Source organism: Mesocricetus auratus, unplaced genomic scaffold, assembly GCF_017639785.1.
Source record: "Mesocricetus auratus isolate SY011 unplaced genomic scaffold, BCM_Maur_2.0 Super-Scaffold_100014, whole genome shotgun sequence".
In the NCBI taxonomy this organism is placed as follows: Eukaryota; Metazoa; Chordata; class Mammalia; order Rodentia; family Cricetidae; genus Mesocricetus; species Mesocricetus auratus.
Genome location: NW_024429197.1, coordinates 9,069,363 through 9,136,204, shown reverse-complemented (window position 1 = coordinate 9,136,204; position 66,842 = coordinate 9,069,363). Strand labels below are relative to the sequence as shown.

Below are 66,842 nucleotides of genomic sequence, written 5' to 3'. Positions count from 1 at the left end.
GACTTTGCCTGGTGACAGGGAAGGGCTCCTTCAGCTGCAGTCTCAACAGAACCGCCCGGAACACTAACGATTTGAATGTAAATCTTCGTTAGCCTGGCATGCTGGCACACACCTGTAATCCCAACTCAAGAAAACCTGTACAGGGGCTGGAATATAGTAGCTCTTTTGGTGGAGCAATTGCCTACAGTACAGGGAGCCCTGGGTTCCAGTCCCAGCACTGCATAAAACTGGCAAGGTGTTCCACAGCTGTAATTAACGCACTTTTGAGGCAGAGGCAGGAGGATCAGCCACTCATATTTAAGGCTAGCCTGAGCTACACGAGGCTTGAATTTGGCTGTTGAAAGCACGAATGAGATAATCCATACAGAGCACTGGTCTGCAATGTGTCTCCTGAGCTGTGTCGCTGCTAGCCAAAGCCCTCTATCCACACAGAAGTGGCAGCAGATCCCAAGGAACAAAAACTCTTACAGGAATTAATTCCCTCTTCTGCTATTCATACTGTGTTACACCAGACAATGCTTCTTTGTTTCTTTATGTTGATTATAGAAATCAACAGTGGGCTCACTCAGTAAAGGTATCTGCACCAAGACTGACAATCTGGGTTTAATCCTTGGGATCCATGTGGTGGAAAGAATACCAATTCCCTTAAAATTTCCACTGGCCTTCAAACCCCTGCCATGGTAAGCACATACCAATAAACATGCACACAAAATAAATGCAATAAGCCGGGCGTTGGTGGCGCACACCTTTAATCCCAGCACTCGGGAGGCAGAGGCAGGCGGGTCTCTGTGAGTTCGAGACCAGTCTGGTCTACAAGAGCTAGTTCCAGGACAGCCTCCAAAGCCACAGAGAAACCCTGTCTCAAAAAACCAAAATAAATAAATAAATAAATAAATGCAATAATGTAAAAAATGTAAATATAGTAACAACAAAATAGAAATTGAGCAAAAATGAATACATTGTAATATAATTTTAACTATTTATTTTAACTAGAATTTATTTATAATTAATAGCATTTGTTTATTTGTATTAAAACAAAACAGAAAACCCCACGAGTGTATTATCTCATTTAAAGGCCCCCACACACTATAATTTCTATGGTTTCATTTCACAGCTACGGACACCAAACCCTGAAGAGGTCAGCAGTTTCCTGAGACTCCTCCCAGAACACTCCGTTCTCGTGGTCTCATCACAGCTGTGACTTTGGGCTGCAGGGGACAGTTCATCTCTGCTGCTTTCAGCATCTGCCAGGGCTGAGGCCAACAGAGGAGCCATGGTTCCACATGACAGGCAGCCCATGCTGGCTGGAGCCTGGGCACTGCTGGCTCTGGCAGCTGGGACATCTGGGGGGACCCTCCACACGCTCACCTTGTAGTCCTTGGGCTCCAGATTCCCAGCTGCTCTCTGCCTTTTCCCCCATCCCTCAGTCTTCTGTACAGCTGTCCTATTTTGGTTTTGAGACAGGGTCTCATGTAGCCCAGGTTGGCCCCTAAGTTGCTATGTAATTGAGGATAACTCTTAACTCCCAATCTTCCGGCCTTCACCTCCCAAGTGCTGGGATTGCAGGCATGCTTTGCCACGCCCAGCTTCTTATGTGTTTTACAAGTAACATTTTATGGACGAAGTCCAGGGTGCCTTCCTGTACCTGTTCCACGACACACACTGGGGAACTAACAGACTGTTCTTGGTGACAAGGGGCCATGCCAAGGGCAGTCAGGGCCTGGGAAGTTCGATGGCAAGGTACTTGAAGCACAATCCTAATTAGCCTTATTAAATAAAAACCCAGTCAGATATTAGGGGGTGAAAGCTGAAGGATCAGAGCAGCAGAGCAGCAGACACTAGAGTTCTTACCTCTACCAAATCTCAGACCGAAAGGGCAAGATCATAATCTCTACGAATCCTCAACTGAATGGGTCCCGGATCCTGTCTCCACCAGCCTCATACTCCTGTCTGTACCTCCCAAGGGTCTGGGATGAAAGGTGCGAGCCACCACCTGACCTCTATGGTTAACTAGTGGCTAGCTCCGCCCTCTGGTCTGCAGGCAAACTTCATTTGTCAGAACACAAACAAAAGACCACACAACAGGTACTGGCACCTGGTGAGAGAGCCCTCTGCTGTGCCAGCCCGTGGTGGGGTCTACAGGAGGGGTGGGGAGTGGGGGCAGTATGTATTGCTTTGTTCTTAGCTGGTGATAGTGGAGACCAAACCCAGGGCTTGTACACACATGCCTAGGCAAGCACTCACTAATGAGTGTACAAGCCTGTATCTCTCACAGGCTGGCCTCAAACTTGGAGATCCGCCTGCTCTGCTTCCCCAGTGCTGGGATTAAAGGTGTGTGAAATGTGTGTGCCTGGTACCTATGCTTGTCAGAAGAGGAGTGGGATTTCCTGAAACTAGAATTAGGTGGTTGTGAACCGCTGTGTGGGTGCTGGGAATTGAACTTGGGTCCTTGGGGCTTCTGGAAGAATGACCAGTGAGCCACTTTCTAGCCCCTATTGATGATCTGATTGTTGTACTTTAGAAGCTGTTTATATATGTTAGCTAAGTTTTTTTAATCACCTATGACTTTTGTAAATATTTCTCCCAATTTCTCATTCTGTATATATATATATATTCATATATACATACATACATATTGGAGACAGGGCTTTTCTGTGTAGCCATAGCTGCTGTCCTGCAACTCACTGTGTAGACCAGGCTGGCCTTAAATTCAGAGATCTGACTCAGTCTGCCTCCTGAGTTTTTGGACTAAAGGTGTGTGCCATGTTGCCGGGCTACAAACACATACCATAAGGCATTTGTACAATTTGTACAAATACAAATAACAGATGGTTGGTGGTGGTGCCAGCCTTTAATCCCAGAACTACCTTGGGAGGCAGAGGCAGAGGCAGAGGCAGAGGCAGAGGCAGAGGCAGAGGCAGAGGCAGAGGCAGAGGCAGAGGCAGAGGCAGAGGCAGAGGCAGAGGCAGAGGAGGCAGAGGAGGCAGAGGCAGAGAGGCAGAGGCCAGTTTTGTCTACACAGGGAGTTTCAGGACTGCCAGGGTTACACAGAGAAACCCTGTCTTGAAAAACAAACACAAATCATATTTCATAATTGAAGGACCTAAGGTAATCAGGTCCAGCGTATTGAGACATCCCAAGCTCAATAACCAGACAGTTGGATGCAAACCGCAAGAGGTTTATTGTTCACACAGGCACCTGCGGGCACTCCAGCAGCCTTAGCTCGCTGGGCTTTAAAACAGTTTTCTTTTTATATACATAATCTTGGCAAGCAACAGGGGTTTTGCAAAAAGCACGGGCATAATTTAACCTTCCTGGAGAAACCACAAGGTCAAAATTAAGCTTATCTCAACAGTCTGGCGGTTTCATGCGTCAGCACTCTGGACCAGATGTTCTTTTCGATCTGACCTTGTTCCCTGCCTGGGGGACCTTGGGGAATTTTCCACTGGGGCAACCTTCTGAGTCTCAAGGGGGGTGTATTGAGGTCTTTCAATAATGATCAGCAAATCATTTTGTTTTCTGTGAGACTTAATGGGGAGATGGCTCAGTGGTTAAGAGTACTGGCTGCTCATGCCCGGTACCCACATGGTTACAGCCATCTGCAACTCCAGTTCCAGGGGGTCCGATGCCCTCTTCTGGCCTCTGCCTGCCCCAGACATGCACACAGTGCATTCATACAGGGAGGCAAAACACTCATACACGTACAACAGAATAAATAAAAACACAAAGTTGGAGAGTACAAGAGAGGGCTCAGAGGATGAAGATGACCGTCGTGAAAACCTGATGATTTCAAGTAGACCCGATTCCCGACGTGGAAGGAAAGAATTCGTTGGAAGGTCGTCTCTTGACCTCCACGCGTGCACACTGACCCACAAGCACCTACACACACGCACTAAGAAAGTGCAGGAACGAGCTGGGCGTGTGAGTCACACCTGTAATGAAAGCACCCACTGAGGTTAGTCTGGGCTATGGTGTGAGACCTTATTTCTGGGGTGGGGGTGGGGCTCAAAACATTTACAGAAACAATAATGTAGCATTAGCAGATATTATTATTAATCTATATTGTTCTCTTTCTGTAGATCTCCCTCTTAAGAAAAACCATTGACCCCAGTTTGTGTTAGCTTTCTACTCCTGGTCACGCGGCCTTCCCCTGGAGCGTGGTCAATGTACCAGGTGTATCTGCTGAAGAAAACTGACTTCCCTCTCTCAGCACCAGCAGCTCTCAAATGCCAGTCATTCCTCTTAGCTTCTCGCTCATGGTGGGGCTTCATGGCTACCTCTCCCTCCTTGGGCCCTAGCCCCCATGGGGTCTCTGTGAGTCAACAAGTCTATGTGCATTCTGTTTTCTAGTCCTGGCTTCCTGCCCTGGCCTTGACCCTCTGACATCAACATCCAGATGTCACGCTCTCTTCCACCTGGGGTTTTTCCACTGTGCTGTAAACCTGTATATAAGACTGCTCCCTCCTACAAGACAGAGACCTCTTAGCACTTGCAATAAAGACACACACTCTCTCTCTCCCTCTCTCTCTCCCTCTCTCTCTCCCTCTCTCTCTCCCTCTCCCTCTCCCTCTCCCTCTCCCTCTCCCTCTCCCTCTCCCTCCTGGCAATAAAGGCAGCGCATGCATTCTCTTAGTACAAACAGCTGGACGTCTTGTCTTTCTTTAACTGATCCCTTGGACTTGTTGTGGCGCGGGCGCCACATCCCTCCACACTGGGGTTCTGTCTGGCTTGATCTTGGAGAGGTCCTGTGCATGTGCTCACAGTCTGTGCCTTCATCTGTGCATTAGTCTGCTATGTCTGGAAACAGTTTCCTTACAGTCACCCACTACCTCTGACTCTCACATAGATAGATCCCTGAGCCCCAAGGGGAGGGCTGTGGTATTGATATCCCATTTAGAGTCACTATTGTAGTGACCATTGTGGGTTTCTATATTGATCATCACTTACTGCAAGAAGCTTTTCCGATGAGAGTCAAGCAATGTACTGCTCTATGGGTACAGTGATCAGTCACTAGGAATCATTTTATCGCTATTGTATCTCAGCAGAATAATAACAGTGGGTTTTCTCCCAGGGCCCGTGACCTAGCATGGTTCAGTTTCCAGGAGTAAGGATGTTGTAGACATAGCACATCTTCCCAGTGAGGAATCCCTCCACACACTTAAGAGACAAAAGAAAAGCTCTCTACTAAGCATGGCCAACCGGGTCTCAGGCCCAAGTAAGAATCTGCCCTGAGCATATGATGTCCCTAGCTTATATACACCTTAGGCTGATGCAATTCACATACACTTTAGTCCTTAAATCTCGTTTAGGTCCTCGCTTCAAGTCACACTTTGGACAATTTAAACAGAGACAGGAGCCCGTGAGTCTGGCCACTCAGGCAGATGGGAGATTTAGACAGCAAAAATATTGCCACAAATATTTCTTAAGTACATACACCAATGTTGTTCTTTTTCGATAGTTGTTACCCAGGGTCATCTTCCCAGCTGGAAGAATCATGCTTTTTCTAGAAGACAAGTGCGGGCTTTATGGGTTTCTAGCAGGCCAGGACTTAACATTGGTTGTGACCCTACTCTGTCCCCTTGAGCTGCCTGTTAGAGGCATGTTCTTTGGTGATGGGCCTGATGGCTGGGTCATCCTGGTGAACAAGCATTTACATCATAGCATAGTAAATTTTGCTTATCTCTAACAGGCTTGGTTAGCAGACTACTTATCTTTGGGACAGTGCTCTCTTAGCTAAATTCTACTTTCTGCTGCTTAGTGTCACCCAAGCAAATCTATTGGTAAATCCTTTATAACATCAGTTCTATTACTTTGAGTTTCTTCTATGCCAAAGAGATAGGAGCATATTTAAATTGATTAGTTAAGGAAGGTTTCCTGGGGAAAGGTGCAGCTCAATTGAAAAGGACTAGACTATTTATAAAAACAGCTTTATAGCCAGGTGGTGGTGGTGCATGCTTTTAATCCCAGCACTTGGGAGACAGAGGCAGCTGGATCTCTGTGAGTTTGAGGCTACATTGGTCTACAAAGTAAGTTGCTGGAAGCCAGGGCTGATACACAGAGATACCCTGTCTCAAAAACCAACTAACCAACCACACGAAGAAACAAAACAACAGTATTATTTTTCTATTTATTTACTTTATTGTGGCTGGTGTGGGAGGGCATGTGCATCCAACATGGGCGTGTGTAGCCAACCGTGTCAATCAGTCAGTCCTCTCTTATCACCCATGTGTTGTGGACAAAATTCAGGTCGTCAGCTTTGGCCGTAATTGTTTTTGCCTACTGGGTCATCTGGCCAGCCCTATTTATTTGTTTTGAGACAATGTCTTACTCTGTAGCCCAGGCTGACCCCAGCTCACCATGACCCCTCTCCCAGTACTGAGATTATAGGTATGAGCACCACATTTAGTAAGGAGCAGATTTTTGTTTTTGTTTTTTGAGACAGGGTTTCTCTGTGTAGCCCCGGCTGTCCTGGAACTCACTTTGTCAACCAGGCTGGCCTCAAATTCAGACATCCACCTGCCTCTGGCTCCCAAGTGATGGGGTTAAAGACAGGCACTACTGCCACCCAGTTAGGAGCAGACCTTTTATGTTTGGTTTTTGTTGTTGTGTTTTTGAGACAGGACTCTATGTTAACACTTGATGTCCTGGGACTTACTATGTAGACTAGACTGGCCTCCAGCTCACAGAGATGCACCTGCCTGCCTCTGGAGTGCTGGTATTAAAGGCGTGTTGTTGTACTATGACCTGGCGTGTTGTACCATGGCCTGGCATGTTGTACCATGGTGCTGACATCTTTTAGGAAGAGAACACAGCAACATAGGATGCTTCTTGACACAGTCAGGGAGAAGATGGTCCGAGGGGCTGGGAGGTCAGAGTCATACCGGTCTTCAGCAAAGGGCTTCCCGTGCCCCAGCCTTCTGAGTGCAGCTGTACTTTTCCCTCTGCCTGCTGTGGGATGTCCTTCTGTGTGCTGTGAAAACGTGTTGCTCTTTTTGGTTGATGAATAAAGCTGTTTTGGCCTAAGGCAGGAAATCCAAACAGATACTGAGAGAAAGAAGGCAGAGTCAGGGAGTCTCATGTAGCCACTGAAGGAGGAAGATGCCAGAACATTACCTGTAAGCCACAGCCATGTGGTGATACACAGATTAATAAAAATGGATTAATTTAATTGTAAGAGCTAGTCAGTAATATGCTTGAGCCATTGACCAAACAATTATAATTAATATTAAGCCTCTGAGTGTTTACTTGGGAATTGGCGGGTGGGAGAAAAAGCTGTATTTACATCTGCCTGCTGCTGGGCCACCGAGAGTGGTCACCTGAAATATGTGATCCCTTCCACAAAACATCAACCTCCCAAGCTCCTAGCTCCTGGCCCCAGCCCTGTTCCTTCCCCCTCCTCTCCAATTTGCCCTCTTTCCCAGGCTTCTGGGTGCTGTGGTGTCTGTACTAGGACTTTGGAGGCTCTGGGACCTAGGTTCATAGCTTGGCTTTGACATTCAGCTGCTGTCACAGGAACATGTGGGGGAGAATTTTACTGAGCCTCAAATGGGGCAATGACGTCTGTGACAGCAGCTGGCACACAGCGACTGTTTGATAAATGGCAGTGTCATGCCCTTTCCTGCCAGCCTTAGGGGACTGTCTTATTTTCTTCACAGCTTGGCTGCTTCCGTCTGGGAGGCAGAGGGGTGTTTTAGATTTGGGGTACCCACTGGCTCCCTAAAAGGCTCTCTGGGAGAGTCAGATGTCTCTTTTAGAACCCATGTGGAAGAATCTGGAATAATGGCTGGAGCTGAGGTGAAATCCAACCATGGACTTGGGCATGAAGTACACCTGTCACAGGCTGAGGCGGTGCTGGGACTTGCTCTCCCGTTAGCCTCAAGAAGGCCCAGGAGCTGGCCTTTAATCCCAGCACCAGAGAGGCAGAGGCAGGGGGATTTCTGAGTTCAAGGCCAGCCTGGTCTACACGATGAGTGCCAGAACTACACAAAGAAACCCTGTTTAGGAAAACAAAAACAAAAACAAAAAAGGTCCATCCTTATCTAACGTGAAGTCCGTCCTTAGCCTTATTGCACACTGCAGGAAACTGAGGTTCCGAGAAGTAAAATGTCACATCCTTAAACCATACCATTAAGAAATGAAATGAAGAGTGGAATCAATTTTTCCTGCCCACCGTAAACCCAGGCACCCTGTCACCAGGCCACTTGGCCTCACAGCCTCCCTAGTACAGGTCTGGGTGTCAGCAAGCCCCATTCCCTGCAGAAGCAGAACAGAGACATAGGTACCACAGTGAACTGGTCATGAAATCAGAAGGATGTGACCCCTGCACCCCATCTCCTTCAGAGAAAATGGGAAGTCTGAGACTTGAGAGTGCCCTGGCCCCCCAAATACTAAGACCAGAGACTGATCCCCGTCACCCCCCCCCAGCAATGGGGTTTTAAACATAAACGGCTCTCACACAAGGAGGACAAGCTGAGTCACGGTATATTAATAGACGAGCCTCCTCATTTCTCCTCCTTCGCCAGGGTGTACCAGGTTCATTCGGGGCTCAGGCAAAGGGTGACAACCTGTTTATCATCCAAGGTGCCCAAGCAAGCTGTTGAGACAACCCCTGAGAACGAGATCTGGATGCTGGCCCAGGCTCAGACCTGACCTGACCCTCACAAGGCCAGACCCAGGCAACTCTTCCTACTCCAATTGCCCCACCTCTCCCGGCACACCCCAGGCTACCTGAGGCAATCGCACACACCAGGGGTCAGATGATTAAACTAACCATAATATTTACTGGGCGCTCATACATACCAAATGCTAAGAGTTTTAACATCGTCTTTTTGCTTGTCTGTGTATTTTTGTTTTGTTTTTCTTTAAGATTTATTTATTTATTATGAATGCAACATCCTGCTTCCATGTATGCCTGCAGGCCAGAAGAGGGCGCCAGATCTCATTTCGGATGGTTGTGAGCCACCATGTGGTTGCTGGGAATTGAACTCAGGACCTCTGGAAGAGCAGTCAGTGCTCTTAACCTCTGAGCCATCTCTCCAGGCCCCTTTTGTTTTTCTTTTTAAAGATACTCTTTCTATAGTCCTTCTGGATGGGAACTCATTATGTAGACCAGGCTGGCCTCAAACTCACAGAGGTCTGCCAGTCTCTGCAACCCCATCAACATTGAGCTGGGACTAAAGGTGTACCACTGGACCTGGCTGTGAATTGCTTCTTTGACACAGAGTGAGACTCTGTGGTTGTAGCTAGGCTAGTCTCAAATCTACAATCCTCCTGCCTCAGGCTTCCAAGACCTGGGATCATAGGTTTGCTTCCTGATACCCAACTAAGATCACTTTTTGGGTCCTAGAGCTCAAACCTAGGGCCTTGGGTATGCTGAGTAAATGAGCTATCTTTCTAGACATCATTTCACTTTTTTATCCCCAAGATAGGGTTTCTGGGTGTAGCCTTGGCTGTCCTGAAACTCACCATGTAGACCAGAATGGCCTCTAACACCTGCCTCTGCCTCCCAAGTGCTAGAATCAAAGGCATGTGCCACCACTGCCCAGCTTTTTTTCCATTTGTTAGCACTGTGTGTGGGGTGTTGTCATGTGTGCCATCACACACCCATGAAGATCAGAGGATGACTTGCAGGAGCCTGTTATCCTCTTGTCTGGTGGTTCTGGGGTGGAACTCGGGTCCTGGATTGTCGGTAAGCACCTTTATCAGCAGTCTTTCTATTCTGTCCAGGCTGGCTTTGAACTTGTGACTCTCTTACATTAGCCTCTGGAGATGCTGGGATTTCAGGCCTGAACCCTCAAGTTGTCTTCCAATACCTTAAGTAATCTTCACAACTCTCTAAATTGTATGTTAATTTAATATGATTTCTATAGGTGAAGAAATCAAAATGCAAAGGGTTTAAGAATGTGCCAAGAGGGCTGGAGAGATGGCTCAGAGGCTAAGAGCACTGACTGCTCTTCCAGAGGTCCTGAGTTCAATTCCCAGCAACCACATGGTGGCTCACAACCATCTACAATTTAATCTGGTGCTCTCTTCTGGCATGTAGGTAGAACACTGTATATGTAATAAATAAATAAATCTTTAAAAAAATAGTTTTCCCTTTAAAAAAAAAAAAAGAATGTGCCAAGACCACACAGCTGAGCCCGGCGTGGTGTGGAATGTCTGTAACCCCAGCACTTCGGAGGTGGGAGCAGGAGGATAAGAAGTTTAAAGTCATCCTTGGCTGAGTGGCAAGTTCAATGCTAGCCTGGGCAACATGGAACCCTGTGTCAAAAAGAAATTCACTGTGTAAACAGGGAATGCTTGCAGCAACCCTCTTGCCTCTGTTTCCCCATGCTGATGTTACAAGCAGGAACCAACACATCAATTGGGGATTTCGTTCTAGCATCTTTGTTGTTTTGTTTTGATTTTAATGCCCAAATCACATGTTTTACCCATATGCTTATTTACATAACCACATGTATTTAGTATATTTTTTACTGCATTTATTTATTTTGTGTCTAAAAGAAACAATATGTGCAGATTATATGTAACTATTACTATTACTAGACTATTAAAAAATAATGGAGCCAGAGAGATGGCTCAGCAGGCAAGGGTACTTGCTGTCAGGTCTGGCAACTTGAGTTCCATCCCTGGGACCCACGTAGTGGAAGGAGAAAACCAACTCCTAAACTTCGTCTTCTGGTCTCCACATGCATGCATTGTTTCTTTTATACTACTAAGATTCCTTCATATTAATTCGCAGTATGGTTAAGAGCAGCGGTTAAGAGCACTGGCTGCTCTTCCAGAGGACTGGGATTCAATTCCCAGCACCCACATGGCAGCTCACAGCTGTCTGTAACTCCTGTTCCAAGAGATCAGAAGCTCTCTTCTCACCTCCACGGGCACTGGGCACACACAAGATCTTAGACAAACATGCAGGCAAAACACATAAACTTCAAAAACATGGAAAACTCCGTGGCTTTTTTCTTCTCTCTCTCTCTCTCTCTCTCTCTCTCTCTCTCTCTCTCTCTCTCTCTCTCTCTCTCTCTCATTCTAATTCACCCCCTCGCTCTCTTTCTTTCTCTCTCCTTCTTCCCTTTCTCCATTCCTGTTATGAGTTTCAAGTCTCACCATGTAGCCCAGGCTAGCCTCCAACTTGAGGCAATCCTCTTGCCTCGGCTTTTCCCAAGTGTTGACAAGACAGGTGTGAACCCGCACACCTCACTTCCATGTAATTTTTAAAAAATCATTGACTTTTATTTCATATGTATTGGTGTTTTGCTTGCATATATGTCTGCATATGTGTGTGAGGATGTTGGATCCCCTGGAACTGGAGATCTAGAGTGGCTGTGAGCCACCATGTGGTTGCTGGGAATTGAACTCAGGACCTCTAGAAGAGCAGACAGTGCTCTTTTTTTTTTTTTATTGGTTTTTACGAGACAGGGTTTCTCTGTTTTGGAGGCTGTCGGTCCAGCCTGGCCTCGAAATCACAGAGATCCGCCTGCCTCTGCCTCCCGAGTGCTGGGATTAAAGGCGTGCGCCACCAACGCCTGGCTACAGACAGTGCTCTTAACCTCTGAGCCATCTTTCCAGTCCCTCTTGTTTTATTTTTGAGACAGGGTCTCACAGTCCACATGTCTGGCCTCAAAGCTAGGCTGGCTTTGAACTTCTGATCCTCCTACCTCTATCTCTTTAGAATTTAGATCGCCAGTGTACACCTGCACTCTCGGTTTTATTTGGTGCTGGGGGCCGAAGACAGGCATTTGTACAGTACCGTCCTCGGAGCCAAGCACCCGCCATCTTCATGAGTTCAGCTCCATTTGTTCACAAACGATCGTGACATCTGGGCTTGTCACTTTGGAAGTTCACTCTTAGAAAGAGGGGGCAGGGGCCACCACCTCAAAATCCAGCCATTCTCAGCCAGTTATATGCAATTCTGCCCCGATTTCACATAGCCTCCGGTCTTGGGAGGGGCTCCAACAAGAGGAGCACTAAGGGTGGGAGGCTGTGTGGAAGCCATCGTCTACACTGGATAAAGACTTCTCAGTTTGGCTATTTTCTAAAGAAGGATGCTCTGTGAAGAAGCCCAATAAACTCACAGTTTCCCTGGAGGGTGGGGCAGAGGGGGTGGAAGGTGAGTTTTTTTTTTTTTTTTTTTTTTTTTTAGAGACAGGGTTTCTCTGTGGCTTTGGAGGCTGTCCTGGAACTTGCTCTGTAGACCAGGCTGGCCTCCAACTCACAAAGATCAGCCTGCCTCTGCCTCCCGAATGCTGGGATTAAAGGCATGTACCACCAATACCCGGTGGGGGGTGATTTTTATAAAGAGCAGGATAGATATGACCTGGTTGTCCCCTTCCCTGAGAAGTTACTCCTTCCCTGAGAAAATCCTCCAAACTCCAGGGCTCTGTCCAAGCTAGACAAGCACACTGCCAACTGACCTCCAGCCATTCTGGCTGGTAACAGTTTATGTTAGCTTGCCTGTTGTGGGTGCTACAGGAAAGGACTACAGGCTGCCCCCTTTGGCTCTGCACTGCTGATGAGACTTGTCTGAGACTTGTCTGCATGACAGGCAGCAACATTTCTTGTTCTGAGCCCGCACACTCTCCCCTCTGTGACCACACGGCTTGTGTTTTTTCTCCCAGTGGCGGCAATCTGACTTGCTTCCAAGGCTTTTTGTTTGTTTGGTTTTGGTTCTGCTCTTTTTTTTTTCTTTAAAGTTTTTAAGAACCAATAAAAGAAGACTCTTGCAAGCCAAGTATCATAGCTCAAGACTGTAATCTAAGCATCCTGGAAGGCTGAAGCAGGAAGATTGCTTCAAGTTTGGGGCTAGTCTATGCTATGATATGTTCAAATGCCTGCCTCAAAAAACCCTTGTACATATCTGTTATCTGTCTATTGATGGTTTCATAAAGCTCCATTCCTCAGAACACAATTGCTGAGTCACATGTCCCAATATATGAATTTTTTACCTCATGTGTGTGGGTGTTTTGCCTACATGTATGTCTGTGCACCACGTGCATGCCGTGCCCAAGGAAGCTGGAGAGGGCGTTGGATCCCCTGGGACTGGAGTTACAGGAGGTTGTGAGCTGCCGTGGTGGATGCTGGGAGTTAAACCCACTTCCTCTGGAAGAGCAGCCAGTGCTCTTAACCACTGAGCCACCTCTCCAGTCCCCTGTATGAGTAGTTTACATTGTGATGTTTCTCAAGTTGCATTCCCAAAGGTCTCAAGAGGAGTCATCCATTAATCTTTGCTAGTTTTATAGGAGAAAATTCAATCTCATTATGCCTTTGAAGTGAAGTTGGAAAGCAAGTGCAGATAAGCGTGCCAGCTCTGTTTTGTTGGGAACTCAGTTCATCAGTGCCCGGTGAACCACCTTCTGTGCCCTTTGCTCTTCTAACCTTTGAACTCCTCACAGCACCGACACTTGGTTGGGACACGTGTCTCCGGTGTTTTCCCCCTCGGCCAGTCACTTGTCTTTTAGTTTTGTTTATGGAACAACTGCAGGTTTAAATATAGTCTGTTTTCCCCTGCTTGTTGTTTGTGATTTGGATAGTCCTGGAGGCTGCATGTGGCAAGCCCCAGGTTCAAGTTGGTGCGGTGGGGTGCAGCAACAGCTGAACCCCCAAGACTAGCTCTCTGAGGCACGAGCAAAGTCAGGGACAGCAGAGGCAGCCCAGAGCCACTGGTTGGCAAAGTGCCTGGGACGCCTCCTCCAGCTCTTCCTAGGTCTTTCTGGGGAGTTTAGGGCGGCTGCCAGTGAGGACAGTCTCTCCTCCAGGCCTGGACCCGGACAGGAAGCATGGGAGCCAGCCAGTGTGCACAGCTCAGAAGAGAAAGAAGTGAGGAGCCAGTAAGAAGGCTCAGTGCGTAAAGGGACTTCCCGCCATGCTTGTTTAGTCCTGGGGACACACATGGTGAAGTTGTCCTCTGACTTATACTGAAGCATGTGTGAACTCTCTCTCTCTCTCTCTCTCTCTCTCTCTCTCTCTCTCTCTCTCTCTCTCTCTCTCTCTCTCTCTCTATTTCTCTCTCTCTCTCTCTCTCTCACACACACACAGACACACACACACACACAATTAAAAATGTAGTTATCGCCAGGCAGTGGTGGCACACGACTTTAATCCCAGCACTCAGGATGCAGAGGCAGGAGGATCTCTGTGAATTTGAGACCAGCCTGGTCTACAAGAGCTAGTTCCAGGACAGCCTCCAAAGCCACAGAGAAACCCTGTCTCAAAAAAACCAAAACAAACAAAAAATGCAATTATCAGGGATGGAGAGATGATTCAGTGATTAAGAGCATTAGCTACTCTTCCAGAAGACCTGGGTTCAATTCCCAGCAACTGCATGGCAGCTCACAACTGTCTATAACTTCACCTACAGGAGATCTGACACCCTTGCACAGACATACATGCAAGCAAAATACCAATAAAGTAAAATTAACTTCTTTTCCAGACTGGGTTTCTGTGTGTAACAGCACTGGCTGTCCTGGAACTCACAGAGATCCACCTGCCTCTGCCTCCCAAGTACTGGGATTAAAGGTGTTTGCCACCACGGCCTCTGGCTAAATTATTTTTTAAAATAATGCAATTATCTACTTGGGCTGCCATAGCAACTGCTGTACAGATGATCAGAATTCAACACTGGAAACTGACTTCTCTCAGTTCTGGAGCCTGGGAAGATCAAGGAAGGAGCTGGCAACGTAGGCCAGGAGGAAAGTCACATCTTGGTGTGTGCATACTTGCTGTGTGCACGGAGGAAGGGATGCTACCTTCTCTTGTGGTCTCCCCATGACTTTTTATTATTCAATTCTCTCAAGCCTGGGTCTTACACATGCCAGGCTGGCCTTGAACTTCATACGTAAGGAAGGCCTGGTCTCCACATATCCTCACACCCAGGTATGACTGTGAATTTGGGGCAACACAAGCTTCCAGCCCCTACCGATGCCCCAGCCTGTTTTCTGGGAGTCTAATCCAGGATTTATTATCCAGTGTGCAAGCATGTTGACACAGTTTCCTTATCTGTTTAGTGGGGATGGAACTGGACTGGACCTCATGAACTAATAAACAGTACCTATAAAATGCTTAGGACAGACTGTAACCAGCCTCCATGAAAGTCCTCAACAGCTCTTGCCTCTCTCACTGAGCATTAAGGTCAGGCTGTGACACCCCAGAGAATTCAGTCACAATGAGAGAGTCAGGCTGGAGAGATGGCACAGTACTGACCACCAAGTCTGACCTGAGTTCAGTTCATGGGACCCACACGGGAAGGAAAGATTTGACCCCTGCATGTTGTCCTCTGACTTCTACATGCGCCCATATACATGCAATCAACAAAAGTTCATTTTAAAACTGATGGTGTGTGACTTCCGGGCCAACTCACTGAAGACGTTGCCATTGTTTCTGAGTCACTTGCTCTGAGTTAGGTGCCATGGTTCAGGAGTGTGTGTGTGTGTGTGTGTGTGTGTGTGTGTGTGTGTGTGTGTGTGTGCTCATGTGTGTGTGCTGTGGACAGATACATGGGCTGAGGGCTGCAATTGTAAACACTGAGTAAGCTGTCTTGAAGTGGCTCCCGTAACTCCAATTAAACCCTCAGAGAAGCTGACCAGTAATCCAGCCAATGTCTCCACCATCACAGACTCTCAAGTGGCCCTGAGCCAGAAACACCAACTTAGCTGATCCACCAAAACTATGATAGTCAATGTTTATTATGCTTTTTAGCTAAATTCGGAGATAATCTGCTAGGCAGAAAAAGACAATCCACAGATGCAGGTTGTGGGGTTACAAGTCGAGGTTGAGATAGGAGACCACAAGGGCCAGCCTGGGCTGCATATGGAGACCTCAGCTCAAAAAGAACTGAAGCCATCACTTGTAATCACAGAGCTCCAGAGGCTGTGGTAGAATTGTCATGAACTGGGGATCAGCCTGGGTTTCATAGTAAGATCCAGAGCAGTCGGTGGTTACACATTGAGGCTCAGCTGGTAGAGTGCTTGCCTAGCCTGTGTGAAGCCTTGAACTCCATCCCCAGCCCCCATGTAAGCCAGATGTGGGAGTGCTCAGGAGTGGAGGCAGGAGGATCAAGAGTTCAAGGTCATCCTCAGCTCTACACTAAGTTCAAGTCCAGCATGGGATGGCTGAGGTCCTGCTGAGCAGATGGCAGCCAGTCCTGCTCCCTATCCAGGGCGATGTTTCTGAAGGGCTGTCATGGGTTAGACAGGCTCCCGCCTTTGTGCTGCAGAGGCTAAAGGAGAGTCACCCTGAAGTCTAGACTCTTGGCCCAGAGAGCTCTCTGCTCTACCTGACTGTCATTTCACAGGTTAGCAAGCTGACAGGGAGATGTTGACTATCTTGCCTGAGGGACAGATCTAACCACTGCTGTGAAGGATCCTAAACTTGACCTCAGCTGCATTGGTCCTGGGCGACTCTCAGGGGCTCAGGGTGTGGCTCTGTTATTTTTTACACTCCACAAAGCATGTTATCTCCCCTTTCCAGACCCATCAATCCTCAGCCACCTCGTATGTTTGGCCTCCATGGTCCCTGAGATAGTTTCCATCCATCCATCCTTCCTTCCTTCCTTTCTTCCTTCCTTCCTTCCTTTCTTCCTTCCTTCCTTCTTTCCTGACTGCCTGCCTTTCTTTCTTTTTTACCGAGACAGGGTTTCTCTGTCTAAGACCCCTAGCTATCCTGGAACTCGATTTGTAGACCAGGCTGGCCTCCAACTCACAGAGATCCACCAGTCTCTGCCTCCCCAGGGCTGGAATTAAAGACGTTGCCACCATGCCTAACCTGATAGTTCCTTTCTTTAAAGACCACCCACTCCCCAGAGTCTCCAACTGTCCATAAATGCTGTCTAGACCTGGGGACAGTAGAAGAAGGCCATGGGACTCCTGGCCCAGGCTTCATGTACTGAGTTCTTGGGATACTCTGGTCCTTTCTAAGGTGTGTGGGTCAGGCCCAGTGGACATCGTGCTGGCCCCTGGGACACTGCATCATGTCGAGAACCTATGGGCCTGACTCTGCCAACTGCTCTGGCTTTAGCCACTAGATCAAATGACCATTGATTTGATTCTGTGATTTGGGTTGATTCTTCACTGAAGATGACGTCAAAGTCTGTGACTGAGGTTCAAGCCCTGGCAAAACAGCCCCTGTGCCTCCCTGCTCCTGTTCCTGAAGGTCCAGAGCAGAAGCAGAATGGACCGCCAAACCCTATGTGGGGGAGGAAGGGGCAGGTGGGACCAGACAGGCACCTGACATAGAGCTGTTCCGGGACATTCTGTGATAAACCACGAAGGTGTGAAAGGGAAGAGGAGGCGGTCTCCTCCCCTGTGACAACACTCTCCCCACAACTTTGTCATCTTGCACAACTCCCCTGAGAATAGACCAGTGGGGACAAAAAAGGACCCTTGGGAATCCTTTCCAGCAGTTGTTCCATTTGGCAGATGGAGTCACTGGTGGTGGGTGTGGCCTGCTGGGTATCACATTGCAAGTCTTGGTCACAGAGAGTCAGAGCCCAGGTTCCAGCCCTTGGCAGGGGCCTCTCCTATGACCCAAGAGGCCTCAAGCTCTCGGGTTTCTGAAAAGTCCCTTTTCTGTGACAATCAAAGAGCACAGACTTAGGAACTAAACAGGCCTGCCCCAGCTTTACCATACCCGTGGTGTACAAATGGGGGCTCCAAATACCAGTCCGTACTTCAGTTTCCTCTTCTGAAAAATGCAGACAATTAGCGTGGCCCATAGACAGGCCTGTCAGCGCATGTCTGTAATCCCAGCCACGTGGAGACTAAGGCAGGAGCAACCAAAAGTTGGAGGCAAAAAAAGTCTATAGAGTGAGTTGAGACCAGTCCTCTCACCTTGGGAACATCCTATCTCAAAATAGAATAGAGAAGGAAAAAAAAAAAAAAAAGATTGGCACCATGATTACTTAGGGGAAAAAAAGTAGTAGGTTTCCACCATTGTGGAAACGGCCTCAGATTTAATTGGAAAATACTTAGTTATCCCCACAAAACCATGCCTCTATTGCACTACTGAGTACATGCTGCCTAGCAGGTCAGTATCGTGCATGCAGAGTTCACAGTCAAGTAAAACTATAGATGTGTACCTATAATAATAATAATAGAACCTAGGTTTAACTCCCAGCACCCACATGACGCAGCCGTTTCACTGGTAAACTCACTGCAGCTGTGGCTGTCTGACGAGACTTGCACAAAGTTGGACCTGTCGACATTTCATCACGGGCAGAGATGCCACTCTTCCCAGAATTGCTATCTACAGCTGATGCTTGTAGATGGGAGACTTGTTGAGAAGAAGGGGCCCCAGTGGGGGAGGGAAGGAGGTGAGGGAGGATTCGGAATAGGAGGTGAACATGGCTAAAATCCATTATACAAATGCATGAAATTGGCAAACAATTTTTTAATAATTTATTATATTTTATTTTGATATGCTTTGATGTGAGGGTATCAGATCCCTTGGAACTGGAGTTAAAGTTGTAAACTTTCATGTGAGTGCTAGGAATTGAACCTGGATCCTCTGGAAGGTCAGCCAGTGCTTTTTTTTTTTTTCCTTTTCTTTAATTTTATATACATTGGCATTTTACCTGCATAGATTTCTGGATGAGGGTGTCCGGTCACCTGGAACTGGAGTTACAGACAGCTGTGAGCTGCCATGTGGGTGCTGGGAATTGAACTCAGGACCTCTGGTAAAGCAGTCAGTGCTCTTAACAGCTGAGCCATCTCTCCAGTCCTGACAAACAATTTTTAAAAAAAACAGAGAAGGTTGCTAGTAGAGTGCTTGCTTAGCATGCAAGGTCTTAGGTTCATTTTTCAGTAACACACACACACACACACACACACACTCGAGCACACAGGCACACACACATATATGTGAACACACATGTGCATACACACACACATGCACACACACACCAATGAATTAATTGAAGCTGGGCTTGATTACTGAGCTCATTAGACTGTTCTTCCTACTTTCATATGTTTGAAATCTTCATTAAAGAAAAAATAAGCCACACATTGAATCCCGTGCCTGTAATCTCAGGACATGGGGGACAGAGGCAGAAGGATCAGGCCTTTATCACCAGTCTGCTAACTCTACATGAGATCCAACATTAAAAAAAAAAGCTTGCGTCAGGCATAGTGGTACATGCCTCCAACACCAGCACTTGAGAGGCAGAGGCAGAGGCAGGTGGATCTCCGAGTTCAAGGACAGCCTGGTCTACAGAGGAGATCCAGACCACCACAGGCTACATTGTGAGACGCTGTCTCTCCTCAAAAACAGTCCTGGGCCCAGCTCACCACTGATAATTCATATTGGTCTCTTCACCTGCCAATCCCGTGTTCTGATGACTGGCAGTGGTGTTGGCATAACTTCACGGTGACGCCACTGGCTCTCCCGCATACTCCTGGTGGAGCTTGGCTGCGTGACTGCATGCCTCTGAGCCTCAGCAGATCAGCTGGCGACCGGGAAGGTGCGGCTCCCTGCCCCCACTGAGTCACCCAGAATGACAGGAAGTACAGAAAAGTCTCAGCACAATGGCCAGCCCATAATAAGCACACAATACCTGCTCTAACAGAGGAGCATGGGTTTGAGAGTCAGGCTACCTTGGAGATGAACCAGGGCTTGGCTCTGCCATTTGTAGCTGTGTGACTTGGGCCAAGTCAGCTAACTCTTGGAACCTCACTTCCTGCTGGGAGAGGAAAAACAGATGTCCTGAAGGACAGATGTGAGGATCGAATGCCCAGACACGTTTTGCTGCCCAGTGCAGCCCACATGAGAACTTCCCCACCTCACCACTGACTTTCAACATCGCTGGCCTTACCAGTGTCCATGCTGGAGGCCATCCCGCTGTCCGTTTGCTGGCTCTGCACCTGGCCTGCCCAGTGGGGCTGGAGAAAGTCAACAGGAACCGTGACTGGCTCTCCCAGGTGACAAGCACGTCCAGAACACAAACAGCAGCAAGGCCCTTCCTTGTTCCCTGCACGGGCTAATCCAGACCCTCTCTGCCACTGTCCACACTGCTCAGCCCCAGAAGTTGGCCAACTCTTTTCCCTCCTGCTCCCGATACCCCGAATGTTCCCTTTGTCTTTTCCCTCTCCCAGCCCACATCTCAAAACTGAAATTCCCTTTGTCAGAATCCGGCCTATCTCCTCTTTCTCATCTGTCTAAGCTTAAGAATCTTCTTAAAATATAAATTTTTGTTACATATGGAAGTAATAATCTCTGGGAATCGGTTCTCTCTGTTTACAGTGTAGATCCTAGGTCTTTGTCCACAGGCAGAGTCCTCCTATTGGCTTTTTTTTTTTTTTTTTTTTGAGGCAGGGTTTCTCTGTGGCCTTGGAGGCTGTCCTGGAACTAGCTCTTGTAGATCTTGAACTCTTAGAGATCCGCCTGCCTCTGCTTCCCAAGTGCTGGGATTAAAGGCATGTGCCACCACTCCCTGGCCCATTGGCTCTTAAGTATATTTTTGCTAGTTTGTTTGCCTGTTTGTTTTGAAATAGGGACTCATTCTGTGCTCTAGTTAGCCTGGGGTTTACTATGTAGACCAGGCTAGTCTCAAACTCACAGAGATCCACCTGCTTCTGCCTCCTGAGTGCTGCGATTAAAGGTGTGGGCCACTGCCATCCCCACTACCCAACCCCCCTTTTTGTTTCTTGATTTTGAAATAGTATCTAATATAGCCCAGGTTTACCTTGGACTCAATATGTAGCCGAGTATGGCCTTGAACATCTTTGTTTGTTTGTTTTGAGACAGGGTTTCTCTGTATTGCTTTGGAGGCTGTCCTGGAACTAGCTCTGTAGACCAGGCTGGCCTCGAACTCACAGAGATCCACTTGCCTCTGCCTCCTGAGTGCTGGGATTAAAGGCCTGAGTCACCAACGCCTGGCTGAACATCTTTTTAAAAAATATTTATTTCTAAAATTTATTTTAAGTTTCTATGTATATGGTTTGCCTGTATGTATGTCTGTGCATAAGTTCCCCTGGGACTGGTGTTACGGATGGTTGTGAGCCACCATATAGGAGCTGGGAACCGAACCTAGGTCCTCTGAAAGGACAGCCAGTGCTCTTAACCACTGAGCCATCAGCCCTATCGTACCTCTTAAGTAGGCATGAATAAGGTTGTCCCAATTGGCACCAGGGACCTTTTCATAGCTCCCCTCAGCATTCCTCAGAGTGCTGGCTTCTTTGTCACACTGTCTAGCTGTAAAATGGCTGCCTACTCTCTCATGGCCCTATTCAAATAAGCATGAAACTTTCTTCCATGTTTCTAGCATGGAGAAAGTGCTTAGTGTTAGCGAATGTTATTGCTAACAATACAGACTTTGGCAAAACTGCACCATTAGCCAGAAATGAGATTAGCAGCACAGGCTTCAACCTCTTGTGATTACCCCGCGACAGGAGAGGGAGCCTGTTTCTTGGGGCACCAGGCTGCGCATGCCTGAATGAACCCACGGTCCTGTGACCTGGGAAGAATGCCTCTTCTCAGCTCTCGTCTTCCCCCACTCAGATGGCCCCAGAGTATTGACTTATCCCAAACACACCTTCACAGACACACCGGAAGCTCACACCGGACTGTGTCTCAGAGCCACCTGCTGCTGGCTGTGTGACTTCACGCAGGTTACTCTCCACACCTGACCTGCCTGTCCGTTTAGTGGGGATGTGACAGTTCCTGCAGTGTAGACTGTTCAGGTGACAAATGCAGCGAGGCAAGCGAGTCCTTAGCACCATGCCTGGCATGTAGCAAGCGCTCAGCAAACACCAGTCACCAGGACTGGGGCTGAGTGGAGCCACCAGACCCGGAAAAATGACATGTGTTCTCTGTCCTTTGTAATCTTGTTGGGACTGGTCCCTCCTCCTCATCTGTCCTTTCCTGAAACTGGCCCCTCTGCTCTTGGGACCCCCCTAAGGTTGTTTTTAGAGGGGGCTATTTATGAACAGTGGAATGTAAGTCATCATCCCACATGCTAGACAAATGCTCTATCATTAAGTCATCTCTGCCTTCCTTTTGCCTTTAAAAGTATTTTTATTCTGTGTACAGGTGTTTTGCTTGCATGTATGTGTGTGTACCTAGAACTGTGAGCCACCGTGTGAGTACTGGGATTTGAACCTGCATCCCATGAAAGAGTAGCCAGTGCTCTTAATTGCTGAGGTGTCTCTCCAGTCCCTACTTCTTGTTGTTTTTGTTTTTTTTGAGACAGGGTTTCTCTGTAAATCAGCTCTGGCTGTCCTGGAACTAGCTCTGTAGACCAGGCTGGCCTCGAACTCACAGAGATCTGCCTGCCTCTGTCTCCTAAGTGCCTCTGCTGCCCGGCTAGCCCCTACTATTTTTAAAGATTAATTAATTTATTTTTTTATGTGTATGGGTGTTTTGCCTGCATGTATGTGTATTATGGGCATGCAGTGCCTACATCAGCCAGAAGAGGGTGCCAAACCCCCGGAACTAGAAATAAGAGTTTTGAGCCACCATGTGGATACTGAGAACTGAACCCTGTCTTGTGCTCCATCTTTTTGCTTTATTTTTAGATTTATTTATTTATTATGTATACAGTGTTCTGCCTGCATGTATGGTTACACACCCAAAAAAGTTACCAGATCTCGGGCGGGCGGTGGTGGCGCATGCCTTTAATCCCAGCACTCGGAAGGCAGAGGCAGGTGGATCTCTGTGAGTTCGAGGCCGGGCTGGACCGATAGCCTCCAAAAACAATACAGAGAAACCCTGTCTCGTAAAAAAAAAAAAAAGTTACCAGATCTCATCTCATTATAGATGGTTGTGAGCCACTATGCCGTTGCTGGGAATCAAACCCAGGACCTCTGGAAGATCAGTCAGTGCTTTTAACCTCAGTTATCTCTCCAGCCCCCATCTTTTTACTTTTTTTGTTTGTTTTTTGTTTTTTCGAGACAGGGTTTCTCTGTGTAACAGTCCTGGCTGTCCTGGAACTCACTCTGTAGACCAGGCTGGCCTCGAACTCACAGAGATCCTGTCTCTGCCTCCCGAGTGCTGGGATTAAATGTTTGCACCACTACCATCAGCTTCTGTTTTACCTTCTATTCTGAGACATGACAACACTATATAGCCCAGGATGGTCTTGAATTTTAATCCTCCTGCCTCAGCCTCCTGAGTAACTGGGCATATAGGTCTGCAGATCACTAGATCTTACCTCAGGGCTCGGATCACTCTTGTCTCAAGAGATCCATGTGTCCCACAGTTCTTCCTGGGGCCCAAGAATGAACATGTATGCAAAGCCCAGGATAGTCTCTGGCGGACTTCCATGAGTGAGGGCACAGGATTTAGGGGCACAGTAAGGGATCTCATCTTCGTTTCCTTAACAAATAAAGGTGAACGCAGGTTGTCAGCAAGTACCTTACCCCTGGGCCACCCCACCAGCCCTCAAGAAAGCCCTTTTAGCGTGAAGTGCAGTAAATGGCTGAGGGGTGCCAGGGTGAGCCGCCCGCACCATCAAAATGCTTGGCTGGTGTCTGAGACAAGGGGAAGGGCTCACAGAGGGGCAACCAAGCCCTGTTGTCTTGGAGCTGCTCAAGGATTCAGAAGGGGAACTGATTTAGGTTGGCGCAGGAAAGCTGGCTGTCAATCCCTTGAATGCCTGGGAAACCTCTAGTTCCCATTCCCTCACTCCCATCTGACTGGGGGCGGGGTGGGGGGCAGGGGAGGGTGTGGGGGGAGTGCTGTAGGGGGGTGCATTGCGGGGGGGGGGCAGAGACCAACTTCTGCAGGAAACTCGGGTACCTGGCCCTCCCCTGAACCTGGCTCTGAACAGTCTGTTCCTGTTTACGACCCCCATCCCAGGGGAACAGTGATTGCTCATCCCTGCATGTGATCTGAGAGGGCCGAATCTTTGGGGCCTGGAGGAAACTCAAGCCCGGCCAGCAGTTTGGCATCGGAATGCTCAGCTGGTCCCCTCCTGGGCCTCATGTGACCAGAGGTACAGCTATAAATATCAGACCAAGGCAGAAGTCAGATGCCAGAAGGAGACAAAGAGGATCCCAGTGGGCTTGGGGACAAAGGCAAGCCCTCCAGTGCCGCGCTGTGTGAAACAGGTGGAGGCAGCCACATCTCAAAGCAACATGGATTATAAATCTAGCTTGATTCCGGATGGAAACGCCATGGAGAACCTGGAGAAACAGCTGATCTGCCCCATCTGCCTGGAGATGTTTACTAAGCCTGTGGTCATCCTGCCATGCCAGCACAACCTCTGCCGGAAGTGTGCCAACGACATCTTTCAGGTTAGCACTAAGCTGGGCCCGGACATGGAAGCAGTCCCCCAGGACGGCTTCTCAGATCCCTCTCCCCCTCAGCCTAGGTCACTTCTGACCACTCGATCCAATGTGCGGAGACCCCTGGGAAGGGGTAGGGATTGCGGAGGGGCGGAAGGAGGGGCGTAAGAGGGAAGGGGAGCTGCCCCACTTCTCCGAGATGCAGCATCTAGTCCCCACCCGGCCCGGCCCACAGCTCACAGCAGCTTGCAGCTCCCGGCTCTGCCTGGCGGGCTCACTGTTGAGTCTCTAGAGTCAAATGCCTCAGTGATAAGAGGGGGAGGGGCAGAGAGGAGAGAGAAACCAGGCACCGGGCAGCAGCCCGCTCCAGCATGGCAGGAGGCCTAGACCTTTGGAAGGAGGGTGGCAAGAGGCTCATAGCCACAGCAGCGTCCTCAGAGGCTGTTTGCTCCTATATGGGGGCAGAAGGGACGCCATCTTCCTGCAGTTGGAAAGGGAATAGTTGTGGTGACTGCCCCGAAAGAGGGACTCAGGGGTCCTGAGCCACTCCAGAAAATGGTCTTCAAAGTCAGATGGAGTTGCACATGCCAATAATGACAGTGTTCAGGAAGCTGGGGCAGGGGGATTGCTGAGAGTCTGAAGTCAGTCTGTGCTACCTAACGAGTTGAGACAGCAAGACCCCATCTCAAAAACAAAACTGAAAAACCAAAAATGTTCCTCCAGTTTTCTTTAACAATCCTAGGAGCTGGCACTAATTCGAAGGCCTGTGATATCAGCGGTAAACTGAGTCATAGAGAGAGAGTTGCTTGCCTAAAGTCACATGACTTGAACTCATGTTGGCTGATACTGTTTAAAGGTTTCAACCGCTTGAGTGGGCTGGTTCTAGGTCAAGACCAGGAGCCTGTGTCCTTTGGTTTGGACAGTGTGTGTGGGGTCACTGGGGAGAGGAGAACTGTTGACTGGAGAGGGAAAAATCTCCAGCCTCATCTTTGCCTTGGCTGTCTGCAGGCTGCAAATCCCTACTGGACCAACCGCAGTGGTTCAGTGTCCATGTCTGGAGGCCGTTTCCGCTGCCCCTCCTGCCGACACGAGGTGATCATGGACCGGCATGGGGTGTACGGCCTGCAGAGGAATCTCCTGGTGGAGAACATCATTGACATCTACAAGCAGGAGTGCTCTAGGTCAGTATGCAGTGGAACAGCCCAGCCTCCTGCCCCCGCCACTGCCCTGGGAGACTATAGCCGCATTCATCAGTACAGACAGCCATCACCCCCCACCTCAGACAGAGCCTCCGCTCTTGAGTTCACTGGGTATACTAGGGGCTTGAAAGACAGCCCCGAGATCAGTGTGTGTGTGTGTGTGTGTGTGCCTGGTGTCTGTGAAGGACAGAAGAGGGTACTGGATCCCCGTATTAGTCAAGGTTCTCTAGAGGAACAGAATTTACAGAATAAATATATACACAGGGTTCACTAGGATGGCAATCAGGCTGCCGTCCACCTAGTCCAACAAATGGCTGTCTACCAACAGAAGGTCCAAGAATCCAGTAGTTTTCAGCCCACAAGACTGATCTTCAGTAGATGCTGGAATCCCCAAAAAAATAAACTCTAATGCCAGTGAAGGAACGGACTTGCTAGTGAGAGCAAGAGCAAGCAGGCACAGAGAGAGCAGGCTTCCTCCCTCCATGTCCTTTATATTGGACTCCCGCAGAAGGTGTGGCCCAGATGAGAGGCGGATCTTCCAGCTTCACAAAGATCTGGATTAAAAGTGGGTCTTCCCACTGAAATGATTTAATTAGGAGAAAAATCCCTTATGGGTATACCTAGCCACCTGGGTTTTAGTTAATTCCAGATGTAGTCAAGTTGACCAGATAGCGCCATCACCACCCCCTGGAACTAGAACTGGAGTTGCAGACGGTTGTGAGCTGTCATGTGGGTGCTGGGAACCAAACCCAGTTCCTCTGCAAGAGCAGCGAGCTCTCTTAATTGCCCACCTATCTCTCCAGTCTCCACAGTGGACAGCTGTGTTGTATTGGTCTCGTGTAGCTAGAACACAACACTACAAATGGACATTGTTGAGCCCCAGGCATGGAGGCATATGCCTGCAATCTCAGCTACTTGGAGGTCTGAGGGAGGAGGATCTCAGTCTCTAGGCACATCTAGGCAACTCAGCAGGGTTCTGATTCAAAGAAAAGCAAAATAATAAAAATAAGGGGCTGGAAATGTAGCTCGGTGATAGAACTCTTTCTAGCACAAGGCCCTGCCCAGTCCCTTCCTCAGATAGGGCATGCCCGTACATTTTAAAATTATTTGTATTATTTATTGTTATTAGTGAGTGATATGAGTAGGAGTGCACACACACCATGGCCCTGGAGTGGAGGTCAGAGGACAACTTTATGGAATCCGTTCTCTCCTTCTGCCTTTACATGAATTCCAGGCATCTAACTCGGAGTGCTAGCCTCGTGCTGCCATGCAAGTCTGCTGAGCCATCTTGGCGGCCCACAAATGCCTGTTTCTGATGATGATGACAATGATAATGACGATGATGGCAGTAGCAATAATAATAATAATGCAATTTATAGTACACAATGTCAGCCCACAGCTGTAGAGTCCTGAGGAGTATGTTGTGTCTGGACTCTTTGAGACTTTTTCCTCGTAGGTGAGTGATCATGACAGTTGCCCTTAACCAAGGTCTGCTCAGAGCTCTGCAGGTCACATTCTGACATGGTTGGGACAGCTCTGAGAGACACTGAGGCCTGAAGAGTAAGATCACACCAAACAAGCAAATGTTTGACCCTGATACCTGGCCACCAGGGAGGGAGGGGCTCTCAAGCAGCAGGCCCTCTCCATCTTATTTCACACTCTGTACTGCAACTGCCACCCTAGGGGAGAGCAGCAGGTGACACCTGGGAAACCCCATCACCACAGCCACAGTATGAGGTCCCTGAGCCCAAAGATGAAAACAAAGCCCAAACCAAAAACCAGCCTGGAGAGGGGCTCCTGGAGGGGGCAGTGAAGTCTGGGGTGTGACAGCCATGCAGGGCTGTGGGAGGTGATACTGATGGGGACAGTCACTATTTGAGGCTTATGAGATGCTTACATGTTAGGGGCTGGGCATCAGAGGTAGCATAGAAATGGCTGCTTACCCTGAATGGATGTAAGTTCTGTATCACTTGGGAGGTAAGACCTTGTCTAAAACCCCCGTGGACGCTGGGAAATGACTGATGCTGGAGAGGAGCATGCCAGACACCGTAGGGGGAGAAAGTAATAAAGGGAGAAAGGTCCTAGAACAGAAGGAAGAAACTCTTGGGCCAGCAAGATGACTCAGTGAGTAAAGGTGCTTGCCGCCAAGCCTGTCGACCTGAGTTCAGGACCCACATGGTAGAGGAGAGTACAGACTCCTTCAAGCTGCCCTCTGACCTCCATCATGTGCCATGGCACAAACATTTCCCCCCAACACACACATAATCAATCAAGGCATTTTTAAAAACAAAAAGGAAGAGACTCTGGACCCCAGAGAGCCTTTGTGTGGCACAGGTCAAGCTTTGCACTGGGCTTCTAGACAGCCCTGCCCCCCATGTGCTGTTTGTGTGGCTGAGGGTGTGCATACCGTCCCCTTCTCTGAACCCTCGGACGCCCTCGGGATATGTTTACTCGTGTATTCTTCCCACTTGCATTTCATTCTCACGGTCTCCACGCCAGGTACTGTATGTTATAGACGCAGGGGGGAAAAACAAGGCTATGGTCTGATAGATTAAATATAGACATAAGGGTTGCCATCAGAATAAGCTGCCCAGGCCCAGCAACCAAGAGCTATGGGGCTATAATTAGAGCAAAGACGTTCTAACCTTCCCTGCCTGTGTGTGCTGGGCGACCTTGGGCAAGTCTGTTCATTTTCTGGGACTCTGTTGCCTCTTCCCTAAGGTCAGCATCTTCTGGCCTGACTAGAATTCTGGGGCCCTCCCCAGGTCCCCCGTACCAACTCAGGCCAGCCCTAATGCTGGAGTCTGAGTTTGGGGGTTTGGGAACAGGTTTGATATCATTAGTCTCCCTGATCTTGGGCTCCCAGAAGATAAAACAGAAAATGTTTGGAGCAGGCTGACACACTGGGAGCTGTCAGTGGATATGGTGACGTCCTGTGCTTGGAGTTAGCAAGGGACAGTTAGAGACATCCCTGACTTGGGATTTTTCTCCCCCTCAGTCGGCCTCTACAGAAAGGCAGCCACCCGATGTGCAAGGAGCACGAAGATGAGAAAATCAACATCTACTGTCTCACGTGTGAGGTGCCTACTTGCTCCCTGTGCAAGGTGTTCGGGGCCCACCAGGCCTGTGAGGTAGCCCCGCTGCAAAACATCTTTCAGGGACAGAAGGTATTGATTACAGTCACTGTGCCCAGATGATCCCGAGGGTGGATTTCACCCTTGTGGATGTGCTGAGCCCGCCTTTCAGGAATAGTCCCCCTGGAGGGACTTCCCAGGCCACAGGGGCAGCACCCTTTGCCTCCCTGGGGGAGGTGACTGAGCTCATGGGTTATACTTAGAGCCACTTGAGAACACCTGGGTGTGGCCACAGGGAAGAGGCCAGCCCTAGGACCAGGCCACCAGGCCCTTCCAGGCCATGGCTTCCCCTCCTGTGTACTCTGGGGTCCCAGATCTCTCTACCTGGGCCTCTCCTGTAGCACAAGACAGAGTTGAGGTTCTTCCCTGGGCCCTGGCAACCCCAGCATCCTGTCTGCAGTAAGCTGTAGCCTTCCCGAACTCTGTTCTCCACATGCCATGTCGCTCTTGGACTTTTCTCTTCTGGAGCTTTCCAATTCTATTCCTTTTCTCAGAAATTAGAAGCCAGAGGGTTGACAGCACAGGCCTTTAAGCATAGCACTCATGAGGCAGAGACAGGTGGATCTCTATGAATTTGAGGCCAACCCGGTCTACATAGTAAGTTCTGAGCCAGCATAGTAAGACCCCTTCTCAAAAAACAAAAAGTTTTTCTTTTGTTCCTTTGTCGGTATCTTGCTGTGTGTTCTGGGGTGCTCAGTTTCTTTCTCTGGGTCTCATCTGTCCATAAAGCATACAGCATCGGTGTTAGTCTCTGCTTTAGACCTGAACTGCACCTCAGAAGGAGGGATAACAACCCTCCTGGTGACTCTGTCAGAGATGGGGAGCAGGGCCATCGCATTGCTGTGATGCTGAGAAGCAACCGGGGCTCTGAATCTATTTCTGTCTCTCCTCTCTTACCCCCTCCCATCCAGACTGAACTGAGTAACTGCATCTCCATGCTGGTGGCCGGGAATGACCGAGTACAGACGATCATTTCTCAGCTGGAGGACTCCTGCCGAGTGACAAAGGTGAGGATGATGAGTGGCCCTGTCAGCGGTGAGGCAGAGTGGACACCTCAAGTGCAGCTGGCCTCTGGGGAAGGCCTGAGTAGTAGTTCAGGCTGGGGTTTGGAGACTTGGGTGCCCAATATAGATGGCAGGGAAAGGGCACAGCCCTTCCCCACTCACTCGGCAAATAGCTCATGAACACAGCAGCTACGTCAGACCCTGCCCAAGGTCAGCCAGACCCAACTGGTCCCTGACTACAGGAACCTACCAACTCCCTGAATGTCTCGAGCATCAATCATTTTGCTGCAGAGCAAGGTTCCTGGACCTTTAAAAGTTCACACTTGACCCTGGAGCCTGTGGAAACTCGGGTTCTGACTCAGTGGATCAGGAATGAAATGGGATTTCCCATGTCTTCATTTATTACTTTTTTTTTAATGTATATGGGTGCTTTTTGTTGTTGTTGTTGTTTTATTTTTTTAAGACAGGGTTTCTCTGTAGCTTTGGAGCCTGTCCTGGAACTTGCCCTGTAGACCAGGCTGGCCTCGAATTCACAGGGATCCACCTGCCTCTCTGCCTCCCCAGTGCTGAGATTAAAGGTGTGCACCACCACCACCCAGCCAGGTGTTTTGCCATGTGTGTGAGTGCCTGAGGAGGCCAGAAGAGGGAGTTGGATTCTCCGGAACTGGAGTTAAAGATGGTTGTGAGCCACCATATCGTTGCTGGGAATTGAATCAGGGTCTTCTGGAAGAGCAGCCAGTGCTTGTAACCACTAAGCCATCTTTCCAGTCCCCTTTCTGTCTATTTGCCTTTCTTTCTTTCTTTCTATCTTTGATTTGATTTTGTGAGACAAGGTTTTGCATAGAACAGGACGACCTTGCATTTACTATGTAGTCTTGGCCTTGAACTCCTGATTCTCCTAGCTCTGCCTTCTAAGTGATAGGATTACAGAAATGTACCTGGCTGAAAATGTGCATTTCTAATGAGCTTTGGCAGACTGTTGGTTCCACAGACTACAGAAGGCAGAGGTAGTTTTCTCAGCCAGATGTGATTCCACATCTGTAATATCAGCATTTGGGAGATGAATGCAAGCAGAGAAAGTCAAGGTCATCCTCCTACACATAATGAGTTTGAGGCCAGCCTGGTCTACATGAAACTGTCTGAAAAACAAACAAGCAAACAAAAAGAAGAAGAGGAGAATGATAAGAGAAAAGAAAAGAAAAAGAAGGAAACTTTCCCATTCCTGGAAGAGTATTCAAAAGTCTGCTCTTCCTGGATGCAGTGGCGCACACCTCTAATCCCAGCTCTCAGGAAGCAAAAGCAGGTGGATCTCTGTGTGTTCAAGGCCAGCCTGGTCTACAGAGTGAGTTCCAAACAAGCCAGGGATACACAGTGAGACCCTGTCTCCAAAAGGAAAAATAATCTGGTCTCTTCTTGAGGAAGGGTTGGAGCTGTTGTGGGGGAGGGGGCGAAGTCCTAACTGCAAGTGAACAGAGCTGTGGGAATGGAGGTGACATTGTGGTCCCTTGAGTGCTATCCCATTCAGAAAGGTGCCACTGCCAACCATTTTACTTTTTTATTTTGAGACAGTCTCGTTGAGTTGTACCATGTCAGCCTTTGTGTAGGCATGCTCTTCCCGTTAGCTTTGCCTCCTTGTGGGGAGGACTTGGCAGGCTCTCTTCTCCATGCAGATGACTGGTCTTGGACCCTTCTGTCTCAGAAAGTGGGCTGGGACCTCATGAGATGAGACTGTAGGATTTCTGTCCTCAGGAAAACAGCCACCAGGTGAAGGAGGAGCTGAGCCAGAAGTTTGATGCCCTCTACGCCATCTTGGATGAGAAGAAGAGCGAGTTGCTGCAGCGGATCACGCAGGAACAGGAGGAGAAGCTGGGTTTCATAGAGGCCCTGATCCTCCAGTACCGAGAGCAGCTGGAAAAGTCCACCAAGCTTGTGGAGACAGCCATCCAGTCCCTGGACGAGCCTGGAGGGGCCACCTTCCTCTTGGTGAGTGGCACATGGAGGGCCTGGGTGGATTTGAAGTATCCTCTTCCTTAACCCTTGAACAGGTCTTTTACACCTGGTGAGATGCCAGGCATAGTAGCTCATGCCTGTAATCCTAATACTTGAGAGGCTGAGACAGGAGGATTGCAAGTTGAGGGGAAACCAGGTAGAATGTTATCTCAAAATAAAACATGCCGGGTTAGACTTGGTGGCTCACAACTTTGATCCCAGCACTTGGAAGGCACAGGCAGAGGCAGAAGGAGACACAGGCGGAGGCAGGAGGATCTCTGTGAGTTTGAGGCTCACCTTTTCTGTATAGGGAGCTCCAGGCCAGCCAAGACTTCATAGTGAGACTCTGTCTTAAAATAAACAACAACACAAACAAACACATTAAAAAATAGATGGCCCAGGGGCAGGAGAGAGAGTTCAGAAGTTAATAGTGCTGGCTGCTCTTCCAGAGGTCCTAAGTTCAAGTTCCAGAAACCACAGGGTGGCTCACAACATCTGTAATGAGATCTGGTGCCCTCTTCTAGCATGCAGGCAGAAGTCTGTATACATAATAAATACAATCTTAAAAAAAAAAAAAAGCCAGGCAGTGGTGGTGCACTCATTTAGTCTCAGCACTCGGGAGGCAGAGGTAGGCAGATCTCTGTGAGTTCGAGATCAGCCTGGTCTACAAGAGCTAGTTCCAGGACAGCTTCCAAAGCCACAGCGAAACTCTGTCTCGAAGAAAAACAAAACAAAACAAAAATAGATGGCCCTGTGGTTAAGAACACTCTTAGTGCTGCACACCCCTAGTTCCAGCACTGGTGAGGCAGAGGCAGGTTGATTTCTGTGAGTTTGAGGTCAGCCAGGTCTACAAAGCAAATTCCAGTACAGCCAGCTACATAATAGAGAGACCCTATCTCAAAAAAAAAAAAAAAAAAAAGAACACTTGAACACTTTTTGTTCTTGCAAAGGACCTGAATTCACTGGATTCCCAGCACCTACACGGTGACTTACAACCATCCACAATGCCAGTTCCAGGGGACCCAATGACCACTTCTGACTTCCAAGGGTGTACATACATACATGCAGATGACATACATATACATAAAACAAAAATATACAGATCTTTTCAACAACAGCAAAACGCAAAGGTCTAGAGGGATGATGGCTCAGGAGGTCAACAGTGCTCACTGCTCTGTCAGAGGACTTGAGTTAGGTTCCTAGCATCTGCACGTATAATTCCAGTTCCAGGGGAATCTGACACCCTCTTCTGGCCTCCAGGAGCTGCTGCATACATGTGGTGCACATAAACTCACACAGGCACACACACATACAAAGAAAAGTTTAAACACACACACACACACACACACACACAACCCATGCATTCAGCTTTTCTCATGGGTCAGCTCCTCATTTGTCCAGACCATGCATCTGAAAAGGGGCTTTGATTGACTCTCATGCAGGGTACTTCATTGGGAATGGCTTGGTCTCAGAACCCTGACTTCCTACCACAACAGGGTGAATACTGGACAAGACCTTGTGCCCAAGTCACAAGGATCCTCAAAGAGACCAGGCAGACAGACCACCCATGTAAATGCACAAGGTTTATTGATTATTCTATCCTTCCTTGGGAGGGACCCTGTCTAGCAAGCTAGCGCAGCAGCCTCCAGAGGGGGTGAAGCTCCCTGTCTACTGCTAGGTGTTTTTTTTGTTGTTGTTTTGTTTTTTGGGGGGTTTTTGTTGTTGTTTTTTGAGACAGGGTTTCTCTGTGGCTTTGGAGACTGTCCTGGAACTAGCTCTTGTAGACCAGGCTGGCTTTGAACTCACAGAGATCCACCTGCCTCTGCCTCCCGAGTGCTGGGATTAAAGGCATGTGCCACCACCGCCCAGCCAACTGCTAGGTTTTAAAAACAAAAGTTACAGGATTGCATCCATAGGTACGGGTTGGTTTCTGATTGGTTGACATTTGGGGAACAATCAAGAGATTTTTCAAAGTCATGTTTTTGGCATGTAATACCTGTGTACCCATTTTTCTCATTGGTTGGTACTGGGAGGGAACATTCTGTGGTTTCTATGGCTTGCAGGTGGTCTATTGTACCAATATTTTTCAGAATTGAATTTCCTGGAGACTACAGGGAATTTCTTTTGAGGCCAAACAGTCCCCAGGATCCAAGTATCTAGGAGGCTGGGGGTTTTGGAGTTCCTTTGTGTTCAGTTTTGGCCCTAGGCCTGTTGCATACAACATAGTCTCTTGGAGTGAAGGCTGGGGGAAGGGTTGATCTGGAGTTTTGGCTTTTCAGACCTGTGCTTACCAGAGACAGAGAGGAAATGCCCACATTCTGTCTAACTTCGGACTTAGGGCAGGAATCAAGTTACAACTGCACCATGGAACGGTACCTGAGTCTATGCTCAGGAGGTCACTATTTTATGTCTCCTGGGGTTTTGCAAGGCTAACCTCTGCTCTTTCTCCCCACAGAGTGCCAAGCAACTCATCAAGAGGTTAGTGTCTCTGGGACTGTGGCCTAAGTCCTTAATTCCCAAGGGCTTCTGACACTTGCCCAGTGGGACCCTGTGAATTAGTTCTTCAGGCCTGGGGGCTCATCCCCAGCTCATATCCCCTACTTTCTTGGGTCATTCACCCTGCCTGACCCTGGAGAAGAAATGTTCTCTACCCCTTCATCCCCTCTCACTTCAGGGATGGACAGTGGGGCTGGGACAGAGCCACAGAGGAGGCTGAGCTGTCCCTTCCAGCATGAGCCCTGAGCCCTTACCCTGTCCTTCTCCCCTCAGTATCGTGGAAGCTTCCAAGGGCTGCCAGCTGGGGAAGACAGAGCAGGGCTTTGAAAACATGGACTACTTTACTCTGGATTTAGGACACATAGCAGAAGCCCTAAGGGCCATCGACTTTGGAACAGGTAAAGGATGTGCTAATGCTACTTGCTCACACTCTTGTTTGACCCTTGAAAGGCAGCGGTCCTCTTTGAGCCCTGATGGTAGGCAGATCCACTAAAAAGTCAACTTCGACAGGGGCTCTCCATGGAGCCCTGGCTGTCCTAGAATTCTCTAAGTAGACCAAACTGGCCTGGAACTCACAGAGCTCTGCCTGTCTCTGCCTGTACCTCCTGAACACTGGGATTAAAGGTGTGTGTCACCATTTGTGACTACACAGTCAACTTTGTGATTAATCTAGAGCCTAGCATAGTGCCTGCTGCATAATTGTTGCTCAATAAATTATTTGTGAAGATGGGTGGTGGTGGCACACCTTTAATCCCAGCACTTGGGAGGCAGAGGCAGGGGATCTCTGAGTTCAAGGCCAGCCTGGTCTACAGAGGGAATGCCAGGATAGGCTCCAAAGCTACACAGAGAAACTCTGTCTCCAAAAATAAAAAATAAAACAAAAATATTTTTTAATCCAAAAGCGCATGACATCTGGTATTAGAGAGATCTAACTTCAACTCCTGATTCAGTCATTGTGTGCTGCTTGTGAGACTTTTGGTGAGACCCCGTGTACCTTGGTGGTCTCCTGGGTTTTTTGGTGTTTGTGTGTGTGTGTGTGTGCGCGCGTGCGTGTGTGTATGTGTGTCTGTTACTGGTGAGTAAACCCATGTTAGGCAAGTGGCAAGTGTTCTCCCACTGAGCCAGCTTTTTTGTGCTTCTCTGAGCTTCTTTTTTTTTTTTTTTTTTTTTTTTTTGGACTAAAAATTAAGGGCTGCTGGTACAGGCTTAGAGTCTTAGCACTTGGGAAGTTGAGGCAGAAAGATGGTGAGTTGGAGGCAGATTGTACTGTATAAACATAACATGTTGAAGGCCTGTACACCCTTCATAACCACGGTGAGGAGGGGAGCATACCAACGCCATTTCTTGAGACCAGGCTGGCCTTGAACTCACAGAGATCCACCTGCCTCTGCCTCCCGAGTGCTGGGATTAAAGGTGTGTGCTACTATGCCCATCCTGAGCTTATTTTTTCATTGAATTTTTTATGCTCTGAGCACTGAGACCCTGACCGATCAACTCTAGGCTGGAGTTCTGTTAGTACCTCCATTTCACAGCTTAGGAAACGGAGCGTGGACAGTTAGTAAGCAGGGAGTACAAACCCCACCCAGGGCCATTTGGTTCACAAGACTCTCTGAGGACATATGAGACAACGTGAAGACATCATGGCACTAACCCACAGTGATTCTCTGGGGAAACGATTAGTAACTATGACTTAATGAAAAACAAGCCCTCTGGATTAGCCAGTTTATGCATGCATCCTGGGTGTTTGGCTGGAGTTTTTACTTGCCATTTTTGTAGTTTTGGTTTGGGGATTTTTTTTTTTTTGAGATAGGGTGTCACTATGTAGCCCAGGCTGTCCTTGGATTTGTGGCTAACCTCTTACCTCAGTTTCCTGAGTGCTGGGATTACAAATTTAAACACGGTGCTCTGGTTTGTAAATTATACATGACAAATGCTGACTCTGTAATCCCTGAGGCCTGGAGGGGGAGGGGGAAAAGCCCTGCTAGGAAAGTTTGAAGGTCACATCCCAGGATGAGAAAGTGGGGGCCCAGGTTGCACCTGGGGTGGAGGGAAGCAGAAATGACACTGTCCTGAGCAGAAACCCCCAGGCCACCACAGACTGCCTCTCTGTGGATTGAGGAATGTGGCAAACAGCAAGACGCTAAGCCAACTGGTTCCAAAGGCTGAGCAAATTCCTTAAAGGCAAGGACTCTGATCAGGAAGGATAGGAAATGTTTACCGAGCTCCCCCTTTGTAATGTGTCTGTTGCACTGAAATGCGCAGCACCCTAATGTGTCTCCTGCATCCCTGAGGACACAGACTGTGATCTGGAGGGAGGGGGAGGCAGGGGACTGCAGGCTGGACTCTGTGAGCCGGGGTCCTACAAGCCCAGTACCTCCTAGGTCCCTGCTGCTTCTAGGTGGGTTCTCAGTTGGGCCCAGAGGCCAATCTTCTTCTAAAAGTTGCTCTGAGAAGCCAATCCCATTTCAAAACAATTGGTCTTGTCACAGATGAGGATGAGGAGGAGTTTATTGAAGATGAGGAAGATCAGGAAGAGGGTGTGTCCACAGAGGAGAAAGAAGGTAAGAACTCTACCTTTCTCTGCCCTTGTACCATTGGTGATAGGAGTGTCAGGCTATATATTCTCAGGGTGTGTGTGTGTGTGTGTGTGTGTGTGTGTGTGTGTGTGTGTGTGTAGAGTGTGTATTATTATTTTGGTCCCTCCCTCTTTTTGTACACCTGAGGTATGCATGCATATATGCATGTTTGCACATGTGTGTGATCAGGGGTGCCCAAGGCTGGCATGGAGGGTCTTCTTGATCACTCTCCACTCTATTCACTGAGGCAGGTCTCTTATTGAACCCAGAGTTCATGAATTTGCTCGCCTAGCTAGCCAAGTTGCTCAGAAATCCCTCTTCCTGTCTTCTGAGCTCTGAAATCACAGGAGCTACCATGGTCATAGGTCTTCTTTGTGTGGATGCTGGGGACAGTTCCCAGCTGCTGTCACCTCCTCCCCCACCATCTCCTCCCTTTTCTTAATGGCTGGCCTCTTAGAGCTGGGATTAAGGGCATGCTCCCCTGGTTAGTGTTCAGGCCTAGTTACTGGAGCCAAATTCCACTCCAGCTAAAGTAGCTAACTCAGAAGAATCTAAGGCAGTGGTTCTTAACCTGTGGGTCATGACCCCTTTGGGTGAAGAGGGGGATCAAATGACCCTTTCGCAAGGATTGCCTAAAACCATCGGAAGACACAGATATTTATGTTATGATTCATAACAGCAGCAAAATTGCAGTTATGAAGTACTTTTATGGTTGAGGGTCCCCACAGCATGAGGGACGGTGTTAGAGGGTCACAGCATTTGGAAAGTTGAGAACCACTGCTCTAAGCCAAGTGCAGCCCATTGAATTCTGACAGCTAAATTCTAGTTTGGCTCTAAAGAAGGAGCCCAGGCTGGAGGTGATGTTACTTGTCACCACAGCTCTGGACTGGGTCCTCTTGAGTCTGTGTCTCACCATGAGCCTGTGCCTGATTTTCTTTTCCAGGACACCAATGAGGAGCTGGAGGAATAGACACCCTCTGGATGCGAAGACGGAGTAGGCTGGTGACAGACCCATCTCGGGAGGGAGTTGGGGCTCAGGGCTCCTTTGGGGGGGCACAATGGGGAAGTGTGTCTTCTCTCTGCTCAGAGAGCAGGGACTAGAGTAGGACCCCCTCACCGCTGCGTCCAGCAGCTGCTCAAACACGATTGGAAACATACTCAAAACGTCACAGGACACTTTTCTACGTTGGTGCAAAACAAAATATTTTGTATGTTTTTAAAATGTGATTTTTGTATATACCTGTATATGTATGCCAATTTGGTGCTTTTTGTATGAAAACTTTTGTATGATCACGCCTGGTCATGGTGTGGCTGGCCATTGTCACAAAGAGGAAAGGAAGCCAAGCTAATAAAGCTGCCCACTTCCCTTCCTTGGTGGGAGGGCTGGGTCTCACTCAAAGGCCTAGAAAGGGGCAATGTACTGTATTTCAGTGCCCATCCCCAAACAAGGGGAGAGGACTGAGTTCATGTTATATGTTGTTTTAGTAAGTGCACAACAGGCTGGGCCTGGGGGCAAATGCCCTTTAATCCCAGCACTGTAGAGGTAGCTGTATCTCTATGAGTTCGAGGCTGGCCTGGTCTACATGGAGAGTTCCAGACCAGCCAGGACTACACAGAGAGACTCTGTCTCAAAAATAATAATGAAAAATAATAAAAATAAATGCACAGCGCTTTTTTCATGTAACCAGAAGAGAGGTGTAATTTCATTTATCTTGAAAGAGAGAGTGTGTGTTGTTAGCAATGGAATTGAGGACCATGGAAATACTAGATGAAAACTCCACCCTGCTCTGCAGGAGGCCCCGTCCTCCTTTAGCCTGTTTCTGTTTGTTTTGTTTTTAGGGGAAAAGAATTCAGTTTCAGGCAGTTTTTAATCCCTTTAATACACCTTGTCCAATCTCAGAGAGCATCTTAGACTCAGCTCACCTACAGGCAAGCAGAACACAGGAAGACATAAATACTGGAAACAGTCTACCAGAAGAAAGCTGGCATGGTAGTGCACATGCCTTTAGTCCCAGTACTCTGGAGGGTGAGGCAGGTGGATCTCTGTAAATCAAGGATAGCCAGGCCTATGTAGACAAACCTGGCCTCAAAATAAACAAAAGCCAAAAAGCTGAGAGTTGGTGAAGGTGGGGCATGGTGGAATACACTTATAATCCTATTTGGGAGGTAGAGGCAGTAAGATTTGACGTTCAAGGTCATCTTGTGGTATTCAAGGTCATCTCGAAGTGAGTTTGGGTCAGTCTGAGACCCTGTCTTAAGACAAACGCTGATGAAGCTGGATGACAGGTCACACCTGTAATCTCAGCATTCAAACTGCGTGAGTTTGAGACTACACTTGACTACGTGTCAAGGGTCAGGCCAGACAGGGATACACAGCAAGAGGAGACTTTGACAGAAACAATCCCAGGAAATACAGTTCTGTCGATGGAATGTGTGTTCTAACATTCATGAAGTCTTGGACTCAATCCTCAGCAGGGCACAGAGCAAGTGTGGTGACACACACCTATAATCCCAGCATCCCTACAAGCCTTTAATCCCTGCACTTCCCAACCAAGTGTGGTGACACACACCTATAATCCTAGCAATTCCCTACAAGCCTTTAATCCCAGCACTTCTGATGTAGAGGCAGGAGTTCAAGGCCAGTCTGTACTACAGAAGGAGTCTGTTGGGATTCCCTCCCTTTCTTATTTATTTATTTCTGTCTTAGGGTTTTTACTGATGTGAAGAGACACCACAACTCTGTTTTGGGGGTTTTTGTTGTTGTTGTGTTTGAGTTTTGCTTTTTTTGAGACAGGATTTCCCTGTGTAGCCTTGGCTGTCCTATAATTCACTTTGTAGACCAGGTTGGCCTGGAACTCTGAGATCCACCTGCCTCTGCCTCCCAAGTACTGGGATTAAAGGCATGTGCCACCAACGCCCGGCAAGGGTAACCCTTCTTGTAAAGTCATGCACATATCATTTAAGAAGCTCAGTGAGCTGCTGTTAGGGCCTCCCCTGTCTCCCACTGGGAGACATTTTGTCTGAAAAAAATGAAAAGGAACGGTCACGACTGCTCCTAGGTGTGGTGGAGGAGAAAGCTTACTGCAGATAAAAGGAGAGCACAGTCAGAGGCAGGGACCTCTGGGAGAGTCCAGTGTGGACATGACTGTCTGAGCTGGGCCACGTGAGGAAGAAGGGGAAGGGAGAGCGGAGAGAGGAACCAGGAGCAGCAGCAGGAGGCCAAAGGTCCAAAATGGGGCTGCTAACCAAAATGTCTGGATTATACAGGGAAAAGCCTCTGGGGGAAGGGTGGCCCAGTCCCAGGGCTGGAAAGTTCAGGTAAGAGGTGGGGTGTGGGTGCCATATCCTACACTGCGTAGGGACTGGAGAATGCTGGGAGAATGTGGCAGCCAGGTCTGTTTTGATAGGTTAGACACCTCAGCCATTTGTCCTGGGTCTGAAACTTAACATTGTCAAATTACTGGAAGATGGCAGCTCTGGCCAAAAGCACATATCTTTCTTACAGACTTTTTTATATTTTATTCACATTTTGTGTGTGGCAGGGGGAGAGGAAGCCCCTGCCTCAGCACACATGTGGAGGTCAGAGGAAAACTCACAAGGAGTCTGTTATCTCCCTCCACCATGTGGGTACCAGGGGTGGAACTCAGGTCATTAGCTTTGGTGGTGTTCAGCTTTATCTGATGAGTCTGCTTTACTGTCCTATTTTCAAGTATTCTGCAGAAAATGTTAAAGGTTTTCAAGGCCAGAAAGAGAGAGGCGGGGCATAGTGACCTTTGATCCCAGCACTGAAGACATTGAGGCAGGTAGATTGAGAGTCAAGCCAGCCTGGGATATACAGGGAGATTATGTCTCAAAAGTGGCTAAATAATTAGACAATGAAGACAGACGCCCCCACCTCCTCGAAATCACATCACATAACTGGTGCACATGCTGTCTTCACCTCACCCCTCCAAGTTCCTGACTAGAGAACAGGCATTACAGTTCCTAATCTTGCCAACCTGATGAAGCGACGAGCTTTATTGGGGTTACTTACAGGAAGGTGGGTGAAAGGTTACTTCCAGGAAGGGGGTGAAAGGTTACTTCCAGGAAGGTGGGTGAAAGGTTACTTCCAGGTACAGAAATCACTGATAGCTGCATCACTAAAATCCCTCTTCAGCCTGGGGTCAGGTCAACAAAGTTGGAAGCCTGGAACGTAAAGCAAGGCATTCTGTCAGCTCAGCAGGTTGCAGGGGGGCCTTCCCAGGCAGTTGAGTTTCTTTCTGGGAGGTCAGCTGATCTCTTTTGGGCACATCTCTTATCTAAGAGCATCTCCCGCCAGGCGGTGGTGGTGCATGCCTTTAATCCCAGCACTCGGGAGGCAGAGGCAGGTGGATCTCTGTGAGTTCGAGGCCGGGCTGGACCGACAGCCTCCAAAACAATACAGAGAAACCTTGTCTCGTAAAACCAAAAAAAAAAAAAAAAAAAAAAAGAGCGTCTCCCTGTGGCCCTCACTACTTATGGAGGGAACTGAAGCCCTCTCCCTGCCTTCCAGACAGGGTCTTTGTTTCACCCTGTTTGTCCTGGAACTCACTCTGTAGATCATTCTGGTCTCAAACTCACAGAGATAGGCCAGCCTTGGCCTCCCGAGTGCTGGGATTAAAGGTGTAGGAAAGCAGTGAGCTTTTTTAACCACTGACTCCCTTGACTCTCCAGTGCCCTTGTTGAAGTTTTAAATGCAATTTTTTTGTTAGGTGAGCGTGTGTGTGTGTGTGTGTGTGTGTGTGTGTGTGTGTGTGTACTCGTGCAAGCGCACATGCATGAGTATGTGTGTTTCGGAATTTAAGCCAGGGCCCTAGGAATGCTAGCCAATCACTCCGTCACTGAGCTATATCCTCAGCACAAACTCTTGCAAATCAATTGAAATTGTTTGAGTCGGGAGTTGGTGGCACACACCTTTAATTCCAGCACTCGAAGGAAGAGGCAAGCATATCTCTGTGAGTTCAAGACCAGCCTGGTATATAAAGCTACACAGAGAAACCTTGTCTTGAAAAACTAAAAACAAAAATATCTTTTCTGAGGATACATGGAAAAGCCAACTTCAAATGCAATTTCTCCTGATAAAACTCTTCAGACACCAGATGCACACACCAGGCAAGAAATTAATTTTGCAGCGAACCACAGCAGGTTGTCCACAAGTGCAATTCAATCTACCTGTAGTGCTTGGTCTTCAAGACAATCCCCCTTCTCTTTTGATGCAAAGAACAAGCCCCAGGTTTTATTTTCTCACCGCTTCCCTGTTTGAGTACCATAGAGTTGCTAAGAACCCAGGGAAATGCTAACTTAGCACTTATGAATTCTCCACAAAGGATATAGAAAAGGGACAGAGGGCAGGGCTTATGGGGAGGGGTGGAGACACTCCATGCCCTCTCCAGGCACAGAAGTTTCCAGGAACCTTCCTGTGTTTGACTTTAAGAAGCTTCTGGAACTCTGTCCTTTTGTGTTTTTTTATATTGGAAATGTCCTCATGTAAACACAATTAAATCACAACCCTGAGGATTTGATTGGATGAAAAGAGTGAGACCTGAAGTTAACAGCCAGGTGGGGATATCCAGCAAAGCCTGTCTGTGCACTTTTCTCATCCCAGATACCAAGCAGGGCCCCTCTGGTCCATCAGGCCAGAGGACTCAGGCCAGCTCCTAGACAGAAGTCGGGGAGATTAGAATGTCTGTGGCTTCTGGTGGGAGGACAAGGCATGAGGCTCAGTGGCTCTAGGGCCACCCTCAGCAAATTCAAGATCAGCCTGGGCTACCTTGATCCCGTCTCAAAAACAAAACTGTCTATGATCTACCCTAAGACGAGTCTGGTTTCTTCTGCCTTCCTTGGGAAGGAATAGGATGGGTGGGTAGTGGGGCATTAGCCTGTAATCCCTCCCATCACTCAGGATGCTGAAACAGTCACAAGTTAGCCAGGCTGGGTTATATGCACCATCAGAAATGTGGAATTTAAATAAATCTTCTGAATTGGACAGTGGTGGTACACGCCTTTAATCCCAGCACTCGGGAGGCAGAGGCAGGCGGATCTCTGTGAGTTTGAGTCCACTCTGATCCGCAAAGTGAATTCCAGGACAGCCAGGGCTGTTACACAGAGAAACCCTGTCCGAAAAAACAAAAACAAAACATTGAGAATTATGATACACTTTGCATTGAGGAGAAAATGAGTGATATGATACACTGTCATAATTTTTCCACCTTACAATCCGACAGTAATCTGTGGTTATCCTATAGAAATGCCTCCAAACAGCACTTGCCGCCTCTCACCTAATTCATGTTTATAGCACCAGGGCTTGACCCAAGGCTTTGTGCGCGGTGGGAGACAACTCTACCACTTAGCTCACACCTCAGCTCTTTTTTACTTTGAGACAGGGTCCAAGCAAATTGCTCAGCTAGCCTCAAACTTGAGATCTTTCTGCCCGAGGCTCCTTGGTTCCTGCGATTACAGGCATGTGCAACCATGTCAGGTTCTCCTGTTTGTTTTAGTCTAACTTCACAGATGTTTAAGTGTCCACCTAGGTTCTGCGTGCTAAGCTGGGGAGACCACTGGAGATCACAGGAGAAAAGAGTCTCTGGTCCTCACTTCCAGATCAGTGAATTATAGGCCCATGCACTGTGCCCAGTAATACTTGTTCTGTCACCCATTCCTCTGAGATTCAGAGTGGGTTTATTGTTGTTGTGTTTTGAGACAAGTCTGGGGTACAAGTCTGAAGTACCCCAGGCTAGGCCCAAGCTTGCTCTATAGCCAATGATAACCTTGAACTTCTGATAACTTTGCCCTTGTACCTCTGCAGAGTGGAATTACGAGCGTGTGTGTGTGTGTGTGTGTGTGTGTGTGTGTGTGTGTGTGTGTGTGTGTGTGTGTGTGGTATGGATGGAACTTAGGCTTCATTCGTGTAAGGCAAGCACAGCCCTCGTCCTGTCCTGCCCAGTCCTGCCCCCATCGCCTTGAGGCAAAGTCTCTCACTCTAGCCAGGGCTAATAGCCATTATGAGGCCCATCCTTCCTTCTCTTTCCCAGTGGGTACTGGGGATAGGATCCAAGGCCTTGTGCATGAACAGTCTGTCAACAAGCTGCATCCCCAAATATACCTGCTGTGATCCTGAAGACCCAGCAGATGAAGCGACTGAGTAGGGGGGTCACCAGCTAGAAGGAGATACCTATCAGAGGCCGGCACTGGGGGGCCATAGGCTCCAAACTCCAGAAAATGTGGACTATGGACTATTTAGAACATGTGGGGCGTCACTCTGGCAACTACATTTGGCCCCACAGCCATCTCCCAGGAATTTGTTGAGTTTCTGGGGTGTGAGGAAAGGCTGTCTGCAGTGGCGGTTATCCCCAGATAGCTTCGGTTAATGAGACAAGACGCTGCTCTTCGTAGAGGTGGAGAAAAGCCAGCCACTCCGGATCCTAACCGGAGCGCCAGGCAGGAGGAATGGTGACCTTCAAAGCCAAGTTTGGGTCTGTAACTCCAGCAGTACTATGATGGGGTACCGCCCCCCCCACAGAGGGAGGGCCTGGCAGCCAGAGGTCAGGTGCACCCCAGCCCACCGCGAGTGTCACTCCCTAGAAAAGAAAATGGATCAAACTTTCAGGAAGTTTCTCTTCCTAGCTGGAAGCCAGACCTAGCCTCAGGAGTCACCCCCCTTTCCTTTTGCCTTCTCTCTCTCTCTCTCTCTCTCTCTCTCTCTCTCTCTCTCTCTCTCTCTCTCTCTCTCTCTCTCTCTCTCTCTCTCTGTCTCTGTGTGTCTCTGTCTCTCTGTCTCTGTGTGTCTCTGTCTTTGTCTCTGTCTCTGTCTCTCTCTCTCTCTCTCTCTCTCTCTCTCTCTCTCTCTCTCTCTCTCTCTCTCTCTCTCACTCACTTTTTCGAGAAAGGTTTTCTCTACATAACAAAGCCCTAGCTGTCCTGGAACTTACTATGTAGACAAGGCTGACCTCGAACTCACAGAGATGCGCTTGCCTCTGCCTCCTCTCCGGAGTGCTGGGATTAAAGAATGAGATGCCCATAATTTAGTAACTTTAGGCAACTTTTAGCAAGTGCTTTGCTCCAGGCAAAGGCCCTTAAGCTTTCGGTGCCAGGCCACTGGCTCCTTCAGGCTCAGAGACGCAGGGGACCACAGCTGGGGGCAGAGCCGCGATTCCCTTTGCAGCCGGCCACCCTTCCCCCTCCCCGCGGGCTTTTGCACACGACGCGCGGCGGGCGGCTTCACCCGGGGCGAGGGCCGGGGATAAAGCGGGCGTGCGCGGGACGCAGCGGCGAGACCCGAGCGGAAGGCGAGTGCGCGCTGACATCCTCTGGAGCGCAACTTCGAGGACGCACAGCAGAGGCGGCATGCCGTCCTTGGACAAGCAGAACCTGTTGGAGAGCACGAGCGGGGCCCGGTAAATTCAAGCCCCGCGGGGCGGGAATCTGGGCGGCATCACAGGCACCTCCTCTTTGGCCGTCCTGGCTGTGGTTGGTCCGGCCGGGGGCTTGAACCTGGGTTCCCGCCAGAAGGATGGGGTGAGGTAAGGGAAAGAGGAAATTGGCTGTGGCCTCGTAGCCTCAGGGATCACCTGTCTCATCTGGCCAAGCACACAGATTCTGAACGCTGCCTGCCGGTGCGCTCGCTCCAGTGGGACACGGTCGGGTGCCTCTTACCCCGCCTTCACTCCAGCACTTTGATCCCAAGCAGCCCTGAGGTGGGGAGGCCCAGTGCCCTCGGGTGCGCTGCGCTGTGTTCCGTGCTGGTCTCTTGAGTCTGCTCTTTCTCTGCGCTCGACTGGACGGCCTGCGCTTTAGCTAGTTTGTAAAGACTCTCTAGGCCAGGGAAGGGGAGAGGAGGAGGGAACAGCCTAGAACAAGGTCCCAAGACTCACTTCCCTAGCATCCCCCTGTAACATTGGCACAGTGGAAACACCGGACCTGCAGTACTCCCAGAGGCTGGCTCTGGGCTCCCACCTCCCGCCTGAGCATTCTCTTTCCTTCCCCCACCTCCAGGTCATTCTTAGGATCGCTGTGGAAGAGTGAGGCTGCTTGGACCCCTCCTGTGGACCTGCCCGCGGTTGAGCTGGCTGTCCAGAGCAACCATTATTGCCATGCCCAGAGAGATTCCGGTAGTCACCCTGACTCCAAGAGGCAGAAGGCCCAGCGCAAGCTCTATGTGGCCTCTGCCATCTGCCTGGTGTTCATGATAGGAGAAATCATTGGTAAGACCATGTGTGTGAATTAAGTGAACTTGGTTCTTAGATAGGCTGAATGCTCCCACTAATGCTACAGATACTAATGACTATCCCTTCCCTTTCTTTCTTTTTGTTTTTGTTTTTGTTTTTTCGAGACAGGGTTTCTCTGTATTGTTTTGGAAGCTGTCCTGGAACTCTCTCTGTAGACTAGGCTGGCCTCGAACTCACAGAGATCCTCCTGCCTCTGCCTCCCAAGTGCTGGGATTAAAGGCATGTGCCACCAACGCCCGGCCTTTTCTTTTCTGTTTTTAAGACAGGGTCTCACTATCATTGGCTAGCCTGGAACTCTGCTTCCAGAGTGATGGAATTAAAGGTGTGTGATACCACACCCATCAATTTTTATTTGTCTATTGGCTTTCAAGACTGGGTTTCTCTGTATATCTATGGCTGTTGTAACTCCTACTGTAGATCACCCCGCCTCTGCTTCCCAAGTGCTGGGATTAAAGGTGTGCGCCACCATCACTGGGCTGATTTATTCTTAAGTCGATCAGCTGGTTATAGCATGGCTCTGCAGTTAAGAGCACTGGCTGTTTTTGCAGAGGACCTAAGCTTGATTCCCAGCACCCAAACGGGTGGCTCACAGTTGCCTGTTACTCTAGTCCCAGGGAATCAGATGTCCTCTTGTGGCTTCTGTGGATAGCAGGCATATGGTGCACGTCCATATGTGTAGGCAATACACACTTAATAATGAAAATAAGGCCGGGCGGTGGTGGCGCACGCCTTTAATCCCGGCACTTGGGAGGCAGGGGCAGGCGGATCTCTGTGAGTTCGAGGCCAGCCTGGTCTACAAAGCGAGTTCCAGGAGAGCCTCCAAAACAATACAGAGAAACCCTGTCTCGAAAACAAACAAACAAACAAACAAAAACAAAAACAAAAAAAGGTAAGAGCACTTACTGAGCTCCTACTTTGTTTTCCTGTCTCTAATTGAACTTGATCTCTCTTTCTCCTCCTTTTTTCAAGGCAGGGTTTCTCTGTAGTCCTGGCTGTCCTGGAACTCTCTCTGTAGTAGACCAGGCTGGCCTCAAACTCTGAGGTTGGCTTGTCTCTGCCTCCCAAGTGCTGGGATTAAAGGCGTGCGCCACCACTGCCTGAACTGGATTTTCACACTCACCCTGTAAGAAAATGTCAGAAAGCCGGGCGTTGGTGACGCACGCCTTTAATCCCGGCACTTGGGAGGCAGAGGCAGGCGGATCTCTGTGAGTTCGAGGCCAGCCTGGTCTACAGAGTGAGTTCCAGGACAGCCTCCAAAATGATACAGAGAAATCCTGTCTCAAAAAACCAAAAAAAAAAAAAGAAAGAAAGAAAGAAAATGTCAGAAATCGAGGCTCAATGTGGCGGTCTCATGCTCATGTTGCCCACCTGATGGATGCAGAGATCTTGAGCCTGTGTCTTCCAGGGCGTGTGGTCTCCCTGCTGTGCAGAGTTGGGGTTACCTCTTTGCGGGGAGCTTCACCTGGCTCTCACTTTTGCAGGAGGGTACCTGGCACACAGCCTGGCCATTATGACTGACGCAGCCCACCTGCTCACCGATTTTGCCAGCATGCTCATTAGCCTCTTCTCCCTCTGGGTGTCTTCCCGCCCGGCCACCAAGACCATGAATTTCGGCTGGCAACGAGCTGGTAAGGATCTTTGTGGTCCACAGATGGGGTGATCAAGAGAGAAAGCACAGCTCAGGTTAGATAGGGTTTTTAGCATTTCTAGTAGCCCAGGCTGGCCTTGAATATATTGAGTAACCAAAGCTGCCCTTGAAATCCTTGATCCTCTTGTCTGCACCTCCCAAACTCAGTAACTCTAATGTCACAGCCTCCCAAGGACTGAAATTAAGGCCTGTGCCATCACAGGAATGCCTGGAGTTAAACCAAAACAGGGAGTGTCTGTCTTGGCCTCTACCCTCTGAGGACTCCCAGTCTGATGGGACAGACTCCCAGCACTCGGGAGGCAGGGGCAGGCGGATCTCTGAGTCGAGGCCAGCCTGGTCTACATAGCGAGTTCCAGGACAGCCTCCAAAACAATACAGAGAAACCTTATCTCGAAAAACAAACATCAAAAAACAAACAAACAAAAAAAGAAAGTAGTGGCTCAGAGCAGATGACAGCAGCACTAGCATCGCCTGTCTCTATGGGTCAGCTTTGGGGCAGGGAAACTCCCTTAAGCTGCTAGTTCCCTTCCGGGTGGCACTGTCACTTTCCTCTAGGGAGAGATGGCATTGCTGTTAGCACCGACTACTCTTTTTTTTTTTTTTTTTGGTTTTTACGAGACAGGGTTTCTCTGTATTGTTTTGGAGGCTGTCGGTCCAGCCTGGCCTCGAACTCACAGAGATCCGCCTGCCTCTGCCTCCCGAGAGCTGGGATTAAAGGCGTGCGCCACCACCGCCCGGCTAGTGCCGACTACTCTTGGCTGTAACTATAGCTCTAGCTCTGGGGAATTTGGGCCCTCTTCTGTTACCTTAATTAATTAGGTAGTGACCTTGCCTTTATTTGGGCAGGAAAATTAGGCATGTACCCTTAATCCCAACACAAGGGAAGTGGAGGCAGGTGAATTTCGAGTTCAAGGTTAGCCTGATCTACACAATGAGACCACAAAAAACATATAAAAGGGAAAGCATCAAACTCAGGCAGTTCTCTTGCTTAGCACCCCAAATTCTAGGATTAGAGATGTCTGCCACCATTTTGGCTAGAAAATATATGTATGTGTGTATGTACATATATACATAATATATAATGTATATTATATATGTAATATGTCAATTTCTTCCCACATACAGCAAACAGGGTTGAGCTAGATGATTTTTTTTCTAGATATGAGCTCTCATGTATGAGTTGTCGGGAAGAGGCATTTCTTCAGCAAACACCAAAGACACCCAGGCTCTGACTTTATAACAGGGAAGGGCTAACAGGAGGGAGTAGACCTTTCTACCCTTAGGGCCCAGGCTAAGGTTGTTCTTGTGGTTGGGCTCTTATCTAGAGATCCTTGGAGCCTTGGTGTCTGTGCTGTCCATCTGGGTGGTGACTGGGGTGCTGGTGTACCTGGCTGTGCAGCGCTTGATTTCTGGAGACTATGAGATCAAAGGCGGTACCATGTTGATCACGTCGGGCTGTGCGGTGGCTGTGAACATCATGTGAGTGTGACCCAGTTCCCTGTAATTGACCCCCACCTCCTTATATGCAAACCTCTGTCAGCTGCCAGGGAAAGGAGCCCATGCTTCCCTTCCAGCACTGAATCTCACTCATGGCCTGAACTCTGGCACCTGTATACATGGGTCCTGCTTTAAATGTTCGGCCAAGGACACGAGAGGTTATAGACACACACCCCTACCATCCCAACCCCCCCTCCATGTTACATGTCCTGGAGAATAACTCAGGCTATCCACAGCAAAGGGGACGCATCTGGTTCATGCTGGACCAAAGACCAAATCAAGCTGACATGCTGAAACTGGTCTCGGTAAAAGAGGGAGGGGGCTGGGTGGAAGGAACATAGGTGTGGGCCTTCCGTCTCCTCTGCGTGCCTGTCTCGGGGTCCCTGCTGTGGCGTGATGGGATGAACCAGATGACTTCCTTCCTGCCCCTTTGCTCTGAAATTCAACGCTGGGATTTTGTGCCCAGTCAGCCTTCCATTGTGGGCAGAACTCTTTGCCCTGTGGCTATGAGCCAAGGCTGCAGAACAGATTCCTGATCCTAAGAAAGTCACTGTGCTGGGGGCTTCAGAGTTTCACCCTCAGGGAGGTCAGCCCTAATGGGTAGGGTCGACTGTGCCTGGCTGACACGAAACCTTTGCTACTCCATTGAGCTTTGTCTGTTTCCATAGAATGGGGTTGACCCTTCATCAGTCTGGACATGGGCACAGCCACAGACAGGGGCAGAGCCATGGACATGGGCACAGCCCTGGTGACCAAAGCCATGAAGAGAGCCAGCAGCAGCAGGAGAACCCTAGTGTCCGAGCAGCCTTCATCCATGTGATTGGGGACCTTCTGCAGAGTCTGGGTGTCCTGGTGGCTGCCTACATTATATACTTCAAGGTCAGTGCTGGGCACAGAGAGCGAGGTGGGGTGGTACCTGAGGCTCCTCTGTGCAGGCTTTGCCCCCATGCTAGCTCTCAGGTTGGGATGAGGGGGTACGAAAGGGGAGGAATGTTTATTTAATCCTGACACAGTGAGGCTGGCACCTTTTACTTCTACGACAAGCCTGAAAGGTAGACGATTGTGCTTTATGCCATTCGGAGAGGTTCCGTTACTTGTATAGTTTTACAAAAGCCAGATTTAAACCCATGACAGTGTTGCTGAAGCCTGAGCACTGCCTATCACACAGAGGCAGTGAGATGTAAAATGAGCCACGAGAGTGGCTGAGGCTGTGTGATGAATGAATTACTTGGTCCCATCGAACCTCAGTTTCCCCATCTATAAAATGGGAATGGTGAATCAAATGCTAACAATCCCCTTTAGCTCCTGCTGTGTCTCAGCTCTTTAGGAAGAGATGTGTGCTGAGGTCGTCCCAATGGAGAATAGAGTAGAAAATTGGAAAAGACAAGGCCAGAGCAACTCCCATGCTCACCCTGAAAAGAGAGGCCCTCCCCGGTTCTGTACTGGTAGGAGGGAAGAACGTAGCCCCAAGTGGATGCTGGTGAGCCCACATCTGTCTCCTTTCCCTGCAGCCTGAGTACAAGTACGTGGACCCCATCTGCACGTTCCTCTTCTCCATGCTGGTCTTGGGGACCACATTGACCATCCTAAGAGATGTGATCTTGGTTCTCATGGAAGGTAACGGCCCTTTGGGTTTATGGGTGGGGTGGGTGTATGCAGATGTCTGTGTTCATCTGTTGAACGTGTATAGACACCCAAGGTTGATAGTGGAGGGGGGTTTCAAGACAGGGTTTCTCTGTGTGACAGCTCTGACTGTCCTGGAACTCACTCTGTAGACCAGGCTGGCCTCCAACTCACAAAGACCCGCCTGCCTCTGCCTCCCAAGTGCTGGAATTAAAGGCGTGCGCCACCACTGCCCAGCCATCACCCTAATCTGGCTGGCCAATCAGTCCCAAGACATCTGCCCATCTCCGCCTTCCTTGTCTGGGGTTACAAGTGTGCACTACCATGCATGCATGGGTACATGCGTGCTTAGTTCTGGGGTATCTAGCAGGCCTCTAGCACGGTTAGCAGCTGAAGTATCTCCCCAGCCTGACTTTGGGGGTCTCAGCCTGTGACTCAGGGACTGTGTGGATGTTTGAAGAACCACTGCTCTAGGGTTCGAGTCAGGGTCTGGAACCTTTAACATAGGTCCTCAGAGTTCTGAGCCGACCAGGTAAAGGTGTGCCAGTTCCTAGACAGGTCCCAGCCAGTGCCTGCCCTCCCCCAGGCCCAGGGCTGCCTCCTCCCTTGTGTGGAGTATGTGTGTCATCCCTGGCTGGTCACATGGCTGGGTGGCCTTGGTAACACCTGGAGCCCCACCCCCACCCTAGTCATCAGGTGACTTTCCCAGGAAGTTAGGGATTTGGTTCCAATGTTTGGGTTGTTTTTGTTTTTTGTTGCGGGTGGGGTGGGGTTTGAAATAGGGTCTCTTTCTGTAGCCCTGGCTGGCCTAGAACTCAAGACCAGGTTGGCATCCAAGTCTTGCCTCCCAAGCGCTGGGTTAAAAGCGTGCACCACCACACCTAGAAACTAGGAACTTTTTTAAATTTCATTTTTGAGACAGGGTCTCACTATGTAGACCAGACTGACACCAAATTCATAGAAGACTGCCTACCTCTACCTTCCTAGTGCTAGGGCCAAAGGGTGCTGGGAACTGAACCTCGATCCTCTGGAAGAGCAGCTGATCCATCTCTCTAATCCTCTGTTGCTTTTTTTTTTTTTAAACACTGTTTTTGTATTTTAGATTTATTTATTAGGTATACAGTGTCCTGCCTGCATATATTCCTGCATGCCATAAGAGGGCACCAGATCTCATTGTAGATGGTTGAGAGCCACCATGTGATTGCTGGGAATTGAACTCAGGACCCCTGGAAGAGTTGCTAATGCTCTTAACCTCTGAGCCATCTCTCCAATCCCTTATTGTTTGAGACAGGTCTCTGTTTGCAGCTCAGACTGGACGGTCTCGGCCTCCCCCGTGTTGGAAGTGTCGGTGTGCACCGCCACAGTTGCTGAGTGGACCCACACCAGCTCAGTCCCTTCCCACAAGTCTCAGAGCCCACACCCTGTTCCTGCCTCAGCTGGTGAATGGCGTGCCTGGAACTTCCACTCTAATCCACAGGCCTATCTCACACTTCAGGCCTTGGGGCTTAGACCCAAGCCATGGCTTTCTGGAGGGTCAGGGACAGTGGAAGAGTGGGGTGCTGGCCTAGGCTTGGCAGGAATATTTAGCTCCAAAACTGTCTTCAACAAGATCGCTGGCCTGGAAGGGCCTGGTGGGGCCATCTATACCTGTAATCCCAGCACCCAGGAAGTTGAAGCAGAATTTTGGGTCTGAGACCAGCTTGGGGTACATAGCAAGACTCCATCTAAAAAAACATATAGATATTGACCATATAGCTGTGAACAAAACAGACTCATGCTCTCAGTTTCCATTCTAGACACAATAGATAAATTCATGAGATCATTCCAGTTGATACAACAGGATAGAGTGAGGGATGGGAACCATGTGGAACCTGCTGGCCAAGGAGGCCTTCTGCGCAGATGGCCCTGGAGGAATGGAGTGGGGCGGAGGGTAATGACCTTTACCACTGTGCGTGCTGTCCCCAGGGACTCCCAAAGGTGTGGACTTCACAGCCGTGAAGAATCTCCTGCTGTCCGTGGATGGGGTGGAAGCCTTGCACAGCCTGCATATCTGGGCGCTGACAGTGGCCCAGCCGGTGCTGTCTGTCCACATAGCTATCGGTGAGTTAAAGTGGAGAGAGAAGCAGCCAGGGGCCTGGGGCCATTCCTGAGGGTTTGCCAAGCTCTGGCCATGTGCTGAGCATTGAAATGCCCTTTGATCCTTCCCACTGCGTTTATGGAGGAAGATAACTGAGGCCTTGCTTGGGGTGGTCAGATCACCTGTACAGGAGCAAGCGGGTGAGTGGATGGGGACAGATCCAAGCTGTAAGACCAGTCTTTTCTTGCTCTCTCGGCTTGCCTGGTGCAGGGATAGCCCCCGGCATTTCTTGTCTCCTAGTCGAGGGGTAGACGTGAGGCCAAGCATCCCATGTTTCTCTCTTCCCAGCTCAGCATGCTGACCCCCAGGCTGTGCTGAAGGTGGCTAGGGACCGTCTTCAGGGGAAGTTCAATTTCCACATCATGACCATCCAAATTGAGAACTACTCTGAAGAGATGAAGGACTGCCAGGAATGCCAAGGCCCCTCAGACTGACTGTCAGGCCAGACACCATCGGAGGCATGGCCAGGACCTGTGGGTGGCGCATCGAATGTCCAGCCAGGACACCAGGCTCAAGGCACAGCCAGTGGGACCCTTCGTGGCCTCCTGTGAGTCCACAGGATGAGGATGAGGCAGATGAGGCCGTACTTCTCCGGGGATGTTTGGGCTGGATCTTCAACTGATGTTGTCCTCACATCACAGCTGGATTGCAGAGACACAGAAGGGGACTCTGGGGTCACCTGTACTATCCAGGGTCTTTGTGTCTTGAACAAAAATACTGAAGAAGGAAGACACACATCACTGGGAAGTTGACTCCCCTTTGCACGATCAGTTACTTTTTTTGATAAAAGAATTTTGAATCCGACTCAGAAGGATGCTTCAAAGACTATTTTATTAAAAATCGGGGGAAAAACACCGAGTCCAGGCAAGCTGTAACTCAGCAGCTGCAGGGAGGAGGAGGAAGAAAGACCACACCTTTGAGTTAGGGTCAGCAATGGAGTTGTGAAAACAGCTGAGTGGCTGTACTGGGGAAGGGACTGGAGAGACAGGGAGAGGCTTAGTATGCAGAGGGTTTTGTTCAGTTTCCAAAGACAAAACACAGGAGCTGGGCAGATGCTTCTGGCTAGAGTGTGCTGCCACACGGAACAGATAGATGCAACACTTAGGTTTGGATGCTCTGCACCTTGTACCTAGTGAGAGGTGGAAATAGGACCCCTGGGGCTTGCTGGTTGGATACTTTAACCACATTTGTGCGACCTAGGTTCAGTGAGAGCAGTGGAGGACGTGACCTCCAGGAACACACACACACACACACACAGATACAGACACATAGACATACACAGATACACACACAGACAGATACAAACAGACACACACACACACACAGATACACAGACAGTCACACACATATACACACACAGACACACAGACAGTCACACACACAGACAGATACACACAGACATACACACACACACACACACACAAATTTAAAGATGAAAAATGAAGAGATAAAAAGGGGAATCAGGCTTTTTGAGTTAGAATTTGGGAAAACAGGCTGCCTTAGCAGTTGAGGTCTGTGATTGTCTTGTATGTGGGGGCGGGGCAGAGAGCCATAGTGCCCTGTTTAGGGGATAACCATTCCTTTCAGTTTCTCAGCACATCTTTGGGTGACTGTCAGGTCCCGTTGAATGAACTCTAAAAAGAATGTGTGGTGGTCAGAGGATAACTCTGGAGTTGGTTCTCTTCACCTTTATGTGAATTCCTGGGATCCATGACAGGTTGTGAGGCCTGAGCTGCCCTCGAGGGAGGGGTGTGGTATATAATGTTGTTCCAGTCTTCAGAGCAGCTTAGAATGTTCTATCTTCACCTGGGCCAGGAGAAGAACTTAGTTTCCATTCTTCTTTTTCTTTTCTTTTTCTCTTTTTTCCAGTTTTTTGAGACAGGGTTTCTCCTTGGCTTTGGAGACTGTCCTGGAACTCGCTCTGTAGACCAGACAGGTCTCAAACTCACAGAGTGCTGGGATTAAAGGTGTGCACCACCACTACCTGGCAGTTTCCATCCTTTTGACTGAGAGGAATTTGCTTCTAGGAGACTGGCCTCAAGGAGCTCCCCCCCTGGCTTGCTTTCCCCATCAACTACCTCATGAACCATGGTGGTTGGGAGCCCCTGCCTCTGGCCATATAGCTTACCAAAGCCATAGTGACTTCGTTCGTACAAATCACCCTGAGATGTGGGTCCAGAGAGCACCTGAGGCTTCTCTGTCTTGGTCAATTTGGCTGTGGGCCCCATGTGACTTCCTGGAGGAGGAGGCTTCTTAATAAGGAAGAGCCTGACTGGTTTCTTCCTTGCTGGTATCCCAGCCCAGGAAACTATCAGTGTAGCCATTGTCTTGACACAGGTAGCAGGCCGGGACACATTCCAGTTGAGACCTTCAGGACAAGGCCACCTCCCTAGGCATGATACTGTCACAGGAGACTGTAGATGGAGCTCTGTTGCCTGGATGATGACCTGAGCTCGTTAGAATCTAGGGATGAGGATGTACCCAGCGGCCAACAAGGAAGGGTGTTCTTGGAGTCTGGGTGAAGAACCCTTATAACTAGCTTGCCATTACAAGATGCAGAGAGAGAGACCTGTGCCCTGTCTCACAGGTGACAAGCCTACTTAGGAAGCCCTAGGCCAGTGTGTACGTTTGTTGTAGGCCAGTATTTAGGGCTGTCACTTCTCAGGCATTTGACTCACAGACCAGAAACTTCGGGACACCACCCCTACAGGACTGTGAAGACAGCGGAGCCTGCCACATCCTGGTGGTTGTGTATTGGTCACTTTGATCAGTGTCCTGGGAAAGGGATCTGCAGTTGATGCTGTTGGGAAGGACCAGGCCAGCTTCCCAGCCTTGGCAGGTAAGAGGAGAGGCTAAGTGTCGGCCTCCATCAACAGCACCACATTTCTAAAAATAAAAGGCAGGCATTTGTAATCTTTTTATTTTATGATTATTGGGATTTTTGTTTTTGTTTGGCCTGGTGTATGTATATCTGTGTGACATGTGTCAGAAGCCCTGGAACTGGAGTTACAGACAGGTGTAAGCTGCCGTATGGGTGCCTGGAATTGAACCCAGGTCCTCTGGAAGAGCAGCCTGTGCTCTTAACCATTGTGTATCTGTGCCCAAGTGTGGCATTTGTGTTCCGTGGTGCATGTGTGGGACAGGGGACGACTTTTAGGAAGTGGCCCTCTTTGCACCGTGGGTTCTGGGGATGGATTCAGGTTACCTGTCTTATGCTTGCACCCACAGAGCAGTCTGACTGGCCCGGTTTCTGATCCTCTTGCCTCTGCCTCCTAAATGCTGGAATTACAGGTGTATAACAGAGACATCTGGCTTTTTCAATTTTTGATTTTAGACAGCCCATGCTAGCCTGTAAGTCCCATCCTCCTGCCTCAGCCTCCTGATTACAACATGGACCATGAACCACCCCTGATCTCTCATTTAACCCCCTCTCCGTCTGATAGCAAACCAACCAACTGCCTTTCAGCACTGTCACTGGGTGTCTGTGGCTTAGGCTCAGGGGTTCTTTAGGTCTTCAAGGTTTGTGAAATCAGTGTGGCCCTGGGATGGGGAGTTTGCTGGCGGCTGTGCCCTCCTCTAGTCTCAAGTAGTCAAGTGCCCACCCCTCAGCCTCCACACCCCCAAGATTCTGGATACTGGACATCTCTGTACCTCTCACAAGATGGCCACGACCGTCCTTTTTGTAGTTGCTGACCTGATGTTTTGAGATAGGTCTCGCTGTGTATGTGGTCCAGACTGGTCTGGGACTTTCAGAGGGTCTTCCACCCCTGCCTCAAGCTCAGCCTCCTGAGTGTTGGAACTATAGACATGAGCTGCTGGTCTATTCTTCACCTTCCTTTTGTTTTGTTTTTTAGTTTTTTGAGACCAGGCTTCTCTGTGTAGCTTTGGAGCCTGTCCCAGAACTAACTCTTGTAGACCAGGCTGGCCTCAAATTCACAGAGATCCACCTCCCGAGTGCCGAGATTAAAGGCATTCACCACCACCTCCCAGTCTTCTTCATCTTCCTTTTAAAGTGTGTGTGTGTGTGTGTATACGTGTGTATGCACGCGCACTTATCTATATGTGAACCACATATTTGGGTACCTATGGAGACCAGAAGAGGGTGCTGGATCCCCTGGAACAGGAGTTAAAGGTGTTTGTGCTGGGAACCCAGGCAGGGTCCTCTGCAAGAGTAGTAAATGCTCTTAACCTCTGAGCCATCTCTCCAGCCCTCACAGTTCTCATTTTTATAGACGAGAAAATAAGGTTCAGAGAGCTTGTCACACCGTGGATATGAGGTAGATATGTCACATACCCTGGCCAATGGCTGTCACAGCAGGGGTTGAGACCTGCCTTGACTGCCCTGAGCTGAAATCCAACAGTGTCTTCCACATGACGGGAGGCGGCCCATTGTCCTGGGCGTCCATGCCACAGCAGCAAAGGTGCCTCCCGGCCTGGGGCTGGCCCTGGCCCGGGTGCCCTCCGTCCTTGGCACGCTGCCTAGACTGCAGCTGTGCGGATTCCTCACCCTCAACTGCTCTTGACCGTGGGCCAGGCCCCCATATTAATCTCCAGTCCCCCCTTGTACCCCAAGCACCTGACAGTTTCCGCTCCCAATAAACAGCCCACTTTCCACACCGGGCTGTGACAGGCTCCAGGAAGGACCTGAGTCACACAGGGCCAGGAGTAAAGCTGGAGCAAGGGGGTGAGAAGCCTCAAGGGACAGACTGTTCTAGCCAGCAACCCAGTCATGGGAGTTTCCACAGTGGCCCAAGCCGTCAAAGGAGGAAAACACCCAATACCTTGGACCTGGGTTAGACCCCCACCCCCACTGTCTGGAGTCACCCCAGTCCCGCTCCCCGCTGACCCTGAGTGCCCCGCCACACCTTGCAGCTGCTGTATGGGTATTTATAGCCCGAGTGTGAGTGGGCAAAGACATGTGCTTTATTTCGGAAGCGATAATTCCAGTTCCAGGTGGATGAACCCAGGAAAAACAGCGTCCCTTCCCCCCACTCCATTCTCACCTACAGGACGCTGAGGACAGCTCGCTCTCAACCAGCCACCTGCGAACTGCCCAGGCCCCAAGTGTGCAGGCCACGGTGGGTTTCTGTCCATTCCTCCTGAGTTTTCAAACTGGAGGCTGCCACACCAGGGCCCTCTACTTCCGCTCAACCCGCCCTTTTATCCATAGTCTTGAACTCCATTGCGGCTCACACCTGTAAGTCACACTTGGGGAAGCTGTGGCAGTTAAGTCTGGGCTACAGAGTCAGACTTTGTTTCACTTGCTCACGCCCATCCTCAAAAAGACAAAACAAAAACAAACAAACAAACAAAAAACAAAACAAAACCAAGAAAGTCAGGCGGTGGTGGTGCATGCCTTTAATCCCAGCACTCTGGAAAGCAGAAGCAGGTGAATCTCTGTGAGTTCAAGGCCAGTCTGGTCTACAGAATGAGTTCCAGGATAGTCAGGATTACACTGAGAAACCCTGTCTAGAAAAACGAAAAACAGGGGGAAGAAATTTCAAGAAAGCAAAGCTAAACTCCAGTCCTTTGATGGGAGAACAGTGCGACAGCTGACCTCTAGTGGCCAATGTTGGTAGTGCAGTGGTGCTAATCTGGCTATCTCCAGTTATCTCCCACTCCTGGCATCTGTGTTCACCCTTGATTGAGCCTAGCAACCTTTGTGTCTGCGGATGTTTGCTTTCTTCGTGAACTAGGAACTCCACGGCAGGGGATGGAGTTTTGTCTCGTGCACACTGCCCATGTTCTGCCACGCTGGCATCCAGGTAATATACTCTTGTAGCCTTGTAGCTATAGATCAAATATTTACGACGCACCTGCCAGACCAAAGAGGAGAGTAGGATCCGCTCTCCCGAGTTCCCAGGCCCGGCCTAGAGCCGGCGGTACAATCCAGCACTCAGCGTTGAGTCGTGCGAGGACTTTGCACCACACCACGGAGGTGAGTGGGCATGCGGGTCACGAATGGATCGGGCAGAGATGCAGAGAAAGGTATTTCAGGATCAGTCTGTGCTCTGGCCTGTGCCAAACGCAGTCCCGCCACAGCCAGGGGGAGATCCCGCCCTTCAGGGCACCCTGTCGTGATTGGCCAACCAGGACGTGACTTTACCAGTTTGATCGGTTCTCTCCCGTCCAGCAGGCAGCGCCGCGCTTTACCTAGGGCTTCTCTAGACTGCGGTACTTCTTGCGTTGCACCGACACCGGGTCTTTGAACAGCACCGGGTCCAGACGCACTCGAGAGGCCACTAGAGGCATGTGGCCGAACCCTGCTGCCACCCTGCTGAAGCAGTCCTGAGCCAGAGGCTGAAGCTCTGGCGTGGGTCCAGGTCCCTCAGCGGCCTGAGTGGTGGGAGGGAAACGTATCCATGAAGTGTGTTTTTCTGAACCCTACCCCTACCGCAGCAAGAAAAATTTGGAGTAGACGGTAAACGAGAATCCGCCCTCTTTTTTTCACCCCCTAACCCGTGCTTTCCCAGTCCCCGGAGTCCTCTCACCAGGGGAACAGCCTCGCGGAGCTGCCTGCCGTAAGGCACCTTGATAGGGGGCAGCTTAGTGACAGTTGCTACCAGGAAGTTCATCAGGATGTCCACGCAGGTGGGCGTGTCATCTGCCATGGTCCTCAGGGCCTTAGGCAGGGAGTAGGTGAAGAGGGTGTGGTAATACCTGTAAGGTATAAGGCAAGCCTTAGGCAGCTGGCGAGACCAGGAAAGGTTGCAGACAGGATCCATTCTTCCTTGGACCCAGGCCTCAAGCCATTTTCCAAGACCTGTACCCCATCCCCTAACTCCTCTCACAGGGAGCTCCTGTCCTGGGCATGAGCTGACCCGTTCTCCAAGTGCCCTGTGGCTTTGATCGCCATGGGCAATGCTGTGTTATTCTCTATCCCTCCAACCCCTCCTTGGGGCCCACTTTCTGGGATCCCAAGTCTGACCTCTGACAGAGTTAGACTTGGCGGCAGGGGAAGTAGTAGATGAGTTCAAAACCATCAAATATGGCTACCCAAAGACCAGCTCCAGGGAGGCTGTGTCCATGCTGGGCCCACCCTGCACACGCGAGGCTTATCCTTCTCTGTCCTGAGTGCGCCATGCAGAGCCCCTCGGAAAATCTATGAAAAGTCCCACTATACGTGGGCGAGGGTTAAATGGATTAAAGACTCACTATCAAGATGCCCCAGAAGCCAGGCTTGGGGATGGGAGACGACACTCAGGAAAGTGGGAAGCTTGTATGAGTGAGGTCAGCTTGAGCTGCATAGACGGGTCCTGTCTCGGGGTCAGGCTGACCTCAAACTCATTCCCCAGCTGAGTGGGACCTTGAACTGGTCCCCCTGCTTGCACTGAACCAGCGCTGCTATTACAGATGTGGGCCATCATGCCCCCTTTTACTCAGTATTGAGGATGGAACCCAGGGCTTGACTAGACAAGTGCTCCCACCAGCTTCCCAGCCCAGCTCAAAAACAAGCAAGGGGACACCCCCAAGATCACATCACTGGGAACAGGTTTATCCAGGCCTCGAACCCTGGCTCTAGACAGCAGGAATCCACCCACCCACTCGTAGGTCTGGACTGGAGCCTGTGGCCCTTTCTCCCTGTGCCGGGGCCAATATTTGCACCTGTGGTAGAAGGCGGCTGTAGTGAGGACCATGGAGAATTCATTGGCTACCTCAGCACTGCAGCTCCAGGCGCCGCTGGCCTCATCCCAGAAGTGGTTCCGTGTCAGAAAGCCCACCATCCTCTCGGGAAAGCTCTGCCACACCACAAAGGCAAAGTCCACCTGCAGAGGGATTTAAGTGAGCTATGAGGAGGAACTTTCAGACCAACATCCTTATAGCATATGGTGGGGAGGCCTGTCTGCCTGAGGCGTTGGGGCAGGGCTTAGGGGACGGGGCTGGGAGCCATGGCTTGGAGTTTTACAGAAGTTTAACATGAGTGTTTCTGGGAAACTTATGGGACCTTGTCCAGATCGGAGCAAAGGGCTGGATCTCAGGGCTTGGGAGCCTGAGGAAGTTCCGGTGCCTTTGGGCCCGCCCCCACCACACTGGAATCTTGTGGGCCCCCCTCACCTCACTGGTAGAAAGACTGCTGTGGGCATCAAGGCTAAGGATGGCATTGGTGCTGATGTCGCTGTACGGGAAGAATCGGTCACTGGCCTGTGGTGGGACAGAGCAAGCTGAGGGTGACTCGGCCATGAGAAGCACCCACTAACCCCGCCCAGTAAGAATGAGCCCTTCAGATAGGGCATAGAGGAGGGAGCCAGGAACACAGAAGCCTGCCCACAAGCCTAGATTGCAGTTTCCCCTTCGTCTCCAAGGGCCCTTTAGTCTAGCATCCCCTTTAGTCCAGCATCTAGGGTTCCCTCTGCTATCACATCAGATGCTCTTATCAATCCTGGGTCAACTATTTGAAAGGTTCAGACATGGGGAGATAAAAGTGTCTCTGCCTAGTGTGCAGGGCCTCAGCTCCCTCTCTTTCCAGCCTATGGTGCTGCTCTCTGTTGCATTTCTCCACGAGCCCATGAGACATCCATGCAGTCTCTTGCCTCCCATATTACAGGAACCTCAGTGCTCTAGAAGTGTATTTCCCAGGGCTGGAAATGGAACCCAGAACCCTGCACGACATCGCAGGCAAGTGTGTACCGCTGGAACCTGCTTTAGTGTAAGAGCATCGTTCCAACTAGATGTCCAGCTAGAACCTATGGCCTGATTCCATCAGACCAGTATAGAAGCCCAGCTCGGTTCAAAACATCCCGTGTTAGTCCTCCCTGGTCCCCAGCAAGAGTCCTCCCCCTTCACCTTCCTGCGCCCCTCAATGACTGTCAAGGGCACCGTTGTCTCCGGCCACCTGTCAGGGGGTGGCTTCTCACTGCTCCAGAGGATCAGGATCTAGGAAGAAAGGGGGCGTGTCTGAAATCTGGGACTGGGATTGAAGGCGAGTCCTGGGATGGTCTCTCTCAGGGTGGATGGAGCAGAGAGCAGCTACTTATGCACACGAGAGGGGCATGTCCCTTCATTGCCATCTTGAGTCTTGCCTCTGGCCTTCTGGAAGGCAAGAATTCTGGTTGAGACAGGGATGGTGGTGAATGCCTTTAATTCCAGCATTTAGGAGGCAGGAGGAAGCAGATCTTTGAGTCTAGTCAGGGTTAACCAAGGCTAAATCGTAAAACTGTTGCCGGGCAGTGGTGGCACACGCCTTTAATCCCAGCACTCAGGAGGCAGAGACAGGAGGATCTCTGTGAGTTTGAAGCTATCTTGCTCTACAGAGAGAGTTCCAGGACAGGCTCCAAAACTACAGAGAAACTCTGTCTGGAAAAATAAAATAAAACTGTCAAAAAAAAATGAGTGTGGCCACCCAAGACAGGGTCTCTTCCTGTGTAGTCCTGGCTGTCTTGGAACTCGCTATGTAGACCAGTCTGCCTCTGCCTCCCGAGTGCTGTGGTTAAAGTCGTGTGTCACTCTTCACAGGCCACCCCCATCTTCTGTCTAAGGCTTGCAGTCATTGCCTGCTCAGTGCCGATCTGCAGAGCCCCCTCCGCACCCCAGCCTAGCCACCTGCTTCGTCTGAGAATCAGCCTGCATTCTTTGGTGGCTTTTTGCTGTTGTTAGATTGCTTTGTTATTTTATGTGCATGAAGGGTCTGCCTGCATGTCTGTGTGCCAAGTGCCTGCCCGCCTGGTGCCTATGGAGGTCAGAAGGGACACCAGATCCCCTGGAATCTAAGTCACCAATGGTTGTGAGCCATCATGTCGGTGTTGGGAGCTGAACCTGGGCTCTCTGAGAGAACACGTGCCCTTAACCAATAAGCCATTTCTCCAGCCCTGCTTGGTTTGTTTGTTTGTTTGTTTTTATGGCTTTCTAGACAGGATCTTGTTACATAATCTTAGCTGGCTTTATACTCACTGGGTAGCATGGGCTAGCCTAGCCTAACCCCCAACTCTCAGCATCCCCTCTGACTCAAGTGCTGGGATCATAGGCATGAGCCGCCACACCTGGCAACCCATGCAGCAGTCTGGTCTCAAGGTGAGAGAATGAATGAATCCTTCCTTCCAGCCACACCAAGAAGCACCAGGTCTTCCAGGGGCTTCACCGATTCTGACGGAGTTCAAGAAAAGAACAAGACCACTGAGACTTAAAAGTCAGCAAGAACCTTTGGAAATCCCTCCTGTGCCTCCCCCCTCAGATATGTGGTCATCTGGGGCCCTGCTCGGTTCCTTTCGTTCACCCTGCGCCCCAGGGCTCCAGCTGGGGGAGGGGCCCACCTGGGCACAGTACCGGGAACCTGCCACCACCTGGATAAGCTTCAGCAGGGGCTCGCCGGAGACCCCCACCCAGATCAGGGCGCTGAAACTGCTCTCCGGGCTGGAGCCTGGGAAAGGAGACACAGGCAATTAGTTAGGGAGGAGGTGGATCCCCTTGGAGAGTGACCCAAGTCGGGAACCCCAAAGAACCAGGCGAGATGTTAGAGTCTGAGAGTATCTACAGATGGAGCTGGAGCAAATCTGGGGAGAGCCAAGGTCACCTCAAGGTGACCCACCCCCAGGACATACCCTGTTGCAGGTGATAGAAGGGGAAATCCTTCAAGCTAGTGGAAAAAGATGGGAGAGCCAGGAGTGCCCCCGGGGGGCTATTCCACATCAGTGAGGAGTGAGCGGATGTACCCCAGATCCGGTCCTGAACGATCTGTGAAAGAGGCGGCGGTTGTGCTGAGGGGTGGGCTAGCCGAGTGGGGTTCAGGCAGCAGGTTGTGGGTAGGGCCGGAGGAGGGGCAGACCTGAAAGAGGCGGGGCCTGAGGAGTGGTGGGATGGGAGGAGCTAACTCTACCAAGGGCCCTTAGGCCACACCTTTCTGTCCAGCGCAGAAGAGCGGAGAAGCTAGGAGCCAGAGCAGCCTAGTTCTGCAGCAGGAATGGATCGGTGACAGATGGTGACACAGCCTTCCCTCCTTTCCTCGCTCCCACAGACACAAGTGTGGGGTCATACCATCCTTTCAGGACTCAAAATTCTGAGTGAGCCTGACTCTTTCCCGAAAGCACTCCAGACTGCTTCTGCCATCGGGTAGAGTGAGCCCATGCTTGGAATCCCGGGCCTCGGCGGCGTCCGCAGACATGGGCTAACTCAAGACTGGGGGCAGATGTGTGCCCAGGATCGCCAGCCACAGCCCGGTCTTCCCAGAAGCTCCAGGGGAGGACCCCCACCACCGGAAGAGAAGGATGGAGAGGGGAAGGGCTGAAGGGGAGTCCGGGGCGCCGCCGGATGAGCCCCCTCACCTCCAGTGTGGTGTGTATGACCTTTTCCACTGAGGAGAAGTAAGTTGTCCACAGAAACTGGGTCTGCTGGCGCAGGGAGAGAATCTTTGAAGGGAGCATGTCACGGAGGGCAGCCAGGACCTGGAGGACAGAGGGAGAAAAAGAGGAGGCCTGAGGCTGGCACTGACTGACCCTGGGAAGGAGAAAGTCGATGTCAGAGCTCTGGGAACAGGGAGCTTCCAGACACCTGCACCCTGTGTTCAGGGTCACACAGAGCTGGTTTTAAGTGACACTTAATGCTAGGTGAGGTGGCTGCAAGCCCTGGCGCCCAGGAGGTGGAGGCAGGGGGTCTTGAGTTCAAGGCCAGCTTGGACTAAGAGACCCTGCTTAAAAAACAGAGAAAGAAAAAAAAAAAGGCAGGAGTGGCTGGGGCGGGGGAGGGGACACGGACTCAGTCGACAAACTGCCTGCAGAGCATGGGCAAGGCCTGAGGCAAGCTGTCACCATGGGCACATGCCTGCAATCCCAGGAGCTGGAGGAGGCAGGAGGGCCAGAAGTTCAAGATCGGGGTATGTTGGGGGGGGGGGTAGATGGAGAGATGGCTCAGAGGTTAAGAGCACTGGCTGCCTATTCCAGAGGTCCTGGGTTCAAATCCCAGCAAACACATGGTGGCTCACAACCACCTGTAATGAGATCTGGTGCCCTCTTCTGGCCTCCAGGGATACATGCAGACAGAACACTGCATATATACTAAGTAAATCTTTAAAAACAGATAATTCTAGGCTGCATAGGCCGTTTGAGGCCAGCATGGGCTACATGGGACCCTACCCAAAATACCCAACTGGAGAGGGGGAGACACGGAGACGCAAACTGTCACAACACCTCCAGTCTCAATTTCCCCATCTGTGGAATGGGTGCATTAAACACCTCCCTCATGTGGTTGTAAAGACTCAAATAGAAAATGACTGTTTAGTGCTTAGGTAATGTGGAGACTCAGTGAATAAATGGTAGTGCTCGTGTGTGTTTGTGTGTGTGCGCGCACACACACGCGCGCTCTCATGTGTTCTTCAGACCCAGACAAAATCAGTTTCATCAGATGGAAAAGACACAGGTTGTTACTCATTTTCTTTCAGCTGGTCCCCAAAGATCACCTGATCTAACTTATCCCATTGTAGAGATGAGGAAACTGAGGCTCATAGTGGCTCAGAACTTGCTCTCGGTGCCCTCCAGAGTCTCCACCTTCATCTGTGTCTATGGGAGCCCCAGAGGGAGGCAACGGGGATGGGAAAGCCTATTAGAAGAGGGCCAAGTTGCTGGGGTCCCCCTGAAGTGCCCCCACCACCATGGGACCCTGAGCTACCTGTAACGGGAGCCTCTCATCAGCAATGATGACTGCCTTGGTCCAGTCGATGACTTCAGAGAAAGGCAGCTCCCAGCGTGGGCTGAGGAGCACAGGGATACAGCCGGCCTGGGGGGCAGGGCAGTCACTGGGGAGCCCAGCCCCGCCCTGCACACACTCACCACCACCCCAGTCCAAGGTAGCAGCCCTGGGGAAGGATAAGGAGGAGAGTATTTTGGGGGCGGGGAACCCACTTCCTATGTGCCCAGCACTCCCGCTAGCTCAAGGGTGGAGGCGCAGGCTGGGGTGCTGGGGTTGGGGTGTACCTGAAGGGCTTGGAGGAAGCAGGAGGCGGCAGATCGGTGGCCAGGAATGAGGCAGAAGGTGGCGTTGGGTAGGGTTTCTCCTGGGTGGGTCCTGAACGGAACAGGAAGATCTCTGGACACAGTCTGGGACACCGTCCCTCATTGTGCTTGGGGCCACAGTGACCTTGCAGTGACCCTCCCATAGTCACAAGATGTTGGCTCCCACCAAGTCCCCAGACGCATCACCACCCCTGACAGTAAAGTAACCAGGACCAGCACCCTGGCCTCTCTGCTCACTTTCTGTGGGGATTCAGAAACCCTGTGTGCCCTTGTGGCCTCTTCCTTGTACCTCAGTTCCCTCACTTACAAAATGGGAGGTGCCTGATCTTATGTCCTTCCTTTCTCTTCTGCTCTGGCCCAGCCCTCCCCGTCACCTGAGTGACCCCACACCCAGCCCTCCCCATGGCCTGAGTGACCCCCACACCCAGCCCTCCCCGTCACCTGAGTGACCCCCACACCCAGCCATCCCTGTCACCTGAGTGACCCCCATGGACTCAGCCCTCCTGCACTGGTGGCCTAGCCATGAAAGGATTCTCTGTACTGAGGTGGGCTGGGCCTCCAGCCTGGAACCACTCAGGAAGCTCTTGCCCACAGGCCTGTCTTGGAGGACAGGCTTCCTCTGTTTCCCCTCCTCCTCCCCCACCCCCAGAGCCTTGATCAGGTTGTGCCAGTGAGTCTGAGGGAGTCCAGAGCCACAGCCTCTCTGGGATTGCCAGCCCAGGGAACCAATGCTGACAACAGCTGGAGAAGAAAAAGTCAGAGGAGACCCTATGGGTGTACACCGTGCTCAGTGAGGTGCTTGACAGGGGGCACCAAGAGCCTCCTCAGCGGCTCTCTGTGCTGAGCCCGGTCTCCAGCAGCACCCGAAAGCTTTGGTATGAGCACCTCTGACCAGTGAGAGAAACTGAGTCTCCAGGAGAGGGACTGGGCTGTGGTGAGAACTAAGTGTGCCAGTTTCAATCCCTGGTAATGTCAACCATCATGAGGGGTATGTTCAGGTGTGTACCAGGAGCCTCTGGAAGGAGCCACAGAACGAACATCACCCCCTTATCACAATAAAAGCCATAACACTGGCCAGGCAGGCCCAGCTCCCCCCAGTAAGCTGTATGGGACTGAAAGGAACTCACAGAGAGAAAAGGGGGCT

At 50.0% G+C, this 66,842-nt stretch overlaps 3 protein-coding genes and 1 long non-coding RNA gene across 14 annotated transcripts in view; 2 read left to right on the top strand and 2 right to left on the bottom strand.

Annotated features, from left to right (window-relative positions):
• Nucleotides 1-6,115: 6,115 nt before the first annotated feature.
• LOC121144108 lies at nt 6,116-19,886 on the bottom strand. Of its 2 annotated transcripts, XR_005881426.1 has the most exons (5): nt 19,805-19,886; nt 19,587-19,672; nt 19,309-19,472; nt 18,569-18,714; nt 6,116-7,019 (listed from the first exon to the last, which is right to left on the bottom strand). It is a non-coding gene; the product is annotated as an uncharacterized LOC121144108 (long non-coding RNA). The 2 variants fall into 2 exon arrangements; XR_005881425.1 differs by lacking the exon at nt 6,116-7,019 and having other exon boundaries at nt 18,452-18,714.
• A 4,063-nt stretch (nt 19,887-23,949) lies between these two features.
• Nucleotides 23,950-38,303, top strand: Trim63 (tripartite motif containing 63). The gene is made up of 9 exons (XM_040756390.1): nt 23,950-24,224; nt 25,224-25,396; nt 28,413-28,581; nt 29,460-29,555; nt 31,302-31,535; nt 33,997-34,019; nt 34,311-34,435; nt 36,527-36,598; nt 37,557-38,303. Exons 1-9 carry the CDS (start codon nt 24,066-24,068, stop codon nt 37,565-37,567), a joined length of 1,062 nt encoding a protein of 353 aa, XP_040612324.1. The 5' UTR covers nt 23,950-24,065; the 3' UTR covers nt 37,568-38,303.
• A 6,572-nt stretch (nt 38,304-44,875) lies between these two features.
• Nucleotides 44,876-53,564, top strand: Slc30a2 (solute carrier family 30 member 2). 4 transcript variants are annotated; one of them, XM_040756386.1, is made up of 8 exons: nt 44,876-45,024; nt 45,623-45,831; nt 47,337-47,483; nt 48,829-48,982; nt 49,669-49,879; nt 50,512-50,617; nt 52,589-52,723; nt 53,049-53,564. In XM_040756386.1, the coding sequence occupies exons 1-8, from the start codon at nt 44,975-44,977 to the stop codon at nt 53,192-53,194; spliced, it is 1,158 nt and encodes a 385-aa protein (XP_040612320.1). In that variant the 5' UTR covers nt 44,876-44,974; the 3' UTR covers nt 53,195-53,564. The 4 variants fall into 4 exon arrangements, with proteins under 4 accessions (XP_040612320.1, XP_040612321.1, XP_040612322.1 ...); XM_040756387.1 differs by lacking the exon at nt 44,876-45,024 and adding an exon at nt 45,197-45,324; XM_040756388.1 differs by lacking the exon at nt 44,876-45,024 and adding an exon at nt 45,333-45,427.
• Nucleotides 53,565-57,661: 4,097 nt separating this feature from the next.
• Nucleotides 57,662-66,842, bottom strand: part of Extl1 (exostosin like glycosyltransferase 1) — a 16,052-nt gene continuing 6,871 nt past the window's right edge. The window contains exons 2-13 of one of the 7 annotated variants that reach the window (XR_005881197.1): nt 65,660-65,750; nt 65,355-65,462; nt 64,016-64,135; nt 63,296-63,428; nt 63,008-63,114; nt 61,545-61,634; nt 60,816-60,902; nt 60,366-60,526; nt 59,252-59,420; nt 58,867-59,096; nt 58,577-58,678; nt 58,170-58,229 (exon numbers count right to left, since the gene is read on the bottom strand). Coding sequence is in view for 5 of the 7 variants with exons in the window: in XM_040756384.1 (XP_040612318.1) it covers nt 58,914-59,096; nt 59,252-59,420; nt 60,366-60,526; nt 60,816-60,902; nt 61,545-61,634; nt 63,008-63,114; nt 63,296-63,428; nt 64,016-64,135; nt 65,355-65,541; nt 65,660-65,750 (1,328 nt within the window). In the remaining 2 variants the exon portion in view is untranslated. Of the gene's footprint in view, nt 59,097-59,251; nt 59,421-60,365; nt 60,527-60,815; nt 60,903-61,544; nt 61,635-63,007; nt 63,115-63,295; nt 63,429-64,015; nt 64,136-65,354; nt 65,542-65,659; nt 65,751-66,842 lie in introns of those variants that run through there. The other 6 variants (XM_013120205.3, XR_001197049.3, XM_040756383.1 and 3 more) reach the window with 6 other exon arrangements.

Bases quoted from the DNA above. Each gene is read 5' to 3' on its own strand.
- Trim63 (XM_040756390.1), top strand. From the start codon at position 24,066: ATGGATTATAAATCTAGCTTGATTCCGGATGGAAACGCCATGGAGAAC. The intron at 28,582-29,459 runs GTATTGATTACA...CCTCCCATCCAG, and splicing joins ACATCTTTCAGGGACAGAAG to ACTGAACTGAGTAACTGCAT. The intron at 31,536-33,996 runs GTGAGTGGCACA...TTCTCCCCACAG, and splicing joins GAGGGGCCACCTTCCTCTTG to AGTGCCAAGCAACTCATCAA.
- Slc30a2 (XM_040756386.1), top strand. From the start codon at position 44,975: ATGCCGTCCTTGGACAAGCAGAACCTGTTGGAGAGCACGAGCGGGGCC. The intron at 45,832-47,336 runs GTAAGACCATGT...TCACTTTTGCAG, and splicing joins CATGATAGGAGAAATCATTG to GAGGGTACCTGGCACACAGC. The intron at 50,618-52,588 runs GTAACGGCCCTT...TGCTGTCCCCAG, and splicing joins GATCTTGGTTCTCATGGAAG to GGACTCCCAAAGGTGTGGAC.